General features: G+C 37.4%; 1 protein-coding gene and 2 non-coding genes across 3 annotated transcripts; all 3 read left to right on the forward strand.

Annotated features, from left to right (window-relative positions):
• Window positions 1–9,698: 9,698 nt before the first annotated feature.
• Window positions 9,699–9,806, forward strand: LOC148565050 (small nucleolar RNA R71). The gene has a single exon (XR_015884457.1). It is a non-coding gene; the product is annotated as a small nucleolar RNA R71 (small nucleolar RNA).
• A 13,405-nt stretch (window positions 9,807–23,211) lies between these two features.
• On the forward strand, window positions 23,212–23,319 carry LOC148565051 (small nucleolar RNA R71). Its single transcript, XR_015884827.1, has one exon. It is a non-coding gene; the product is annotated as a small nucleolar RNA R71 (small nucleolar RNA).
• Window positions 23,320–36,132: 12,813 nt separating this feature from the next.
• Window positions 36,133–41,525, forward strand: LOC148565052 (uncharacterized). Its single transcript, XM_088487117.1, has 6 exons — window positions 36,133–36,262; window positions 39,804–39,955; window positions 40,005–40,303; window positions 40,972–41,033; window positions 41,138–41,209; window positions 41,419–41,525. The coding sequence occupies exons 1-6, from the start codon at window positions 36,133–36,135 to the stop codon at window positions 41,523–41,525; spliced, it is 822 nt and encodes a 273-aa protein (XP_088343243.1).
• The last annotated feature ends 30,564 nt before the right edge of the window (window positions 41,526–72,089 follow it).

Consider the following 72,089-nt stretch of genomic DNA (forward strand, 5'->3'; position numbering starts at 1 on the left):
ATACTTCAGATTCAGATTCTCTTTATTATTATTATTTATTATTTACAAGAAACTTGGGAACATGTACTGAAAATTCTCTTTATTATTATTATTTAAATAATAGCACCATGTAATAATGAGTATTTTATTTAAGTGAAGATCTAATAGGATGTTTGCAATATTGTTTACCTATATGGGACAATAAATACAGATGGGAGCTGCAAGGAGTTTTGACACAAACTGGAGCACTACTGCTTACAGAAATGACAAGTGTTTCGGAGCTTCAACAAAAGCATATTCAATGCCATCCCTGATAACTTTTAAAATGTCTAACTTGTGCTTGACCCTAGCAGCACCAACAAATGTTCTAGAGAGCCGAGCAGCCAGATCTTTACATCCTGAGAAGGAGTTGCTTTCTAAAGGGTCATTTTTGCTGTCAGAGATATCCACAACATGTTGATGGTATGCCTGGTACCAGCATAAATAGGTGAGGAAGTTGGAACAGAAGAGGGAAGAAGAGGGTGAAATATATAATATACAGATCTTCCAGAGGCAGAAATGTGGTGGAAAGGTTGATCTAGATTTATTTGTCATAAAAATATCATAGCATGGTTGAAAGACCTACTTCAAAGCTCTTACCTTTTTAAGTGCTTCAAGAAAAATGGTGGCTAAATCATCTTTTTTTTTTCAGAACTGTTATCAGATTCTTTACAATCTCAGCAACACTTGCCCCATGCATTACATAGTGAGAAATGATCTCAGAAGCAAGATATTCCTGTAACAAGAATACCCAAATTTTTGCTATCAAAATAGATTTTCCAGCTAGTGTGCAAAATCGTGATCTTTACTTCCTTGGTAACGGCGCTAAAAACTTTATACGCACATTCATATTCTTAATTTTGTTTCACAACTTCGTACAACTAACCAGCAAGTGCACTGGGTCGTCCAAGTAATAAACCTTACGTGAGTAAGGGTCGATCCCACGGAGATTGTCGGCTTGAAGCAAGCTATGGTCACCTTGTAAATCTCAGTCCGGCGGATTCAACTGATTTTATGAATTGATAAGTAAAAGATAAATAAAATATAAAATAGGATAGTTGTACTTATGTAATTCATTGGTGAGAATTTTAGATAAGCGTATAGCGATGCTTTCGTTCCTCTGAACCTCTGCTTTCCTGCTGTCTTCATCCAATCAATCTTACTCCTTTCCATGGCAAGCTGTATATTGGGCATCACCGTTGTCAGTGGCTACATCCCGTCCTCTCTGTGAAAATGGTCTGATGCGCTGTCACTGCATGGCTAATCATCTGGAGGTTCTCGATCATACTGGAATAGGATTCACCAACTTTTTGCGTCTGTCACTACGCCCAACACTCGCGAGTTTGAAGCTCGTCATAGCCATCCCTTCCCGGATCCTACTCGGAATACCACAGACAAGGTTTAGACTTTCCGAATCTCAAGAATGGCCATCCATGGGTTCTAACTTATACCACGAAGATTCTGATTAAGAAATCCAAGAGATACTCATTCAATCGAAGGTAGAACGAAAGTGGTTGTTAGGCACACGTTCATAGGGAATGATGATGAGTGTTACGATCATCACATTCATGTTGAAGTGCGAATGAATATCTTAGAAGCGGAATAAGTTGAATTGAATAGAAAAACAGTAGTACTTTGTATTAATTCGTGAGGAACAGCAGAGCTCCACACCTTAATCTATGGTATGTAAAAACTCTACCGTTAAAAATACATAAGTGATGAGGTTCAGGCATGACCGAATGGCCAGCCCCCAAACGTGATCTAAAGATGAAAACTAAAGATGTAAACACAATAGCAAAAAGTCCTATTTATACTAAACTAGTTACTAGGGTTTACAGAAATGAGTAAATGATGCAGAAATCCACTTCCGGGGCCCACTTGGTGTGTGCTTGGGCTGAGTTTGAAGTTTACACGTGGAGAGGTCATTCTTGGAGTTGAACGCCAGTTTGTGACGTGTTTCTGGCGTTGAACTCCACTTTGCAACTTGTTTCTGGTGCTGAATGCCAGACTGCAACATGGAACTAGCGTTCAATGCCAGTTTGCGTCATCTAAAATCGGGAAGGGTATGAACTATTATATATTGCTGGAAAGCCCTGGATGTCTACTTTCCAACGCAATTGGAAGCGCACCATTTGGAGTTCTGTAGCTCTAGAAAATCTACTTTGAGTACAGGGAGGTCAGAATCCAACAGTATCTGCGGTCCTTCTTCAACCTCTGAATCTGATTTTTGCTCAGGTCCCTCAATTTCAGCCAGAAAATACTTGAAATCACAGAAAAACACACAAACTCATAGTAAAGTCCAGAAATGTGAATTTTAATTAAAAACTAATAAAAATATACTAAAAACTAACTAAATGATACTGAAAACTATGTAAAAATAATGCCAAAAAGCGTAAAAATTATCCGCTCATCACAACACCAAACTTAAATTGTTGCTTGTCCCCAAGTAACTGAAAATCAAATAGGATAAAAAGAAGAGAATATACTATAAATTCCAAAATATCAATGAAACATAGCTCCAATCAGATGAGCGGAACTTGTAGCTTTTTGCCTCTTGAATAGTTTTGGCATCTCACTTTATCCATTGAAGTTCAGAATGATTGGCATCTATAGGAACTCAGAGTTCAGATAGTGTTATTAATTCTCCTAGTTCAGTATGTTGATTCTTGAACACAGCTGCTTTATGAGTCTTGGCCGTGGCCCTAAGCACTTTGTTTTCCAGTATTACCACCGGATACATAAATACCACAGACACATAACTGGGTGAACCTTTTCAGATTGTGACTCAGCTTTGCTAAAGTCTCCAATTAGAGGTGTCCAGGGTTCTTAAGCAAATTCTTCTTTTTGTTTTGGACCTTGACTTTGACCGCTCAGTCTCAAGTTTTCACTTGACACCTTCACGCCACAAGCACATGGTTAGGGACAGCTTGGTTTAGCCGCTTAGGCCAGGATTTTATTCCTTTAGGCCCTCCTATCCACTGATGCTCAAAGCCTTGGATCCTTTTTATTTACCCTTGCCTTTTGGTTTTAAGGGTTATTGGCTTTTTCTGCTTGCTTTTTCTTTTTCCCAAAATTTTTTTTCGCTATATTTTTTTCTTTTGTTTTTTTTTTCTGCAAGCTTTTGTATTCACTGCTTTTTCTTGCTTCAAGAATCATTTTTATGATTTTTCAGATTATCAAATAACATGTCTCCTTTTCATCATTCTTTCAAGAGCCAACATATTTAACATTCATAAACATCAACTTCAAAAGACATATGCACTGTTCAAGCATTCATTCAGAAAACAAAAAGTATTGTCACCACATCAAAATAATTAAACTAGTTTCAAGGATGAATTCGAAACCATGTACTTCTTGTTCTTTTGTTTTTAAAATATTTTTCATTTAAGAGAGGTGATGGATTCATATTCACTACTTTAAGGCATAGACACTTAGACACTAATGATCATGTAATAAAGACACAAACATAGATAAACATTTAACATAAGAAAACAAAAAACAGAAAATTTAAGAACAAGGAATGAGTCCACCTTAGTGATGGTGGCGTTTCCTTCTTGAGGAACCAATGATGTCCTTGAGCTCTTCTATGTCTCTTCCTTGTCTTTGTTGCTCCTCCCTCATTGCTCTTTGATCTTCTCTATTTTCATGAAGGATGATAGAGTGCCCTTGATGTTCCACCCTTAGTTGTCCCATGTTGGAACTTAGTTCTCCTAGGGAGGTGTTGATTTGCTCCCAAAAATTCTGTAGAGGAAAGTGCATCCCTTGAGGTATCTCAGGGATTTCTTGGTGATAAGCTTCATCATGCGTCCCTTGAGATCCATGAATAGGCTCTCTTGTTGGCTCCATCATTTTCTTAGTGATGGGCTTGTCCTCATCAATGAGGATATCTCCCTCTATGTCAATCCCAGCCGAATTGCATAGATGGCAAATGAGGTGAAGAAAGGCTAACCTTGCCACAGTGGAGGACTTGTCAGCCACCTTGTAGAGTTCTTGAGGTATAATCTCATGAACTTCTACTTCCTCCCCAATCATGATACTATGGATCATGATGGCCCGGTCTACAGTAACTTCAGACCGGTTGCTAGTGGGAATGATTGAGCGTTGAATGAACTCCAACCATCCTCTAGCTACAGGCTTAAGGTCCAATCTTCTCAGTTGAACCGGTTTGCCTTTTGAGTCAATCTTCCATTGAGCTTCTTTCACACATATGTCCATGAGGACTTGGTCCAACCTTTGATCAAAGTTGACTCTTCTTGTGTAGGGGCGTGCGTTCTCTTCCATCATTGGCAAGTTGAACGCCAGCCTTACATTTTTCAGACTAAAATCTAAGTAATTCCCCCGAACCATGGTAAGATAATTCTTTGGATTCGGGTTCTTACTTTGATCATGGTTCCTAGTGATCCATGCTTTGGCATAGAACTCTTGAAACATTAGGATTCTGACTTGTTGAATGGGGTTGGTTAGGACTTCCCAACCTCTTCTTTGGATCTCATGTCGGATTTCCGGATACTCATTTTTCTTGAGCTTGAAAGGGACCTCAGGGATCACCTTTTTCTTGGCCACAACATCATAGAAGTGGTCTTGATGGGCTTTGGAGATGAATCTTTCCATCTCCCATGACTCGGAGGTGGAAGCTTTTATCTTCCCTTTCCCTTTTCTAGAGGTTTCTCCGGTCTTAGGTGCCATCAATGGTAATGGAAAAACAAAAAGCTTATGCTTTTACCACACCAAACTCAGAATATTGCTTGCCCTCGAGCAAGAGAATAAAGAAAAGAAGAAGAAGAAGAGAAAATATGGAGGAGAGGGAAGGGGGTGTATTCGGCCAAGGTAAAGAAGATAGGGTTGTGTTGTGTGAAAATGAAGGAGGGATTAAGGTGTTTATATAGTGAGGGGAGAGGGAGTAGGTTTGGCCATATGGGGTGGGAAGGTGATTTTGAATTTTAAAGGTAGGTGGGGTTTATGGGGAAGAGTGGATGGATGTGAGTGGTGAAGGGGTAATAGGGAAGAGAGATTGAGGTGATTGGTGAAGGGTTTTGGGGAAGGGTGTTTATTGGGAATGGTGAGTGTTGAGAAGAGGAAAGAATATGAGTGGAGGTAGGTGAAGATCCTGTGGGGTCTACAGATGCTGAGATGATCCTATGGGGTCCACAGATCCTGAGGTGTCAAGGATTTGCATCCCTGCACCAATTAGGCATGTAAAATGCCTTTGCATGCAATTATGGCATTTAAACGCTGAATTGATGCTTGTTCTGGGCATTCAACGCCCAGATGCAGCATGTTTCTGGCGTTGAACGCCAGTTCTATGCTTGTTTATGGCGTTCAGCGCCCGCTCTTCTCAGGGTGCATTCCGGGTGTTTGAATGCCAGGATGTTGCTTGTTTCTGGCGTTCAACGCCAGATCCATGCTCTGTTCTGGCGTTGAACGCTAGCCAGATGCTCCTTTCTGGCATTTAAACGCCAGTAAGTCCTTCCTCCAGGGTGTGATTTTTCTTCTGCTGTTTTTGATTCTATTTTTAATTTTTGTATTTATTTTGTGACTCCACATGATCATGAACCTAATAAAACATGAAAGAACTATAAAAATAAAAATAAAATTAGATAAATAAAAATTAGGTTGCCTCCCAACAAGCGCTTCTTTAATGTCAATAGCTTGACAGTGGGCTCTCATGGAGCCACACAGGTGATCAGGTCATTTTTATAGACTCCCAACACCAAACTTAGAGTTTGGATATGTGAGTTCAACACCAAACTTAGATTTTGGCTGAGGCCTCCCAACACCAAACTTAGAGTTTGACTGTGGGGGCTTTAGTTGACTTTGTACTAAGAGAAGCTTTCTATGCTTCCTCTCCATTGTCACAGAAGGAGATTCTTGAGTTTTAAACACAAGGTTGTCCTCATTCAGTTGAAGGATCAATTCTCCTCTGTCTACATCAATCACAGCTCTTGCAGTGGCTAGGAAGGGTCTTCCAAGGATGATGGATTCATCCTCATCCTTCCCAGTGTCTAGGATTATGAAATCAACAGGGATGTAAAGGCCTTTAACCTTTACTAACACGTCCTCTACTAGTCCATAAGCCATTTTCATAGATTTGTCTGCCATCTCTAATGAGAAATTGGCAGCCTGTACCTCAAGGATTCCTAGTTTCTCCATTACAGAGAGTGGCATGAGGTTTATCCCTGACCCAAGGTCACATAGAGCCTTCTCAAAGGTCATGGTGCCTATGGTACAAGGTATTAAGAACTTTCCAGGATCTTGTTTCTTCTGAGGTAATGTCAGTTGATCCAGATCTCTCAGTTTATTGATGAGCAAGGGAGGTTCATCTTCCCAAGTCTCATTACCAAATAATTTGGCATTTAGCTTCATGGTTGCACCAAGGTACTTGGCAACTTGCTTTTCAGTAACATCCTCATTCTCTTCAGAAGAAGAATACTCATCAGAGCTCATGAATGGCACAAGGAGGTTCAATGGAATCTCTATAGTCTCCAGATGAGCCTCAGAGTCCTTTGGTTCCTCAAAGGGAAACTCCTTATTGATCACTGGACGTCCCAGGAGGTCTTCCTCACTGGGATTCACTTCCTCTTCCTCCCCTGTAGGTTCGGCCATGATTGTTATATCAATGGCCTTGCACTCTCTCTTTGGATTCTCTTCTGTATTGCTTGGGAGAGTACTAGGAGGGGTTTCAGTGATTCCTTTACTCAGCTGGCCCACTTGTGCTTCCAAATTTCTAATGGAAGACCTTGTTTCATTCATGAAACTCACAGTGGCCTTAGATAGATCAGAGACTAAATTTGCTAAGCTAGATTGATTTTGCTCAGAATTCTCTATCTGTTGCTGAGTGGATGATGGAAAAGGTTTACTATTGTTAAACCTGTTTCTTCCACCATTATTAAAGCCTTGTTAAGGCTTTTGTTGATCTTTCTATGAGAAATTTGGATGATTTCTCCATGAGGGGTTATAGGTGTTTCCATAAGGTTCACCCAAGTAATTCACCTCTGCTATTGCAGGGTTTTCAGGGTCATAAGCTTCTTCTTCAGAAGATGCCTCTTTAGTACTGTTGGATGATTCCTTCAATCCATTCAGACTCTGAGAAATCATATTGACTTGCTGAGTCAATATTTTATTCTGAGCCAATATGGCATTCAAAGTATTAATTTCAAGAACTCCCTTCCTCATAGGCGTCCCATTATTCACAGGATTCCTTTCAGAAGTGTACATGAACTGGTTATTTGCAACCATGTCAATGAGTTCTTGAGCTTCTGCAGGCGTTTTCTTTAGGTGAATGGATCCACCTGCAGAATGGTTGATACGCGGAAAACTTGTCTCGCAACAAATTTCCTTCGGCAAGTGTACCGAATTTGTCGTCAAGTAAAAACCCACAGAGATTGATTGATCAAGCAACTTTAATTAAAGGAATGTTCTAGTTGAGCGAACCGGAATTTGAGTTGAAAATTGCAGAAAATTAAATGGTGGGAAAGTAAATAGCGAAAACAGTAAATGCTAGAAATAAAGAGCTGAATGTAAATGGTGGAAAGTAAATTTGCAGAATCTTAAATGGGAATGGGGTAATTGCTCATAAAAGTAAATGGCAGAAATTAAAGAAAATGGGTAAGATCAGAAATGGGGAGTTCATTGGGCTCAGGAGATGTTGCATTCTCCGGATCAAGTTCATTTTCATCTCTTCCTCAATCAATGCATTCATTGATCTCCTTGGCAATCTTAAGTGATCGAATTACAATTCCTTGTAATTCAATCTCTCAAATCTTGATCAATAGCCAATTCCTTGGTCAATTGCTCATGAGAAGAGATGAAGTATGGTCACTGATTATACCACATGCATTTCCCAAATCAAGTGTTGGAAGGATTATAGTCACATATCCATCCAAACCCAATTTGGTCCAGCATGAGAAAGCATTTCTAGCATGATCCCTTCATTTCTCTTTCAAGGTTCAGAAGAGATCCAAGTATGAATAGCTTCTTTTCCAAGATAACTACCCAATTGGATGAAGATCGAAAGCTTTCTAGTAAAATCAAGAGAAAAGATAGAAGAAGGAGAATGAAAACTAAAATTGATCCATCAAATTACAACAGAGCTCCCTAACCCAATGAAAGGGGTTTAGTTGTTCATAGCTCTGGAAAATGAAAACAAAGATGGAGAATACATCATAAAAATAAAACTAGAAGTACAGAGAAAGTAAAATACAGAGAGTAGTTCTACGCCCAAGGCTTCCTAAAATTTCCAGCTCTTTTTTTCTAATTCAAAGCTACTCCTATATATACTAATCTTATGATCTTCTAGTTGGCTCTTCAAGTCTTGGGTATGGGCCTTTGGATCCTGAGTTTGAAGCAGTTATCTTCTTCATTGGGCTTAGCTTTGCTTGCAGAGAGAAAGTGTGAAGTAGGCAGGGACTTTTAGCTCAGGACGTTAGTGATGTTAACGTTAAGTGGAAGTGTGGATTCGAGAACGTTAGTGACAATCACCTTTTTCACTAACGTTGCTCACCCAAGTATGAGCCACGTTAACCTCAACGTTAGTGGCACAAACGTTACAACTAACGTTGCCTCTTGGTCCTTCGCACACGTTATTGGGACTTACCTTTCCCAATAACGTTAATAAGCTTCCCCTTTTTCTACGTTAAAGTCCACGTTAACTTAGTTAACGTGGCTCTTAACGTAAGCTTGCCAATCCTTCGAGAACGTTAGTGACACTTACCTTTGTCACTAACGTTCCAATGTGCCCCTATTTCACACGTTAGAGTCCATGTTCACTAGGTTAACGTGGCTTCTAATGTAGTCATGCTAGCCATCTCCAACGTTAGTGACAAAGGTGAGTGTCACTAACGTTGGCTTCTTATCTCTTTATCCACGTTAACTAAGTTAACGTGGGAGTTAACGTTGCTCATGGTGGCTCTTGGTGGTTCACCCCAACGTTACTGACAAAGGTAAGTGTCACTAACGTTGGCGACAAATTGCTCTCTCCATGTTAACTAAGTTAATGTGGCTTATGGAAGCTTGGCCAACGTTAGTGACAAAGGTGAATGTCACTAACGTTGGCTTCCCTTTTGCTTCTTAACGTTAGAAGCCACGTTAACTAAGTTAACGTGGCAACTAACGTGGCCAATTATGAGCTTGGTCCAACGTTAGTGACAAAGGGGAGTGTCACTAATGTTGGCCTTATTGTCTTCTTCCACGTTAGAGTTCACGTTAACTTAGTTAACGTGACTCTTAACGTGGGCTTATGATGGCTTCGAGGGCGTTATTGGCGATTGCCTTTCTCATTAACTTTGCAAGTTAGCACCCATTCTACGTTAGAGGTCACGTTAGTGGGACTAACGTGACTGCTAACATGGTTCTTCTTTGCTTCCTTTGTCCTGAAATCAAGCAACAAAGTGCATCAAAGTTCTAGGCTAAGTCATGAGTCATGCATCTTCCAATTTACCATATAATTCATGCAAAATCCTCATGAAATCATGTAAATTGCACAATGTATGCTTGAATCAAGATGTAAGTGAATATCTACCCAAAACTAGCTTATTTTCTAGGAAAATGCATGAAACTACCCTAAAAATAGTAAAGAAAAGGTCAGTGAAACTGGCCTAAATGCCCTGGCATCAATGGTCCAGTGACATCTTTGGTAGCTTAGACAGACCATCATAGAATATATCCAGAATGGTCCATTCTGAAAGCATGTCAGAAGGACACTTTTTGGTCAGTTGCTTATATCTCTCCCAAGCTTCATAGAGGGATTCACCTTCTTTCTGTCTGAAGGTTTGAACATCCACTCTAAGCTTACTAAGCTTTTGAGGAGGAAAGTACTTGGCTAAGAAATCCGTGACCAGCTTATTACAAGAGTTCAGGCTATCTTTAGGTTGAGAGTCCAACCATACTCTAGCTCTGTCTCTTACAGCAAACGGGAAAAGCATAACCTGTAGACCTCGGGATCAACCCCATTGGTCTTAACAGTATCACAGATCTGCAAGAATTCAGTCAAGAACTGAAAAGGATCTTCAGATGGAAGTTCATGAAACTTGCAGTTCTGTTGCATCAGAGAAACTAATTGAGGTTTAAGCTCAAAGTTGTTTGCTCCAATGGCAGGAATTGAGATGCTTCTTCCATGTAAATTTTAATTAGGTGCAGTGAAGTCACCAAGCATCATCCTTGCATTATTATTATTTTCGGCCATTTTGTCTTCTTCTTTTTCGAAAATTTCTGTCAGATTTTCTCCAGAGAGTTGTGCTTTAGCTTCCCTTAGCTTCCTCTTCAGAGTCCTTTTAGGTTCAGGATCAGCTTCAACAAGAATGTTCTTATCCTTGTTCCTACTCATATGAAAAAGAAGAAGAAAGCAGAAAATATGGAATCCTCTATGTCATAGTATAGAGATTCCTTTATGTGAGTAGAAAAAGAGAAGAATGTAATGTAAGGAAGAGAAGAGGAAAAACTCGAACACAGAGAGGATGATGGGGTTCGAATTTTTGGGTGGAAGAGAAGTGTTAGTAGATGAATAAATAAATAGAAGGAGGTGAGAGGTGAGAGAATTTTGAAAATTAATTAAAATAAAAATTAAATTTAAAGTTAAATTTCAAAAATTAAAGTTTGAAATTAAATTAAAAATTAAAATTTAAAATAATTAGTTAATTAAAAAGGAATTTTGAAAAAAAAAGAGGGAGGGATTTTCAAAAATTAAAGGTAGAAAGTTAGTTGGGCAGTTTTGAAAAAGATAAGAATCAAACAAAAAGTTAAGTGGTTAAGAGATTTTGAAAATCAAATTTTGGCAAGATAAGATTGAAATTTGAAAAAGATGTGATTGAAACAAAAAGATAAGATTGATTGAAAATGATTTGAAAGTCAAAATTTAAAAAGATAGGAAGTTAGAAAAGAAGTTAGAAAAGATTTTAAATTTGATTTCGAAAAAGATATGATTGAAATTGAAAAAGATATGATTGAAAATTATTTTGAAAAAGGTTTGAAAAAGAAATTTAAAAAGATTTGATTTTGAAAATTAAAGTTGATTAGTTGACTAACAAGAAACAAAAATATTTGATTTTAAAATTTAAAGATTGAACCTTTCTTATTAGGCAAGTAACAAACTTTACATTTTTTAATCAATCACATTAATTGTTAGTAATATTTTTGAAAATTATGAGATAGAATTAAGAAAAAGATTTTTGAAAAATATTTTTATAATTTTCGAAAATAAATAAGAAAAAATGAAAAAGATTTGAATTTTGAAAAAGATTTTGAAAAAGATAGGATTTTTAAATTGAAAATTTGATTTGACTCATAAGAAACAACTAAATTTTAAAAAGTTTTGAAAACGTCAACTCAAATTTTCGAAAATTTATGAGTGAAAAAGGGAGAGATATTTTTTTTATTTTTGAATTTTTAATGATGAAAGAGAAAAACACAAAATTGACTCAATGCATGAAAATTTTGGATCAAAACATGTGATGCATGCAAGAACACTATGAATGTCAAGATGAACACCAAGAACACTTTAAATGTCAAGATGAACACCAAGAACTTATTTTTGAAAAATTTTCAAGAAAAGAAAACATGCCAGACACCAAACTTAAAAAATTTTTAATTTTTAGGCACTAAGAATTCAAGAATGCATATGAAAAACAAGAAAAGACACAAAACAAGAAAATATGAAGATCAAACAAGAAGACTGGCCAAGAACAACTTGAAGATCATGAAGAATGCAATGCATGAAATTTTCGAAAATAATTTTTTAGAAAATTAAAAAGATGCAATTGACACCAAACTTAAAACTTGACTCAAGACTCAAACAAGAAACACAAAAAATATTTTTGATTTTATGATTTTGTAATTTTTTTTTGTATTTTTCGAGAATTAATTGGGAAAAACGAAAAAGAAGAAAATATTTTTTTTATTTTTTTCAAAAATAAGAATAATAAAATCAAAAAGGTTAAAATTAAAATAAAGTTACCTAATCTGAGCAAAAAGATGAACCGTCAGTTGTCCAAACTCGAACAATCCCCGGCAACGGCGCCAAAAACTTGGTGTGCGAAATTGTGATCTTTACTTCCTTGGTAACGGTGCTAAAAACTTCATATGCACGTTCATATTCTTAATTTTGTTTCACAACTTCGTACAACTAACCAGCAAGTGCATTGGGTCGTCGAAGTAATAAACCTTACGTGAGTAAGGGTCGATCCCACGGAGATTGTCGGCTTGAAGCAAGCTATGGTCACCTTGTAAATCTCAGTCCGGCGGATTCAACTGATTTTATGAATTGATAAGTAAAAGATAAATAAAATATAAAATAGGATAGTGGTACTTATGTAATTCATTGGTGAGAATTTCAGGTAAGCGTATAGAGATGCTTTCGTTCCTCTGAACCTCTGCTTTCCTACTGTCTTCATCCAATCAATCTTATTCCTTTCCATGGCAAGCTGTATATTGGGCATCACCGTTGTCAGTGGCTACATCCCGTCCTCTCTGTGAAAATGGTCTGATGCGCTGTCACTGCATGGCTAATCATCTGGAGGTTCTCGATCATACTGGAATAGGATTCACCATCCTTTTGCGTCTGTCACTACGCCCAGCACTCGCGAGTTTGAAGCTCGTCACAGCCATCCCTTCCCGGATCCTACTCGGAATACCACAGACAAGGTTTAGACTTTCCGGATCTCAAGAATGGCCATCCATGGGTTCTAACTTATACCACGAAGATTCTGCTTAAGAAATCCAAGAGATACTCATTCAATCGAAGGTAGAACGAAAGTGGTTGTCAAGCACACGTTCATAGGGAATGATGATGAGTGTGACGATCATCACATTCATGTTGAAGTGCGAATGAATATCTTAGAAGCGGAATAAGTTGAATTGAATAGAAAAACAGTAGTACTTTGTATTAATTCGTGAGGAACAGCAGAGCTCCACACCTTAATCTATGGTATGTAGAAACTCTACCGTTAAAAATACATAAGTGATGAGGTTCAGGCATGGCCGAATGGCCAGCCCCCAAACGTGATCTAAAGATGAAAACTAAAGATGTAAACATAATAGTAAAAAGGCCTATTTATACTAAACTAGTTACTAGGGTTTACAGAAATGAGTAAATGATGCAGAAATCCACTTCCGGGGCCCACTTGGTGTGTGCTTGGCCTGATTTTAAAGTTTACACGTGGAGAGGTCATTCTTGGAGTTGAACGCCAGTTTGTGACGTGTTTCTGGCGTTGAACTCCACTTTGCAACTTGTTTCTGGTGCTGAACGCTAGACTGCAACATGGAACTGGCGTTCAATGCCAGTTTGCATCATCCAAACTCGGGCAAAATATGGACTATTGTATATTACTGGAAAGCCCTCGATGTCTACTTTCCAACGCATATAGAAGCGCGCTATTTGGAGTTCTGTAGCTCTATAAAATCTACTTTGAGAGCAGGGAGGTCAGAATCCAACAATATCTGCAGTCCTTCTTCAACCTCTGAATCCGATTTTTGCTCAGGTCCCTCAATTTCAGCCAGAAAATACCTGAAATCACAGAAAAACACACAAACTCATAGTAAAGTCCAAAAATGTGAATTTTAATTAAAAACTAATAAAAATATACTAAAAACTAACTAAATCATACTGAAAACTATGTAAAAACAATGCCAAAAAGCGTATAAATTATCCACTCATCACCAGCCAAAAAAGAATAAGAAAAAGAATGCCAATAGTTCTTAAACAAAACAATTTACCTTTGGAACAACATCATTAGCAATCAGTTTTCACAGTAAGCATAACAACATCTCTATTTAACTCCTCGGCATACTCTCTGTTGACATCTTCCTCTTCCATCTCGTCTGAAAAACGATAATCAAGTTAAACAGTCTTCTAAAATTAAAATCAAAATGAATACACAGTATGCGCGCACACACACACAAACAACAAAAAATGAGGATACATCAATGAGGAAGATTTAGCAGCATTAACACCAAAGTTGGTGAACCTGGTTCATTAGGATTTTCTCTCTTTCACTACAATTAAATGGAATAGTGTTCTTAGTTCTTAATCAGTAACATAGGCTTTCTTAGCTGGACTATGTGGAAGACTAGAAACCAGTTCATAGTTCAAAATATAGAAATTAATCCAGCAACAACAATTATCTGAGCAATTAAGCATTGTGAATCAGAAACCTTGCCTTTTGTTCGTTTATGCCTTGAATCAGGTGCACAGCCTTGTGTGATAACATGCCAAATCCACTTGAACAGTTTCAATACTAAAAATTGATTAAAAATGTTAAAATAGACTCAGACTTTGTATTTGGTATGATAATAACTATAGTAATTCATATATTAAACACTGTGGTTTACTAATTGTATGCGAAAGTAATTACAATTAAAGAATAAAACTGCTAGTTTATGCATACAGGTTTTCTAAATTTCACGAAACAAAAGCAGAAAAAATAAATCAATTACTCTATTGTAAGCAGCCTGTAAATGATTCGCAAGCAGATCAATGGTGTCTCGCTTAAGAAACTTCTTTGCTGAATTTCACTTTCTCCTTATCACATTGATCCGATTCCTTGATTGTTTAATCAACGATTTGCTGAAAAACAAAAGAAGATAAACTGCAAAATTGAAAATCAAAATCTGCATAATTACAATCAATGAAAGGTATTATGAAGGAAGAAAAAAAGCAGAGAAATCAAAATGCAGAACTATTTCACAATGAATTCCCAATCAAAGAGGCCGTCAAAAATTTTGGAAGATCTAATTTGGTGGCGCGAGGGGATGAGAAACAACGACGAGATAAACGATAGCTGCAGAAGATGAAGGGTGACAAGAGATTATGGTTCATCATTCACATCGCTCACATTTTCTCATACGCAGCAACACTAATCACTCTTTCATCTGGTGCAATCGATCTAAAACCTCTGCGTCGGGCTTCCATGCCATAACAGATCTAAAAATCTTGGAGAAGAAGACGCGTTACTCAGAGAGAGAGAGAGAGAGAGAGAAGAGGTAATTAACGCATCCTAGAGAAGAAAAAGAGAAATGAGAACGCAGATCGCATCAATGGAAGCTATGAACTCTGAAGAGGCATCACCGGAGGAGAAAACTCACTCTCGCGTACTCTACTTGCTAAGCTAGGTTTGCATAAATGAGATTTTTCCTTAATTAATAAAAGAATATATCGGCCAAAATCACAAAAACTGCCATACTCAAAAAGGAAGTTATGGCAACAATATCTACCGCCGAAAATAAAGAAAATTATGGCAGTTATAAAGAACCGCCCTAATAAAAATGTCGTTTTAAACCAGTTTTTTTTGTAGTGAGTACTCTAAATATCTACAAGAAACATAATAAAAAGAAACAAAAATAAAGTGTGAAGTGTTCAGAAAAGAAAGTTTACTCCCCAAAATGACGAATCCTCCCCCACACTTAAGCATTGCACGGTCCTCCGTACACGAACAAAATCCGGGAAGAATGTCTCTAAGTTCCTCGACATTCGGTTGGTGGATGCGAGGGTTAGGGTTGTGTGGAAATCGCCAAGTTCAAAGTATTTTCAGCATCTCCATCCTTAGTGTCATTTTCCTCTCTCGGCTCCTTACCTCCACGTCTCATCCTCAAACAGAATGGATAAAGTATAATTAAGAATCATAGGGCAAGTGGCACAAAAAGTTAACGGAGTAAGCAAATAAGCATCTAATTGAGGAATTTTGCATAGTTGTGTGGTATGATAAAAATGGATTAGCCATGTGTGTATTCCAAGTGTGCACGCGGTTAGAATACACACAACGGCCGGTAAAAATGGCATCCACACAATCACAAGTAATAATAAGTTCCTCAATTAAATGGCGTAAGATGTAACTAAGAGATGAGCATCAATTAAGCAGAAGCAAGCTTAGGCAATTGGAACAAGAGTGAATTGAATTTAGGAAATATTGGATATTGAAGGTGTGCAAATGAAAGAGCAAAATTGATATATAAAATAGCACAACAACAATAACCAATGCAATGAGGAAAATAAAATTGCTTATTCATCCTTAGGAATAATAAAATAATCACATGGTTAAGGTGTTTGTTATAAAAAGGTGACAAACTTGATAGAATCAAGTTAAGCCAACTCAAACAAATGCAAAGCATTAACAAGGAACAAGGACCTTGTGATGTGATTATATTGACTTAAAATCCATGGTGAACAAGCAATTCAATTCAATTCACTAAATTCCATGTGCACTCATAAATGTTTCACCTAATATGTAACCAAATGTAAATGTGCAAATCCAATTAGGTGATAGTAATTTAAGGCAAAGTATAAGTGCATTGATGAAATTCAATCAACAAGCAACCCAATCAATCAACAAGCAAACACTTGCAACTTATTTAATTACTAAGATAAAAAATGAAATGCAAAGAAAACTAAGTAAAACAAGTAGAAAAACATGGAAAAAGCAAAGTAGGGGAGTGATGGAGGGGGTGGAAGTGTGTTAGGGCTTACAGAAAAGTGTGCGCGCACACGGAAGACTTTTTTTTAGGGAAGGATCATGTGTGCGTTCGCACACAGGTCCGTGCGCGCACACAGAATCTAAAAGGGGGCAGGGGTTGGTATGCGAAATTGTTACTCAGGTTGTGAATTATTGTTCGAAATTGATTCCCTGGCGATGGCACCAAAAACGGATGCACAGAACCATAGTCTAAACATATCTTCACAACTTCGCATAACTAACCAGCAAGTGCACTGGGTCGTCCAAGTAATAAACCTTACGTGAGTAAGGGTCGATCCCACGGAGATTGTTGGTATGAAGCAAGCTATGGTCACCTTGTAAATCTCAGTCAGGTGGATATAAAATAGTTATGGAGTTTTCGAAATTAATACTAAAATAAGGATAGAAATACTTATGTAAATCATTGGTGAGAATTTCAGATAAGCGTATGGAGATGCATTCATTCCTCTGAACCTCTGCTTTCCTGCTGTCTTCATCCAATCTGTCTTACTCCTTTCTATGGCTGGCTTTATGTAAGGATGTCACCGGTGCCAATGGCTACTTTCAATCCTCTCGGGAAAATGGTCCAAATGCTCTGTCACAACACGGCTAATCGTCTGGAGGCATCACCCTTGTCATTGGTTGCATCCTATTCCTCTCTGTGAAAATGGTCCGATGCGCTGTCACTGCATGGCTAATCAACTTGGAGGTTCTCGATCATACTGGAATAGAATTTACTATCCTTATGCATCTGTCACTACGCCCAGCACTCGCAAGTTTGGAGTTCATCACAGTCATTCAATCCCAGAGTCCTACTCGGAATACCACGGACAAGGTTTAGACTTTCCGGGCTCTCATGAATGCCGCCATCAATCTAGCTTATACCACGAAGATTCTGATTAAGAGATCTAAGAGATACTCATTCAATCTAATGTAGAACGGAAGTAGTTGTCAGGCACGCGTTCATAGGGAATGATGATGATTGTCACGTTCATCACATTCAGGTTGAAGTGCGAATGAATATCTTAGAAGCAAAATAAGATGAATTGAATAGAAAACAGTAGTACTTTGCATTAATCTTTGAGGAACAGCAAAGCTCCACACCTTAATCTATGGAGTGCAGAAACTCTACCGTTGAAAATATATAAGTAATGAAGGTCCAGGCATGGCCGAATGGCCAGCCCCCAAACGTGATCAATAGATCAAAAGATAATCCAAAGATGTCTAATACAATAGTAAAAGGTCCTATTTATAATAAACTAGCTACTAGGGTTTACAGAAGTAAGTAATTGATGCATAAATCTACTTCCGGGGCCCACTTGGTGTGTTCTTGGGCTGAGCTTGAAGTCTACACATGGAGAGGTCATTCTTGGAGTTGAACGCCAGCTTTTGTGCCAGTTTGGACGTTGAACTCCACTTTGCAACTTGTTTCTGGCGCTGGATGCCAGAATTGGGCAGAGAGCTGGCGTTGAACGCCAGTTTGCGTCGTCTAAACTTGGTCAAAGTATGAACTATTATATATTTCTGGAAATCCCTGGATGTCTACTTTCCAATGCAATTGGAAGCGTGCCAGTTTGAGTTCTGTAGCTCCAGAAAATCCATTTTGAGTGCAGGGAGGTCAGAATCCAACAGCATCAGCAGTCCTTCTTCAACCTCTGAATCTGATTTTTGCTCAAGTCCCTCAATTTCAGCCAGAAAATACCTGAAATCACAGAAAAACACACAAACTCATAGTAAAGTCCAGAAATGTGAATTTAACATAAAAACTAATGAAAACATCCCTAAAAGTAACTAGATTCTACTAAAAACATACTAAAAACAATGCCAAAAAGCGTATAAATTATCCGCTCATCACAACACCAAACTTAAATTGTTGCTTGTCCCCAAGCAACTGAAAATTAAATAGGATAAAAAGAAGAGAATATACTATAAATTCCAAACTATCAATGAAACATAGCTCCAATCAGATGAGTGGGACTTGTAGCTTTTTGCCTCTTGAATAGTTTTGGCATCTCACTTTATCCATTGAAGTTCAGAATGATTGGCATCTATAGGAACTCAGAGTTCAGATAGTGTTATTGACTCTCCTAGTTCAGTATGATGATTCTTGAACACAGCTTCTTTATGAGTCTTGGCCGTGGCCCTAAGCACTTTGTTTTCCAGTATTACCACTGGATACATAAATGCCACAGACACATAATTGGGTGAACCTTTTCAGATTGTGACTCAGCTTTGCTAAAGTCCCCAATTAGAGGTGTCCAGGGTTCTTAAGCACACTCTTTTTTTTTTTTGCTTTGGACCTTGACTTTAACCGCTCAGTCTCAAGTTTTCACTTGACACCTACACGCCACAAGCACATGGTTAGGGACAGCTCGGTTTAGCCGCTTAGACCAGGATTTTATTCCTTTAGGCCCTCCTATCCACTGATGCTCGAAGCCTTGGGATCCTTTTTATTTGCCCTTGCCTTTTGGTTTTAAGGGTTATTGGCTTTTTCTGCTTGCTTTTTTTTTCCTTTCTATTTTTTTTTTCGCCTATTTTTTTTTTTTCTGCAAGCTTTGTTCTTTGCTGCTTTTTCTTGCTTCAAGAATCATTTTTATGATTTTTCACATTATCAAATAACATGTCTCCTAGTCATCATTCTTTCAAGAGCCAACATATTTAACATTCTTAAACAACAACTTCAAAAGACATATGCACTGTTCAAGCATACATTCAGAAAACAAGAAGCATTGTCACCACATCAATATAATTAAACTAAGTTCAAGGATAAATTAAAAACTCATGTACTTCTTGTTCTTTTGAATTAAAACATTTTTCATTTAAGAGAGGTGATGGATTCATAGGACATTCATAACTTTAAGACAAAGTTACTAACTACTAATGATCATGTAATGAAGACACAAACATAGATAAGAACTTAACATAGAGAAAACGAAAAACAGAGAAAGTAAGAACAAGGAATGAGTCCACCTTAGTGATGGTGGCGTTTCCTTCTTGAGGAACCAATGATGTCCTTGAGCTCTTCTATGTCTCTTCCTTGTCTTTGTTGCTCCTCCCTCATTGCTTTTTGATCTTCTCTTATTTCATGAAGGATGATGGAGTGCTCTTGATGTTCCACCCTTAGTTGTCCCATGTTGGAACTTAATTCTCCTAGGGAGGTGTTAATTTGCTCCCAATAGTTTTGTGGAGGAAAATGCATATGAGGCATCTCCGGAATCTCATGGTGATGAGCTTCCTGCGCCTCTTGATCTCCATGAATGGGCTCTCTTACTTGCTCCATCTTTTTCTTAGTGATGGGCTTCTCTTTCTCAATGTGAATGTCTCCTTCTATGGAAGCTCCAGCTGAGTAACATAGATGGCAGATAAGATGAGGAAAAGCTAGCCTTGCCCCAGGAGAGGGCTTTTCGGCTATTTTGTAGAGTTCAAGGGAGATGACTTCATGAACCTCTACTTCTTCTCCAATCATGATGCTATGGATCATGATGGCCCGATCCACAGTAACTTCAGATCGGTTGCTAGTGGGGATGATGGAGCGTTGGATGAACTCCAACCATCCTCTAGCCACAGGCTTGAGGTCCAATCTTCTTAGTTGAACCGGCTTGCCTTTGGAGTCAATCTTCCATTGAGCTCCTTCCACACATATGTCCATGAGGACTTGGTCCAACCTTTGATTAAAGTTGACCCTTCTAGTGTAGGGGCGTTCATCTCCTTGAATCATAGGCAAGTTAAACGTCAACCTCACATTTTCCGGACTAAAATCCTAGTATTTCCCCCGAACCATTGTAACATAGTTCTTTGGATCCAGGTTCTTACTTTGATCATGATTCTTGGTGATCCATGCATTGGCATAGAACTCTTGAACCATTAGGATGCCGACTTGTTGGATGAGATTTGTTAGAACTTCCCAACCTCTTCTTTGAATTTCATGTCGGATCTCTGGATACTCATTTCTTTTGAGTTTGAAAGGGACCTCGGGGATCACCTTCTTCTTGGCCACAACATCATAGAAGTGGTCTTGATGAGCTTTGGAGATGAATCTTTCCATCTCCCATGACTCGGAGGTGGAAGTTTTTGTCTTCCCTTTCCCTTTTCTAGAGGATTCTCCGGTCTTAGGTGCCATCAATGGTAATGGAAAAACAAAAAGCTTATGCTTTTACCACACCAAACTTAGAATATTTCTCGTCCTCGAGCAAGAAAATAAAGAATTGATGAAGAAGAAGAAGAAAATATGGAGGAGAGGGGGAGATGTGTTTTCGGTCAAGAATAGAAGAGAGGGTTGTGTTGTGTGAAAATGAAGAAGAATGGGGGGCTATATATAAGGAAGGGAGGGGGGTAAGTTCAGCCATTTAGGGGGGTTTGGATGGAAAATTGATTTTGAATTTTGAAGGTAGGTGGAGTTTATTGGGTAGTTTTATGGGGAAGAGTGGGTGATTGTGAGTGGTGAAGGGTTAATAGGGAAGAGGGATGGAGGTGATAGGTGAAGGGTGTTGGGGAAGAGTGTTTATTGGGAATAGAGGGTGATTGAGAAGAGAGAAGAGAGTGAGTAGAGGTAGGTGGGGATCCTGTGGGGTCCACAGATCCTGAGATGATCCCGTGGGGTCCACAGATCCTGAGGTGTTCAAGGATTTACAACCTTGCACCAAATTAGGCATGTAAAATGCCCTTGCACACAACTCTGGGCGTTCAGCGCCAGGTTGGTGCCCATTTTGGGCGTTCAACACCCATTTGTTGCCCATTTCTGGCGTTGAACGCCAGAACCATGCTTGGTCTGGGCGTTCAGTGCCCAGATGCTGCCCATTTTGGGCGTTCAGCGCCCAGATACTGCCCATTTTGGGCGTTCAGCGCCAGAACCATGCTCTGTTCTGGCGTTGAACGCCAGACAGGTGCTTCCTCCAGGGTGTGATTTTTCTTCCACTGTTTTTGATTCCGTTTTCAACTTTTTATATTTATTTTGTGACTCCTCATGATCATGAACCTAAGAAAACATGAAAAACAAAAATAAAATTAGATTAATAAACATTGGGTTGCCTCCCAACAAGCGCTTCTTTAATGTCAATAGCTTGACAGTAGGCTCTCATGGAGCCTCACAGATGTGCAGAGCTTTGTTGAGACCTCCCAACACCAAACTTGGAGTTTGGATATGGGGGTTTGACACCAAACTTAGAGTTTGGTTGTGGCCTCCCAACACCAAACTTAGAGTTTGACTGTGGGGGCTTTGGTTGACTCTGCTTTGAGAGAAGCTTTTTCTGCTTCCTCTCCATGGATGCAGAGAGAGATCCTTGAGTTTAAACACAAGGTTGTCCTTATTTAATTGAAGGATCAATTCTCCTCTGTCCACATCAATCACAGCTCTTGCTGTGGCTAGGATGATGGATTCATCCTCTTCCTTTCCAGTATCCAAGACTATGAAATCAGTAGGGATGCAAAGGCCTTCAACCTTTACTAACACGTCCTCTACTTGTCCATAAGCCTGTTTTCTTGAATTGTCTGCCATTTCTAGTGAGATTTTAGCAGCTTGCACCCCATAGATTCCCAGTTTTTCTATTACAGAGAGGGGCATGAAGTTTATCCCTGAACCAAGGTCACACAGAGCCTTAAAGATCATGGTGCCTATGGTACAAGGTATTAAGAACTTACCAGGATCCTGTTTCTTCTGAGGCAATGTCAGTTGATCCAGATCACTTAGTTCATTGGTGAACAAGGGAGGTTCATCTTCCCAAGTTTCAATACCAAATAATTTGGCATTCAGCTTCATGATTGCACCAAGGAACTGGGCAGCTTGCTCTTCAGTAACATCCTCATTCTCTTCAGAAGAAGAATACTCATCAGAGCTCATGAATGGCATAAGGAGGTTCAATGGAATCTCTATGGTCTCTAGATGAGTCTCTGATTCCTTTGGTTCCTCAGAGGGTAGCTCCTTATTGATCACTGGATGTCCCAGGAGGTATTCCTCACTGGGATTCACGTCCTCTCCTTCCTTCACAGATTCGGCCATGGTGATTAATTCAATGGCCTTGCACTCTCCTTTTGGATTTTCTTCTGTATTGCTTGGGAGAGTACTAGGAGGGATTTCAGTGATCCTTTTACTCAGCTGGCCCACTTGTGCCTCCAAATTTCTAATGGAGGACCTTGTTTCATTCATGAAACTTACAGTGGCTTTAGATAGATCAGAGACTAAGTTTGCTAAATTAGAGGTATTTTGTTCAGAGTTCTCTGTCTGTTGCTGAGTGGATGATGAAAAAGGCTTGCTATTGCTAAACCTGTATCTTCCACCATTATTAAAGCCTTGTTGAGGCTTTTGTTGATCCTTCCATGAGAGATTTGGATGATTTCTCCATGATGGATTATAGGTGTTTCCATAAGGTTCACCTAAGTAATTTACCTCTGCTATTGCAGGGTTCTCAGGATCATAAGCTTCTTCTTCAGAAGATGCCTCTTGAGTACTGTTGGATGCAGCTTGCATTCCATTCAGACTCTGAGAAATCATATTGACTTGCTGAGTCAATATTTTATTCTGAGCCAGTATGGCATTCAGAGTATCAATTTCAAGAACTTCCTTCTTCATAGGCGTCCCATTACTTACAGGATTCCTCTCAGAAGTGTACATGAACTGGTTATTAGCAACCATGTCAATGAGTTCTTGAGCTTCTGCAGGCATTTTCTTTAGGTGAATGGATCCACCTGCAGAAGTGTCCAATGACATCTTAGATAACTCAGACAGACCATCATAGAATATATCCAGGATGGTCCATTCTGAAAGCATGTCAGAAGGACACTTTTTGGTCAGCTACTTGTATCTTTCCCAAGCTTCATAGAGGGATTCACCTTCCTTCTGTCTGAAGGTCTGAACATCCACTCTAAGCTTGCTCAGCTTTTGAGGAGGAAAGAACTTGGCTAAGAAAGTCGTGACCAGCTTATCCCAAGAGTTCAGGCTATCTCTGGGTTAAGAGTCCAACCACACTCTAGCTCTGTCTCTTACAGCAAAAGGGAAAAGTATGAGCCTGTAGACTTCAGGATCTACTCCATTAGTCTTAACAGTATCACAGATCTGCAAGAATTCAGTTAAGAACTGAAAAGGATCTTCAGATGGAAGTCCATGAAACTTGCAGTTCTGCTGCATCAGAGAAACTAGCTGAGGTTTCAGCTCAAAGTTGTTTGTTCCAATGGCAGGAATGGAGATGCTTCTTCCATGTAAATTGGAATTTGGTGCAGTAAAGTCACCAAGCATCCTCCTTGCATTATTGTTGTTGGGTTCGGCTGCCATCTCCTTTACTTGTTCAAAATTTTCAATAAGGTTGGTTCTGGATTGTTGTAATTTAGCTTCTCTTAGTTTCCTCTTCAGAGTCCTTTCAGGTTCTGGATCAGTTTCAACAAAAATGCCTTTTTCCTTGTTCCTGCTCATAAGAAAGAGAAGAGAACAAGAAAAGAAGAGGAATCCTCTATGTTACAGTGAAGAGGTTCCTTATTGTTAGTAGAAGAAGAAAAGGAATAGGGGTGAAGAAAAAAAATGACGAATCCAAACACAAGGGTAAGGATAGGAGCAGTGATGTGAGATGAAGAGAAGTGTTAGTAGATGAATAAATAAATAGAAGGAGATGAGAGGAGGAGAGAATTTTCGAAAATAATTTTTGAAAAAGAGTTAGTGATTTTCGAAAATAGTTTTTGAAAAAAGGTTAGTAGTTTTCGAAAATTAAAATCAAAAATTAAAATAATTAGTTAATAAAAAAGAAATTTTGAAAAAGAGGGAAGATATTTTCGAAAATGAGAGAGAGAGAGTTAGTTGGGTAGTTTTGAAAAAGATAGGAAACAAACAAAAAGTTAGTTAGTTAGTTGAAACAAATTTGAAAATCAATTTTGAAAAGATAAGAAGATAGAAAGTTAGAAAAGATATTTTGAAATCAAATTTTTGAAAAAGATAAGATGAAAAGATATTTTTGAAAAGATATGATTGAAATTAGTTTTCAAAAAGATTTGATTTTTAAAATCACAATTAATGACTTGATTCACAAGAGATCACAAGATATGATTCTAGAACTTAAAGTTTGAATCTTTCTTAACAAGCAAGTAACAAACTTGAAATTTTTGAATCAAAACATTAATTGATGATGTTATTTTCGAAAATTATGTGATAAAGATAAGAAAAACATTTTTGAAAAATATTTTTAAAATTTTCGAAAGTAACTAAGAAAAATGAAAAAGATTTGATTTTTGAAAAAGATTTTGAAAAAGATAAGATTTTTAAATTGAAAATTTAATTTAACTCATAAAAACAACTAGATTTTAAAAAAAATTTTGAAAATGTCAAATCTAATTTTCGAAATTTTAAGAGAGAAAAAGGGAAAGATATTTTTTTTATTTTTGAATTTTTATGATGAGAGAAAAAAACATGAAAATTATGCAATGCATGAAAATTTTTAGATCAAAACAATGGATGTATGCAAGAATGCTATGAATGTCAAGATGAACACCAAGAACACTTTGAATGTCAAGATGAACACCAAGAACATATTTTTGAAAAAATTTTATTGCAAAGAAAACATGCATGACACCAAACTTAGAAATCTTTAATGCTTAGGCACTAAGAATTCAAGAATGCATATGAAAAACACCATACAACACAAAACAAAAAAAATCATCAAGATCAAACAAGAAGCCTTACCAAGAACAACTTGAAGATCATGAAGAACACTATGAATGCATGAATTTTCGAAAAATGCAAGATGAGTACGCAATTGACACCAAACTTATAACATGACACATGATTCAAACAAGAAACACAAAAATATTTTTGATTTTTATGATTTTCTAATTAATTTTTTTTTTGGATTTTTTTTTGTATTTTCTTTTAATATTTTTCGAAAATCATTTTGAAAAAGAAAAATAAGGATTCCAAAATTTTTAATATGAATTCCAGGAATCTTATGCTCTTTAGTCTAAAGCTCCAATCAAAGGGTCAGGCATGGCTTAATAGCCAGCCAAGCTTTAGTATGCTATTACATGCATCAGCTAATTTGCTAAGAAAGACAAAGAACCTCTTCTCTTGAGTATAAGTGAAACCTCAGTCCAAAAGAATTTAGACATGGCTTTACAGCCAACTAGGCTTCAACAAGCTTTATGAAACACTAGAATTCATTTTTAAAAATTCTGAAGAAAAATATATTTTTGAAAACATTTTTATTTTAAAATTTTTTTTTCGAAAACAAAGGAGAAATTTTTGAAAGATTTTTTGAAAAATTTTTGAAAACTTTTTGAAAAGAAAACGAAAAGAAAGTTACCCAATCTGAGCAACAAGATGAACCGTCAGTTGTCCAAACTCGAACAATCCCCGGCAACGGCGCCAAAAACTTGGTATGCGAAATTGTTACTCAGGTTGTGAATTATTGTTCGAAATTGATTCCCTGGCGATGGCACCAAAAACGGATGCACAGAACCATGGTCTAAACATATCTTCACAACTTCGCATAACTAACCAGCAAGTGCACTGGGTCGTCCAAGTAATAAACCTTACGTGAGTAAGGGTCGATCCCACGGAGATTGTTGGTATGAAGCAAGCTATGGTCACCTTGTAAATCTCAGTCAGGCGGATATAAAATAGTTATGGAGTTTTTGAAATTAATACTAAAATAAGGATAGAAATACTTATGTTAATCATTGGTGAGAATTTCAAATAAGCGTATGGAGATGCATTCATTCCTCTGAACCTCTGCTTTCCTACTGTCTTCATCCAATCCGTCTTACTCCTTTCTATGGCTGGCTTTATGTAAGGATGTCACCAGTGCCAATGGCTACTTTCAATCCTCTCGGGAAAATGGTCCAAATGCTCTGTCACAGCACGGCTAATCGTCTGGAGGCATCACCCATGTCGTTGGTTGCATCCTATTCCTCTCCGTGAAAATGGTTCGATGCGCTGTCACTGCATGGCTAATCATCTTGGAGGTTCTCGATCATACTGGAATAGAATTTACTATCCTTTTGCGTCTGTCACTACGCCCAGCACTCGCGAGTTTGGAGTTCGTCACAGTCATTCAATCCCAGAGTCCTACTCAGAATACCACGGACAAGGTTTAGACTTTCCGGGCTCTCATGAATGCCGCCATCAATCTAGCTTATACCACGAAGATTCTGATTAAGAGATCTAAGAGATACTCATTCAATCTAATGTAGAACGGAAGTGGTTGTCAGGCACGCGTTCATATGGAATGATGATGATTGTCACGTTCATCACATTCAGGTTGAAGTGTGAATGAATATCTTAGAAGCGAAATAAGATGAATTGAATAGAAAACAGTAGTACTTTGCATTAATCTTTGAGGAACAGCAGAGCTCCACACCTTAATCTATGGAGTGCAGAAACTCTACCGTTGAAAATACATAAGTAATGAAGGTCCAGGCATGGCCGAATGGCCAGCCCCCAAACGTGATCAATAGATCAAAAGATAATCCAAAGATGTCTAATACAATAGTAAAAGGTCCTATTTATAATAAACTAGCTACTAGGGTTTACAGAAGTAAGTAATTGATGCATAAATCCACTTCCGGGGCCCACTTGGTGTGTGCTTGGGCTGAGCTTGAAGTCTACACGTGGAGAGGTCATTCTTGGAGTTGAACGCCAGCTTTTGTGCCAGTTTGGGCGTTGAACTCCACTTTGCAACTTGTTTCTGGCGCTGGACGCCAGAATTGAGCAGAGAGCTGCCGTTGAACGCCAGTTTGCATCGTCTAATCTTGGGAAAAGTATGAACTATTATATATTGCTGGAAAGCTCTAGATGTCTACTTTCCAACGCAATTCGAAGCGCACCATTTTGAGTTTTGTAGCTCCAGAAAATCCATTTTGAGTGTAGGAAGTTCAAAATCCAACAACATTAGCAGTCCTTCTTCAACCTCTGAATCTGATTTTTGCTCAAGTCCCTCAATTTCAGCCAGAAAATACCTGAAATCACAGAAAAACACACAAACTCATAGTAAAGTCTAGAAATGTGAATTTAACATAAAAACTAATGAAAACATCCCTAAAAGTAACTAGATTCTACTAAAAATATACTAAAAACAATGCCAAAAAGCGTATAAATTATCCGCTCATCAGGGGTTTATACGCACAGGCTGTGCCAACGCTCCCACCAGAGTCGTTGCAAGTTGGCGTGCGGACGCACAAGCCTGTGCGGCCGTATAGAGAGCGCGATAAGGAACATGCGTGCGTACGCACAAGATGGTGCGCATGCACAGACCAAGGAAAACAGGGGAGTGCCCACGCACACGCTGTGCTGGCACTGCGAACAGAGGGCACTACAAGGAATGTGTGGACGCACATGCTCGTGCGCTCACACAGAAGGTGAAAAACACAGTTGTGTGCGCACGCACAGCAGGGTGCATACGCACAGATGCCCTATTTCACAAAAATTTTTCTTTTCAAAACTAAGGTACCAACCCTTAGTGCATCAACACATCAACCCCAAACATTCAAAACTTCACAAAATCATGATCCATATGCAAGTCAACCTATCAAAACTCAAAATTGAACTAATCCTAGGCTAACTAAGACATGTAACAAACTAACACTATAAACAAAGAGAAAGGGTAGGAAAGATGTTACCATGGTGGGGTGTCTCCCACCTAGCACTTTGGTTTATAGTCCTTAAGTTGGACTCTTTGAGGAGATTCTCATTAGGGTGGCTTGTGTTTCCACTTCTCCTTGAATTTCCATCCAAGCTTGGCCTTCATAGGCCCTGATGAGGGAAAGACGATTCCACACAAACTCACCGGTAAGTGTACCGGGTCGCATCAAGTAGTAATAACTCACAAGAGTGAGGTTGATCCCACAGGGATTGATGGATTGAGCAACTTTAGTATGGTGATGAATTTAGTTAAGCGAATATTTGATAATTTTGGTGAAATTCGTTTTACAAGAACTAAATTGCAAGTAAACTAAAGTGCAGAATGATAATTGGAAAAATCTTAAAGTGCAGAAGAGGTAAATTGTAGAAACTTAAAGTGCAAGAAATTAAAAGAGCTGAAACTTAAATTGCAAGAAAAGTAAATAACTGAAACTTAAAGTGCAAGAAATTTAAATTGCAGAATCTAAATTGCTAGGAAACTGATAAACCACTATTTTATGGTTTTTCTTGTGCTCAATTGAGTGGTTTTTATCAATTCTTTGCTCACTTATTCATATAATTTGCATGATTTTACAATTCCTTCCTAATTCTGTGATATAATTGAAAACATGTTTCCTAGGCCTTTAAATTGTCAATTTTAATTATCCTTTATTACCATTCGATGCCGTGATCTGTGTGTTAAGTGTTTTCAGGCTTTATAGGGCAGGAATGGCTTAGAGGATGGAAAGGAAACATGCAAAAGTGGAAAGAATGCGAAAAATAAAGTTTTGAGAAGCTGGCAGCGACGTGCACGCATGGGCGATGCGTACGCGTGCCTAGCGCTAAAGACAAGTGACACGTATGCGTGACTGACGCGTACGCGTGACAAGGAATTTCGCCAAACGACGCGCACGCGTGACTGACACGTACGCGTGACATGTGCTACCTGCAGAAATTGCAGAAAATGCTGGGGGCGATTTTGGGCTGAGCTTGGACCCAATTTTTTGCCTAGAAACGCAGACTAAAGGCAAGGGACAAGCAGAGACTCAAGACACAACATTTATTCACATAATTTAGGTTTAAGATGTAGTTTTCTAGAGAGAGAGGCTCTCTCCTCTCTCTAGGTTTTAGGATTCCTCTTAGTTTTAGGTTTATTTCTTCTCAATTCTAGGTTCAATGTTCCTTTAATTTAGTTTCTCTTCTACTTTTATTTGTTCTAGCATTCTAGTTTATTTATTTTCCCAGTTTGGTTTATAAACTCAATGTTAGATTTGATTTCTTTATTTAATGCAATTTGAGGTATTTCATATTTATGATTTTAAATTAGCTTTTTATGATTCTTGGCTTTGGTTGAGTAATTAGAGACTCTTGAGTCATCAAACTCCTTTGTTGATTGATAATTGAAAGTTGCTGATTGATTTGGATCCCTTTAAATCTAGTCTTTCCTCTGGAGTTGACTAGGATTTGAGGAATCAAATTGATTAGTCCACTTGACTTTCCTTTATTCGGTAAGGGTTAACTAAGTGGGAGCAACGAACGATTCTCATCACAATTGATAAGGATAACTAGGATAGGACGTCTAATTTTCATACCTTGCCAAGAGTTTCCTTAGTTATTAATTTAATTTCTTGCCATTTTATTTTCTTGTTCCTTATTCAAAAACCCCAAAAAGATAAAATCTCCTGACCAATAATAACAACACACCTCCCTGCAATTCCTTGAGAGACGACCCGAGGTTTGAATACTTCGGTTATTAATTTTAGTGGGTTTGTTTAAGTGACAAACAAGTTTTTGAACGAAAGGGTTCTTTGTTCGTTTAGAAACTATACTAGCAACGAGAATTTATTTGTGAAATTCTTTACCGACGAAAATCCGTTCGTAAAAAAAATGGCACCGTTGCCGGAGAATTGCAAATGTGTGCCTTATTATTGGTTATTGTAAATATTTGATTTTTTCTTATTTGTTAGTTTTTGTTAGTTTTAGGAATTTGTTGCTTAATTTTTATTAGTTTTTGTTTTTATTTTCTTTTGTTACCATGAATTCTCACCCCTTTGGCTACGAGTTTGGTTATAATCATGTTATAGGAAGTGGAGATTATAATGAAGGCTTGCATCAAGGATGGGACAATCAAAGATGGGAGGAGTCACAAGGATCTGATCAACCCTCTTGGCAACAACCACCTCCAATGGACTATCAACAACCATTCTATGATGCATACCAAGACAATGGTTATGGTGGACCTCTCCGTGACAATCAACACCCACCACAATATACCTATGAACCCCCTCCTCAACAGAGCTTTGAACCACCATACTCACATGTACCTTACCACCAAACACCCCCATATGACCCTAACCTTTATCCAGCATACCAACCGCCCTATGAGCCTTATGAACCATACTTAGAACCACCTCCATTCCAACACAATTACTCCCAAGAACCACCACCTCAATATACACCATTTCCTTATCCTTATCAAGAAGAACCACCTTCCTATCATGAGCCCTTTCTCCCAACAAATGAACCCTTCCAACCACCCCAATCTCCAATGAATGAAACCCTTGGTATACTTCTTCACAGGCAAGAAAGGATGACTAAGAAGGTACTAGAATTCACGGCTGCCTTGACCGAGGTAGTAAATCGATTAGCCTCCCAACGGTTGGACACTCAAGGAACTCCCATAGCTACATGTGGAGAATCTAATGAAGAGCGTAGCATGAAGAAGACACTAGAAACTCCAGTGGACAATGAGGAACGTGACTTTATATTGGAACAAGTGGAGGAAGCCGTGATAGTTGAAGAGGAAGAAGTGGTTGAAGACTAGGGAGATGCAGAACCTCCATGGGAAAGTCCAGTCATAGAGCCTCCTTCCAAGGTGTTTAATGTTGATGTTGAGGAGGGTGTACAACCTCCGAGGCATATCATGGTTGAAGACTTTGCAGAGGTTGATCAAGAGATGGAGATTAAAGAAGAAGAAGCACAACCTCCCATGCCCTTGGTAAGTAATGAAGAAGAGATTGAATTGGAAGAAAGCTACCAAGAGGAAGAGGTTGAAATTGAAGAAGCTTGAAAAGAGGTGGAAGTTGTCAAGGAAGAGCTCAAGGGAATGGAGCTGGAAATCACCTTACCAAAGTTGTTGGAGACCTCTTCCCCGAAGCCATCACCATCCATTCCTTCATTCAAGTGGGTAAATCTTTCATCTCTAAGCTTAATTAACCCACTTGAATATGCTTTGCTTGAGACGGATGGGCAACTTAGAGCTCTTTGTGGCTATAAGAGTAAGAGGGAGATGGTTAGTGGTAAGAGTTGTCATGCAAGGTTCAATACGGTTGCATACTCAAAATTGAAATACAAGGGTTGGTATAATTCTCAATTGAATGGGTCTAGGAGGTTGTTTAGATGTCTCAGTGAGAATTTCGATTGCTTATCACCCAAGTGGAAAAATGATGATCAACAAGAAGACGGGTGCAAAAGCAAGGTTTGGGACCCCGGAATTCATTCTAGCAATCAACACTTTTGGGGCCTTGTCACTTGCTTTAACTTGCTTGAAGATTTTATGCAACTAGTGTGGATCCCGGAGGCTATTGGAATTACAAACACTGGTGGGGATTCTTGGATGAGTTCAAGCACAAGCCACCATGACAAGGAGCTCACTGATGACATGTCAACATGTCATATTTTTCTATGCTTTTTCATACAAGAAATTGATGATTAGTGCTTAAATATTGCATTCTTTTATGCTTAAATGGTATATTTCTTTGATCTTTTAATTTTATAAATTTGGTAGGAAATAAGAAGAAAAAGAAGCAAAGAAGCACAAAATAAGCTAAAAAGGAGAAAAAAAGAGCTTTGGGGCACACTTTGAAGTTGGAGCACACTTTAGAGCCTTAGGCCACGCTTTTAAAAGCGTGGCCCATGACCAAATCAAGGAAGCATGAACAATCAGCACACAAAGCTCAGTTCACTAAGTGAACAAGTGCTTTGCCGTACAAGAAAAATGTGCTTGGAGGCAAGAAATTTCGCTAAGTTAAAATCTGGGCGTTTACAGCATGACCATGCCTCCTTCAAAGGGAAATAACTTGAGCTACAGATGTCCAATTGATGTGCTTCCAGTTGCGTTAGAAAGCTGACATTCAGAGCTTTCCAACGATGTATAATAGTCTATATTTGGCATGAAATTAAGGCACAAGTGAAAGGCATCTTTAAAGACCAAAAATAAGCAAAAATAAACCAAAGTGGCTTCACCAAGGCTCGAAGGGGGAGACACAAGGAAAGCAAGGCAAGAGCAAAGTAGTGCTCAGTTCACTTTTCCAACTTAGCTTTATCGGGCTCCCACTCAAGAAAATTCATGGAAAAGGCACTACCAAGGCACACAAAGGAAAGCTCAGTTAACTTTTCCAACTGAGCACTACTCCCCCCACACTCCTCACATTTTGGCACGCCAAGGAAGCTAATCGTGCGCACAAAATTGACACGGACAAGGGGCTGGCGCACCAAATTAGGCAAGGCAAAGCAAGTTTGGGTGCTCAGTTGTGTTTTTCAACTGAGCCTTCCCCTGGGAGGTGACCCATGGGCCAAAATTCAACCAAAATTCCATTTAAATTCAATTCTTCACCAAATTGAATCAAGGCCAACAAACCCATCTCTCTTCAAATCTAAAGCAAGCAAAGCCCACATCATCACTCAAAGGCACAAGAACAAGCTAGAATTAGGATTTTCATTTAATTTGTTTTTCATTTCAATTTCATTTTATTTTGTAAAGCCTATATAAAGCATCATTTTCATCTTTGTAAAAGAGCTCGATTAGAAAGTATTAGAGGCTAGCTCCAATAGGGAGTTTTGCACTCTTTAGTTTTTATTTTGCTTTCTCTCTTATTTTTCTTTTCTGTCTTGAAATTTTGGATTGAGAATGGAAGGAATTCTGTTTTCATTCTCCATCTGCAGCTTCTTCTTCTACTCTTTCTGCAATTTACTTTTCTTTATTTCTTTTGCAATTGTTCTTGTTGGATCAAGGAAGGATTTGAGATCTAGACTTGTTATCTAGTCTCTTTCACTCCTGAGATCTTGAACCACCTTTAAATTGTTGCAAATTAAGCATTACTTTTCTGTTTTTAAAATTCTCCAAGCATTTTTACTTTCTGTTGCATTGCTTCCAATTTACATTTCCTGCAATTGCTCTAAATTCTTATTCACTGAAATTTTGCTTCTCTGTTTACATTGCTTCCAGCACCCCAGCCCCTTTACTTTTCATGCAATTTACGTTTCTTGTCATTTAAGATTCTTGCAATTTACTTTTCTTGTTCTTTAAGTTTCTGCACATTTACTTTCTGCACTTTAAATTTCTTATCATTTACATTCTATTGGCTACAAATTCACACAATTCACTCAATGTTAGCTTGACTAAACTAATCACCCACTAAAGTTGCTTGATCCATCAATCCCTGTGGGATCGACCTCACTCTAAGTGAGTTTTACTACTTGATGCGACCCGGTACACTTGCCGGTGAGTTTTGGGTGTTTTGGAAAATTCAGTTTTCCACAAAAATACCATCACTCACCAAATGTCCAACTTAAGGACTTTAACTAAAAGTGCTAGTGGGAGACAACCCTCCATGGTATGATCGTTTCTTCTCATTCTTAGTCTATTTTATCTTAATTTTCGGATTCTGCATACTGCATTTTGCATTCTGCAATAAAAAATAAATAAATAAAATAAAAGCACACGACGCGCAAGCGTAGCTGACGCGTACGCGTCATATGTGTGTGCATGAAAAATAAAAATTGAACAGAGAGTTGGGCAGGAGTGGTGCTGGTGGCGTGCCTTACGCACAAGCAAGTCCACGCGTACGCGTCGCTTGCGTTTGCAACAGTCCACGCGTACGCATCCACCACGCGTACGCGTCCACCACGCGTACGCGTGACCCTGCAAATCGGCGTAAATAGGTGTATGACCAGAGAGTTATGATGGTGTGGGGCTGGAACTGTGCTGGGAGCACAAGCCCTATCACGCGTATACGTCCCTAACGCGTACGCATCATTTTCCCATCCAGGCCAGGCCATCCATGCGTGCGCGCCCCTGACGCGCACGCGTCGTATACAATTTTGGCACATGTGCGTATTAGACAGAGAGTTGTGTGTGCGGGGGGCTGCCTTTGTGCCAACTGCACAACCAACGTCACGCGTAAGCATCCCAAACGCGTACGCATCGCACGAAATTAGCGGGACCCACACGTACGCGTCGCATGCGATGCACAAATTATCCACTTTAGTGCCTGATTTCAAATCTCCTCTTCCCCAATCCTAATTATTTCTTCCTTCTTTCTTTCTTCTTCCTTATTCTTTCTTACTTTCTACTACTTTCTTCTTTCATTCTTCATCTTCTTCATCAAGGTTCTTTTCTTCCTCCCATCTACTATTTCATTATTGCATTTATTTATGTTTCTTTCTTCTCTATCTTTCTTTTAGCTTACTTATTTATGGTTTTCTTTTTATGCATTCTTATGTTGGTATTGGAGTTTTATTTGGATATTACCTTATTATCCTGAAGCTTGTGGTTATTATATGGAGTGATTTGACAATTGATACTTTAATTTGGCTCTCATATACATTTGGATTATATTATTTTCATTCCTATTCTATCTTGCTCACCAAGTGTTTGTGAAAAAGTTCCTATGGCATCTTGAACTTTATTTTGTTTTACTCTTTTACTTGAATGCCTCTGTTTTACAACCCTTGCACTCCACATGTATTTGGATTATCATTCACAATTGTCATCATACAGATACTCTCTATATTGGCACATTTAATTTTTGATGCTTGAGTTATGCTTCTCTTGCTTATTCCTTGCATGCTTTCACCTCTTGCATCTATTTAATTATGACTTGCCTTATTGCTCTTAATTGATGACTTACCTACATGTTGTACCTACCATATATTTGAGTTAACATCTTTCCTTTGGCATTCATTATCACTTAGAATTTTCTCCCTTTCGGTTTTCGTTATCTATATTTCACTTTCCTCTTTTTTCTTCTTCCTTAGGCATGGGTACCAAGAAAGGAAAAGAGAAAGCCACTGACAAACCACGGGATAGGAGAGGAACCAAGAGAACACTAGCAAAGGCACTTCCATCTACCAGTGTCAAGCCGCCCACAAAGCGGGTGAAGAAGATCATTAAAGTTGATGAATCAGAGAAAGTCTTTCCCGTCCGAGACTCCACATGTTTTGCTGACCGTTATTGCGAACAGATGTTTCCCATCCTAGCTGAGAAGAACTACAACAATGAACATCTACTCATTGTTGCAACACACTTTGTTGATTTTGTGGAGCACCGAATTGAGAGGAGATAGTGGGACTTTTAAGGAGACAGCCGCGAGAGGCCAACTTATCACGGGTAGTGGAATTCTACTCAAACTTCTACTCACATACTCTACAGACTGTCTTCATCTATCAGCAGCAGGTCCCTGTCTCCGAGAGTGCCATACAGAGAGCACTGGACCTTCCACCTGGTCCAGAGGGATGAGATGCATATCAAGGAGCGTCTCGTAAGCGTCAGATGTATCAGTTCGACTGGGATAGCGTACTTGAAGTTATAGCCCAACCTGGCAGCAAGTGGATCTACGGGCAGCATCGTTCAAAACCCAAGAGCATCTCAGCCCAGTCACTCACCCTGGAGGCTCGCGTGTGGGCACAGATTATGTCCCACTATGTCTTTCCGAGCACTCACGAGTCGACCTTCACAGTCGACATGGCTATCCTCATCTGGTGTATCCTGACAGAGCAACCTCTCAACCTGCCCCAACACATCCGGTAAGCCATGGGACACGTACAGATAGCGGGTAATCTGCCTTTCCCCGCCTTGGTCTCAAATTTAGTCTCTGCCACAGGTGTGTCCTCTCGGCAGGCGACACGAAGGTCATGATCCCTCGGGCCGACCAGTATGTCCCGAATGGGAAGTACATCAGGCCACCAGTTCCCTCTGCGAGCCGGCCTGCAGGCCTATCTTTGGATACTCCCCCTACTTCTACTCCACCATCCATCCATCAGATGTTCCTACAGATCCTTCAGAGGTTCGACCGGCAAGAACGGCGAATGAAGCAAATGGAGCGCCGTAACAAGCGCAGATACAACTATCTAAAGGACCTCATAGTTGGTACACACCCACCTCCAGAACCAAAGAACACCCCAGACTCTCCTTCATCCAGTAGTACAGAGAGCCAAGGTGAACCAGATACTGGAGGCGACGCTTCCAGCCCTCCCTTGCTCCTTAGTGATGGCACAGAAGACCGTGCCAAGCCTTAAGTGTGGGGAAGTCAGTCCTACACTTCCGAAGGTAACTTCTCTCTTAACAGCAACAGTTGATTTTCTTTTCCTTTGTTAGATAGGATAGATTACATGTTAATAATTGTTTGCATGTATGTTTTGCTTGGTTAAAATAATGAGTTTCCTTTCAAGACCCTTTTTATAGTATTTCACTAATTCAAATTAAAACTTTTATGTTAAACTTGTCTGAAGATTGTAATTTGGAACATAGTTATAGCTAAGAACACACAACCTATGAGATTTGAGCTTAATTAAATGGTTACACTATTTAACCATAACATTCCATTCTTGTGTGTTTTCTTCTCTATGATTGCAATCTATATTTTTTTCGATTCTTTATGTCCATTGTTTAGTGTATTTACATGCTTGCATATGATTAAGGCCATTATTTGATATTAGCTCACTCATCCCAAATAGCCTACCCTTTCAATTACCTTTGTTTGCCACTTTGAGCCTTTTAATCCCCTTTTGTTCTATATTTTACCATATCACTAGTCTTAAGCAGAAAAATAATTAATTACCCCAAGTGAATCTTTGGTTAGCTTAAGTTAGAGATTGTGTATCAATTAAGTGTGGGAAACTGTGGGAACTTGGGTTGATGAAAGTGTACAGTGTTCTATTGACAAAATATCGAGAATTTGGGTACCTACTCATGTGAGACCAGAAAAATTAAAAAAATTCACGTACATTGATATGCTATGTTTACTTTTATATTTTTAATAAAAAAAAAAACAAACGAAAAATATTCAAATAAATAAGTAATTAAATAATGGGACAAAATTACCCCAATGTTAAAAGTTTAATAAAATATTAATGCATATATGATAAATTTAAGAAAAATTTGGTACATGAGTATGTGATACAAAAGTGGGAATTATGGGTAGCTAGGCATGATTTTGGAATTACATAGAGTGGGTGTGTGTGTTAGGTGAGAGCTTAGGTTAGTCAAAGATTCATATTATAGCTCACTTGGCCATACATATATCCTTACCCTTACCTTAGCCCAATTACAACCTTGAAAAGACCTCATGATGTTTGCATTGGTATACTAAATTTTTGTTGATTGGTTAGATGAAGAACAAGTTTAGAAAGCATGATTAGAGAAGAGTAGAGTGATTAACCCTAGACACTTAAGCGATCAGAGTGATATACACTACCAGTAACGGTTCAATGCTTGATTCTATGTTCCCTGCTTTCATGAGCTATCTTCTTACAAGTTTACTTGTATTTTATTGTGTGATTTGAATTAGTGGAATCTGATTTGTTTTTGTCTTGAAGAACTTATTTACTTTTAACCAAGTAGACAGAATCATCTTAGCATATAGTTGCATACATAGGTTGAATCTCATGAGTCTTACTTTTCCCCATTCATTCTTTATATCTCCTTGAGCTTAGCATGAGGACATGCTAATGATTAAGCATGGAGAGATTGATAAACCACTATTTTATGGTTTATCTTGTGCTCAATTGAGTGGTTTTTATCAATTCTTTGCTCACTTATTCATATAATTTGCATGATTTTACAATTCCTTCCTAATTCTGTGATATAATTGAAAACATGTTTCCTAGGCCTTTAAACTGTCAATTTTAATTATCCTTTATTACCATTCAATGCCGTGATCTGTGTGTTAGGTGTTTTCAGGCTTTATAGGGTAGGAATGGCTTAGAGGATGGAAAGGAAACATGCAAAAGTGGAAGGAACGCGAAAAATGAAGTTTTGAGAAGCTGGAATCGACGCGCATGCATGGGCGACGCGTACGCGTGCCTTGCGCAAAAGACAAGCGACGCGTACGCGTGACAAGGAATTTCACCAAACGACGCGCACGCGTGACATGCGCTACCTGCAGAAATCGCAAAAAATGCTCGGGGCGAATTTGGGCTGAGCTTGGACCCAGTTTTCGGCCCAGAAATGCAGACTAAAGGCAGGGGACAAGCAGAGACTCAAAACACAACATTCATTCACATAATTTAGGTTTTAGACGTAGTTTTCTAGAGAGAGAGGCTCTCTTCTCTCTCTAGGTTTTAGGATTCCTCTTAATTTTAGGTTTATTTCTTCTCAATTCCAGGTTCAATGTTTCTTTAATTTAGTTTCTCTTCTACTTTATTTATTCTAGCATTCTAGTTTATTTATTTTCCCAGTTTGGTTTATGAACTCCATGTTAGATTTGATTTCTTTATTTAATGCAATTTGAGGTATTTCATATTTATGATTTTAAATTAACTTTTTATGATTCTTGGCTTTGGTTGAGTAATTAGAGACTCTTGAGTCATCAAACTCCTTTGTTGATTGATAATTGAAAGTTGCTGATTGATTCAAACTCTAAAGCTAGTCTTTCCTCAGGAATTGACTAGAATTTGAGGAATCAAATTGATTAGTCCACTTGACTTTCTTTTATTCGGTAAGGGTTAACCAAGTGGGAGCAACGAATAATTCTCATCACAATTGATAAGGATAACTAGGATAGGATGTCTAATTTTCATACCTTGCCAAGAGTTTTCTTAGTTATTAATTTAATTTCTTGCCATTTTATTTTCTTGTTCCTCATTCAAAAACCCCAAAAAGATAAAATCTCCTAACCAATAATAAAAACACACCTCCCTGTAATTCCTTGAGAGACGACCTGAGGTTTGAATACTTCGGTTATTAATTTTAGTGGGTTTGCTTAAGTGACAAACAAGTTTTTGTACGAAAGGATTATTTGTTGGTTTAGAAACTATACTAGAAACGAGAATTTATTTGTAAAATTCTTTACCGATGAAAATCCGTTCGTCAGAAACTTAAATTGCATGAAGATTAAATGGATTTGGGTATTGGGAATCAAAACAGAACTGGAAAATGTAAATTGTAGTGAATTAGAGAACTCTTAGATAAAGAAATGCAGAAAATAGATCAATCAGGTTTTTAGTACCAAAACAGAAATGAAGACTTTGTAGAAGAAGATAAAACAGAAAGAAAACTTAGATTAATTCTAAAATCCTAAAAGCACTACAAGAAAAAAAGGCCTATGGCCATGCTTTTAACTTGCCACGCTTTAAAAGCGTGGCAAAAAGTGGTCAATGGCCACGCTTCTACGAGGGTGGCGATTGATTAGAGATTTGGCTACTTTTTTTTGCCACGCTTCAAAAGCGTGGCGAAAGGGGTCTATGGCCACGCTTTTGTAAGGGTGGCAATTGAGCTGAGATATGGCCACATTTTTTTCTGCCATGCTTAAAAAACATGGCCATAGATAGAAACAGGGACATTTTAAAAGCGTGGCGACAGAGTTTCATTATAGTGACATTTTAAAAGCATGGCCGTTTCTTACAACTCTTTTGGCACGCTTTAAAAGCGTGGCCAAAAGGTCCTCGTACAAAATAAAACGCTCCATTTTACTTCCTCATTCAAAACGCTGCTTATCTCCTTCATCATTCCAAACCCCCTTTCTCTTCAAAGAACACAGAAGGCCAGAACCCTAAAAGCTTCGAAGAAACCCAGTCCTCACCCCAGCACTCCGCGAAGAATCCCAGCCCTCCAAAGAACATCGCCGGGGCTCGCAATGCCTCCGTCGTCACTCTCTCTTCCGGCACTCCCACCATCGCTGCTCCTTTGGTGGTGATTCTCTCTGGTGGTGACTCCCTCATCGCACCCCGTCCATCGCAAGCCCTCCGTCGCAAGTCTCTCTGGTGGTGTCTTCCTCCGAGTTCACTCGGTCGACTCGGAGCAGCCTCTTGACCCTGAATCCATCTTCTCTGAGAACGATGAAGATTCGAGCCTTAAATTCAGGGAGCAAAGCGGGGTTCTCCATTTGTTCCGGAGCTCATCTCAATCCTCGATCCCAAGCCCTAGCTTTCGCTCTTCTCTTGTCTTCATTCTCACCATTCCCAATCACCTCTCCTTTGATGACCTCATTCCCTGGTGCGGGCCCCACCTCCACCATCTCCACCGCCTCGTCTTCATCAGGTATCGTTTCTTCTCCGCAAACGTTTGTTGCTTTCTTTGCATATTTCTTTCATTGAAATCCCATAATCATGATTTAACATGTGTAATAATGATGGAATGGAATATCGCTACAGTGTGCTGATTTAACTTAGTTTTATCCAGCGTGCAGCTATTGAAATTTTACTTTGACATAGAGTGCATACTATGCTATAATATTAGAAGCAATGAAACTATTTTAGAAGCTAACAATATAAATGTTGTGAACTAAGTTGAAAAAATATGCTGTAATGAGATAGATAGATTTCCCAAAAGTTTCAATATTTCATTGTCTTTTCCTTTTCAGATTTTTCCCTAACACAAACACCATCCGAAAGCTGATTAAGACCAGAATTTTTCTTCATATTATTGAGAAGATTTTGTGGTGTGATTTTATTTGAATTTGTTCTCCAAATTTGGTTCTGATTTGTTCTTAATTTAATTAAAACATGTTCTGATTATTGTTGCTTTGTTCTCCTTGTTTGTTTTTTATTTATTCTAATTTTAATTGAAACATGTTCTGATTATTGCTGATTTGTTATCCTTATTTGGTTCTGATTTTAATTGTGCAAATTTTGATCTATCTTAGAGATTTATTTGTTCTTTATCAAATTATGGATTTGGACGGTTTTGATTTGGTGTAACATGATCAGCTTTACCGCTTCCTTTGAGGAGGACCGACAGCAATTTCAATGTCGTGATACTGAAGGGCAAGGTTTGTTTTTTCCTCTCTTATCTTTCTCAGTGGTAAGATAGGAATTCTTTCGAGTTTTGAGTACTTATACTCTCCACTGGCTCTCTTTGGTAAGAAGAAGGCAGCACCACCTCCTCCTTCAAAGAAAGCTGCTACTGTTGTCACTCCTGCCAATGATGAACTCGCCAAGTGGTATGGTAAGTGGTTGCCCCTATCTTCACATCCTTTCTTTTTTTGTTCTTTACCATATCCCAATAAGCACCCACTTCTCCATGCTTCTAAATTCCAATTACTTGAACTAAATGCATCATTGTTTGATTACTTAGATTTAATTTTCATGTTTTGCGTCCTTCTAAATCTGAATCTGATCTTGAATGGGAAACAAAAATAAAGGGCATGTATGCAGGGACAAGTAGAGGAATCAAGAATTCACAATGCAGTTTCTTAGGTGCAACTAAGGTAAATTTTCTGGGGCACTCCATGCTACCTGCCAGGGTGACAAGATCCTGGTAGCTAACAGAGGCGAAATCCCGGTTCGTGCTATTTGCACTGCTCATGAATTGGGAATACCCTGTGTGGCTGTGTACTCAACCATAGACAAGGATGCACTTCATTTCAAATTGGCTGATGAATCCATCTGCATTGGCCTCTGAGTATCTGGTAAATTCAAAGATGAAATTATACTAGTTTCTACCAAGGTAAGTTCTAACTTCCAATGTAAGTTTCATTGCAGATTTTGAAATGTTATAGTACTATTGTACTAAACTATTAATGGTTTTTTCTGTAGATTGTGGATCCAAAATCTGGAGAGGAGAAGCAAATTATAGTTTCGGCTGATGATGGTATCCGGCCTAACTCAACTTTGATGGATCTAGCAAAGCTAAAGCCTGCATTCCAGAAAGATGGTTCAACAATAGCATGTGCTGAAGAAATCTGTTAATGTTAAGTTTGTTATAGTTTAAATTTCTTTTCATATTTTTGTTCTCAGTTCTTATTTTTAATTTCAGGCAATGCTAGCCAAGTTAGTGATGGTGCCGCAGCAGTTCTCCTGATGAAGAGAAGAATAGCCGTGCAAAAGGGGCTTCCAATTATTGGAACCTTCAGGTACACAATAATCACGCAGAACAAGTAATTTTGTTATTAGTGGTATTACAAGTCAAATATGAGGATCTTGAATGGTGCATGAGCAAAGTCATTTACTTACAAGAGCAACTTTGGGTAGATAAATATGCACCAAAGTCATTTACTGAGCTTCTTAGTGATGAACAAACAAATCGTGAGGTACATCTCTAGTATGAAATTTAGCTCTGGAAAAAATTACTTACAAGAGTTATAGTTGGAAGATATAAACATTTTTTTCTACTTTTTTCTTTAATTTTTTTAACAATTCGCTTTTGTACCCATTAATTGATTTGTTTATTGTCTGAGACAGGTACTCTTATGGTTGAAACAATGGGACTCTACTGTTTTTGGCTCTGATATGGTGTTGTAATAAGTGAAGACATTTCTTAATACATCTTTCGTTTGTTTCTTGTTAGACTTCCATGATACATGGGCCATCCTGGATGTTCGAGTGAAAGATGCTTTTGATCTAAAGAAAACCATTTAAGAGGTAATTCTGATTCTGTCCATCGAGTTTTGAAACCTTCTCGTATTAACATGACGAGTATACCTAATTTCTGCTTAAATTGTTTCCTGAAATTTGATCTCTACCTACTTGCATTGCATCCTACATTGCCAATTGGTTAGATTCCTTTCTCCCTTTTGCATGGTAATTTAATGGTTCCTTTTGCCTTTTTTTGTTTCTTTTTTGCAAAAGGAAAAAAAGCACTGAGCTTGCTTGCCAATGGGGTTATTCCTTGTTTCTTTATTGTTATGTCTTTGGTCGGTGATTGTCAGCATTTTCATTATTATGTTCTGTGAAAAGGAAATGAAATCATTTTGTTGATGTTGGTGTTATTTTTTTCAGCTCCACCAAACATTGCTGGGAATCATTCTGAGAGGGGGATATTGAGCTCGGTTATGTACTTGTTGGGCACAAGGTTGTAAGAAAAATATAAAATACAGAAAATGAGGGACCCTGAGGTGATCTTGAGACCCCAGACCTGCTATTAATTTTCCATTGCTTTTGTAATTATACATGCGTTTTGCTTAGTTAGTGAATTTCGACTAGATAGGAGGTTGAAGGGTTTTTTGTTACTGAAAAAACCTGGAAAGTTTTGTATAAGGATTAATGTATAAAACAATTATACCAAAAATTGTCACTAATTACTGTTTAATTTATCTTGTAATAAAAATTGCATACTATATTTATGGGTTTGGTAATAAAAAAGGATTGAAAACGTAACATCCCTTCCAGCAAAATACCTTGCTTAAGTCAGGGTATTTCTACTAGAAAGAACGTTACATGACCTTTTCTAATATTAACTACTTAGTTACTGAGCCTTTGTATCGATTTCGCGTTTCAGTTTTAAGAAAATACCGGAAAAATTTTTGTTTTTATTTATTAAAGACATGTATCAAGGATAAACATGGCAAGTAATAATAACAATCACATAAGTATTGTTAATAGTAATTCTTATACATAAGAAGTCATATAAACCCAAATACAACACCTACCCCTCTGTTAAAATAGAACCTCAAAGGACAAGAGCGAGGGGACTCTATGAAAGCAATTAAAACCGTAAAGAAAACCTACTAATCGCTCGCAGCTTCAAATTGCATCTTCAAACCTATGTCACTGAAAGGGTGGAACATTTGGGGGTGAGAACCAAACCACATGTTCTCAGTAGAGGTCGAGAATGCCATAAAAGTATAGAATAAAGCGCAAATAGTTAATTTCATTCAGAGACATCTAAAAGAAAATTAACCTTCTTTAAAAGCATTAGTTAATTATTCAAAATCCTAGAACCATATTTTCTTTATAAAACTCTTAAAAATTTACTAGACCATAACATAAAAGAAGTTACCTACGCGGTATAAATGATCATCCTACTCCAAACATAGGTTCATTAAGTCTATGCTGAACCAGTCAGATACTTTATACAGAACTAGACCTCAAACGTACCAGTCACGGCCTCAGGTCCAAACAACTCAATCAACATCCAATCACCACAATCCAAACAATCAGTTACAAACACAGGTAATGAGGTTCAAACACAACCAAGAGCAATTACATCAGGTATAGCAATTAGCAATTAAACAGAATTATTCACTTAGGCAAACCAATTACAATATACACACCCAAACAATGTCACATAGATGCATATGATGAATGTCTAGTCCTAGTGCAAGCCATGAACTCATGTGTCGGTTAGCACCTGTCTTCCTGACATTTATCCGGTCACGAGTTCACGATTTCCCAGATACGATTTTCCGTTCAAATAAATGCGCATATAATTATTAGCAGCTCTATTGAGACAGCCTCTGCTTTCTACTCGCAGGAAACATATACTCTTGGGAACGGAAAATTACTCTTGAGTTGCCTCAGGGCAACAAACAAATAAACAAACATCTCTTGGGTTGCATTAAGCAACAAACAAATAAATAATATCTCTTGGGTCGCATTAAGCAACAAATATATATATATAATATCTCTTGGGTTGCATTAAGCAACAAATATATATATAATATCTCATGGGTTGCCGCAAGCAACAAACAAACATCTCTTGGGTTGCTTCAAGCAACAAACAAATAAACAAATATCTCTTGGGTTGCCTCAAGCTACAGATAATCATACAATAAGTACTTTACTCTTTCCTTTTTTTTTCTTAATTGCAAGTACGCAAGCGGGACAAGACCCATGCCCTTGCCAACAATCTCGTATACCAAATAATATTTTCTTAAAAGAATTATTGAAGTTATTATCATTAAATAAGCCTTAAATATTGATTTTGATTAAGTCCTTGTACTTTTATAAAAATTTGGACATAATCTCCTTTAAAAATAGGACTTAGCCACCCTTACGGGTTCCTTCTTTCTCAACATTTCATCAGCCTCTTTCAGCAGTTGCCACAGCAATATATATTCTCAAAAACATTTGATAATAGTATAGAAAAGCTATTTCTTAAATTCCATATCCAAAATAATTGCCAACACAACTTGGCAGCCTGATTTCCATTTTGTTTTTTAAAATATTAAATGAATTCAGAATCACGTAAACTTTATATCCATGCAACCGTCTTGGATTAAGCTTTCTATTAAATCAAAAATCATAATTTTTTGCAAACTCTAGCTTCGGGAATATAAGGAAAATCGTGACTGCTCTGCAGTGTTTTAAAACCAGAAGACAGCAGCAGCATATAACATTCGAAATTTCATATAAAATCCAAATTAAATCCAAATACCTTCAAAATTAATATGGTTAAACATAACTTATCCAAATTTCTTTCTCAATTGATTCCAGGGTCATACCATTTTTAATGAAGGAGTTACGTAGCTAGGAAGTTAGATAATTCTCTGCAGAATTCTGTTTTACAAATCATTGAACACAACCTCTTCCTAGTCCCATAACTCACTTATTAAAACATGGAAAACCCTGAAATTTAAATCACATATGCTAAACATACTTAATTTTCACCTCCAATTGGTTGCATCTCAATATCTATCAAGGATCAAAAGTTATAAACTCCTAAGGTTACTAATTTAAGCAGAATCTGGCTTTTTCTGCATAATGCATCATCCTTCAAAAATTCATATCTTTAAAACTACAAGTCTAATTGTTCTGAAATTTTATGGCATTAAAATAATAGGAATAAAATTTTATTTAAAATTGGTTCCATTTCAAAATTCAAGCTGCAGAATTTCCAATAGAGGAATCAAGTTGCTGCTGTGTTAAACATTGTGCAGAAAACCAGATTTGACATCCCCAATTCAAAAATTCACCATAAATCATAAACTTAATGAAAAAGTCTCAAACTTACCAGTTTAGTTTCTTATATCCCCAGGTTTAACCCAGGCTTGGTCTCATGCAATTCCGATCATCACTTAAGTAGTTATAGCTTTTCAAAGTTTCTAACTTCGTTTAAAATTATTCAGAAAATCAGATTTCAGAGTTCAACTTTGAAAAATCATAACTAATTCTCTAGTTGATACGAAACCTTAAAAATTAAATTTTCACAATTACACTTAATATAATTTACTTAACATTTAAATTCTTATAATTTCAGTCACTATAGAGTTACTAAATCACTTTCAAAGTTGCCGTTTTATTTCAAGAGAACCTGATTTTCAGCAAACCATTTACTATTCAAAATCCAACCCTTCAATACCCTTCAAAACCAATTCCAAATCAACCACCAACCAAGTTCATTAACATTACAATATAACAAATAACAGCTCAACGGCAACAAATCCAACATAACCCATTAAAATTCAGAAATTCTCAACAATTAGTCATCAAACAATTCCCAATCCACATAATCAATCAATATCACTAATCAACAATTCCAAATCACAATCTCAACCATTCCAATCACAATTTCAGCCACAATTCAATATTCACATAATCAATCAATTACTCACACCTATTAAATCTATTTGCAGTTATTCAATAAACCTTGTAGGCATTCTTAAATTGAAATCGTTTAAACCCCCTACCTCGATTAGCTAAACCGGAAGGAATTAACCACGATAAACCTGCTCTTTTTGAATTCATAGCAGCAGCAACAATTCCAACATAATTGGGATGCGGCAGCAGCATCAACCGTGATCACACACTTAACAACAACAATTTTGACAACTCCAGCAGAACACAGCAACACTAAAACAAAGGTATCGGCTACCGTAATTAAAATAAGAATATAGCAGAGAAACAAAATGTTAAATAGAACAAGAGTGGAGACATTACAGGGTTATGAATGGAGGTTCAGAGTCAAAATGAAGAAGATGGCGCAACAGTTTGTCTTCTCTAGCGATGAGCTCCAATTGTGGCGATTCCAACGAATATAGTATAATTAGGAATATTAGAGGCCGAGACAGGATCATTTCAAAGTGAGAAGGGTTCAGAAATGGTAATTCTAATAGCTAGGATAGAATTGACTCACCCGCAATGATAGCGGCGACCAAGAATTCCAAAGACAAACCCTAGTAGCAATGGCAGCGGCGCTGCCTCCTCCTAGTCGTCGTGTTCTCCTTCTTCCTGTACGCGTTCTACTTCACTCATCACCTCGCTTCACGCAGTGGCGTTCTCCTCCTATAGTGAATTGAACGGCGGCGGCAATCCCAAACAGAGACAGCGACGTCATCTCCCCTTCTCTCCACGCGCAGCAACTCTGATCGATGATGGTAGCAGCGACGGATGCACGAGGATGACGAAGTCAAAGCCTTCTTGATCATCCCAGCGTCTTCCTCCTATTCCCTTACTCCCTGACTCCCGACTTCTCCATCTCCCCCTCTCGATCTCTCTTCTTCCCCCTTCGAGCTCCCCTTTCTCTCTTCACTATTTCTTTCCTTTTCTCTGAACGTATGTAGTGTGCGTTTTGTGAAATTAGGGTATCAATTAGGAAATTTGTGATCTTAAATTAAATTAGATTTTGATTTGATAAATTAGGGAAAAATATATACAAGTAATATAACAATTTTACAAAATATTTATGATAAGATAACAATTTAAAATTCAAATATAATGCTATAAAGATTACTTTTAAAACGCATAAGATTTTACCTATCAATCTATTAACGAGCTCAAATAATTATTTCTAATTTAAATCATAAAGTAAATATAATAATCACATTTTTATAAAATATGGTTTAAAATCCGAAAATATCAATTATTTAGATTATACGATATAATTTTTCATTACTTTCCTATTACCAAAACTTTAATTCCAAACTAATTATAGTAAAGATTGTACATAAACCTTAATTAACTTAAACCCAAAGTATTTATAAAAATCAATTTAATCATTTTCTAGTAAATTAATCTCTAAGAGCTCAAAGTAATAAAATAAATCATAATTTATTCATGATAGAAATTTCTTAAATTTAATTATATAACGCTTCCAGTACTGAATTCTAATTTGAAATTAGATAAAATAACCAATTATAAAAATTTACACAAAAATATTAATTAACTTAACTCTGAATATTAATAAAACTAATTTAACTACTCTCAATTGATTAATTTATAAAATAAGACATCAAATCAATAAAATAAATCGTAACCTTTCAAAATAAAAGTTACTTAAATTAAATTATATAATTCTTTCTTATTTTTCAATTACTAAAATTATACAAAATATTCTGTTATAATAAGGTTACTTAAAAATATTAATTGATTCAAAATAAAACTATCTCCGAATCTATTTAATTATTCCTAACAAAATAATTTCTAAAATTACAAAATTTAAAATTAACAAGATAAAATCACAATTTATTTATATTTAGATTTTTAAAAATGCGGGATGTTACATTCTATCCAACTTACAAAAATTTTTGCCCTCGAAAATTGATATAAGATGAAGAAAAGATTTATATGCACATCCCCTTTTGAATATTTTAAAGATACCAAGAAAACCATATCACAAACATAGAAGAAAATATATTAGGTGATGCAAAAGTTGATAAAAATAATTTAATACAAACCAAATTTCAAAATCCAAAATCAAATAGGCACAATATTCGTTCAGAACACTTAACAAAGCATGATCACTTCCTCTCGTCACCTCAAAACTTCATGACTCCTTATAACTTCGTACACTTACCAGACTCACTTTTTCCGCACAAAAATCGCGTCCCTAAGAACTAGCGTATCTATAACAATATATAATGACAATACATGGGTTTAGTGTCCAAAATTTTTTTTCCAGTATTACCCTTTCTAATCAACTTCTCCATTTAATGTTAGTTATCTCTGAAAAACTCCCATCACTCCACTTGGCCACTTGACGTAATTTTCACCTGTCACTTCTTACTCATTTTTCTCTTCTCATCTCATCTCTTATTAATATTATTGAATACATCGATAGATTTTAAAAATACATTAGACTCATGCTAATAATAGATTTGCTTTTAAATATTCAGATATTCATAATAATAATAAAATTGGTCCAAGTTTAAGTAATAGATAGAACGGTAATAATATTAGTGGGTATAAATTATTATTTTTTAAAAGTTTTAATTCATACTTAGTAAACTTTTAATTATTTCTAATATACTATGTTACATATATTTATAATACAGTATATTATGATTGTTAATTGTTCACTTCAAAAATTTACACTATTAATTTAATATTTGAATTTTTTTTTATTATGGTACTATTTTAATGTATTCTAAATTTTTATTATGTATTTATAATTTTGATAAAAATAATTCTTAAGAGAAATATTAATCTTTTTTTTAATTTTTTTTGTCCAGATAATATTAAATCATTTATATTAAAATATTTACGAAATTCAAAAAATATTATTTATATGTTAAAAATCTATTTTTAGATATTCAAGTATTAGAATTGGTCCAAATAATATTCTGAATGATGATAACATTGATTAGTTGTGTATATATATTCCATTAGTTTGTTAATTTTATCTTTTGAATTATTTTTATTATGGTACTATTTTAATGTACTCTAATTTTTTATTGTGTATTTATAATTTTAAAAATAATCATTAGAAGAAATATTAATTTTATCTCTTAAATTTTTTAGCTTTGACAATATTAAATAATTTATATTAAAATATTTAGATAATTCCAAAACTATTATTTATACTATAACAAAATAACAATATACAAAAAAAATATGGGAGTTTGATGTTTAATTTTTTTTATTCAGTGAGTTATGCTTGACAGTTGTTATATAAAATATTTATTTAAAAATATGGGTAATTTTTTATTTAATTTATACTGTAAATAATAATATTTTATGTAATTTTATTTTATTTAATATAAAATAAATTTAATTTAAATTTTCTTTTATTCTTTTCGAATTGAAATAGTCCCATTGCATGATTGACAACTTTGATTTTTATTATAATAATTATTTTTTCTATTATTTTTTATTTATTATTTTTTTTATTTTTGTCATAATAACTATTTTTTTATCTATACCAATATATAATGGGATAGAAAAGTTTGGTATCCAATTTCTTCTCCCTATTTTACCCCTATTTCTTTTTTATTTTTGTTACACACTAAATTCAATATAACAAACTGTTACCACGTCCTCAATTTTTTATTTTTTTATAAAAAAAGAATTTATCTCACGACAGAGTATTAAACTGATTCATTTTCAACCCACGACATATTTTAAAACTGATTTACTTCCAATAAAAAACTGCTCCCACTACGCACTCAATTTAAAAACTGAAACCCCAACCGAATTAAATACTTTTTCACTTTCAAGTTTGGTCTCGCAAACCTTTTTCTTCTCTGCATCTTGCTATCTTTCTGACAAATAGAAATGAAAACTTCACATCAATGTCGATCCACTTGAACAGAATATGCTAGGCGAATAAGACAACATGATCGAAGAACAAAGATAGAAACTTATCGGGAGATGATTCGACAAGGAAAATAAGTTTCTATATCAACTGACTCCAATTCCAACTCCAATGCCAAACGCAGGTAGAGGTACTCAATTAACTACAAACATAGGAGTAGCCCGATTGACTACAATTAGACAAATGAGCAGAGCTACCACCCATCATCAATTTGATACCGGTAATACGATAACTAATTTTCTTTGTTATGAATTCAATTAGTTTTTAATAATTATATTTTACTTTTGAAACATATAGGAATGGAAGCGCATGACAATGGAACAGGAACAAGTAACAGAAATCTATAACAATATATAATGTGGATACGGAGTTTTCGTATCCAAATTTACTTTCTAATGTTGTCCTTAATGATAGAGATTCTTCGTACATGCGTCACTTACTTTAGATAAAAGAACTTTCACCGTTAACAGCAACACGTGTTCTTCTATCTTATTTTCATTCTATATTTCACTAATAGTTCCATTTAATTAATTTTATCCGTTTTCAATTTTTCTTACTTCTCTTTCCAAGTCTGAATGTGCTTCTCTATATGTAACAATTATTTGGATGAATTTTTGTAATTTTCTGAACTAGATAATGACTATGCCAAATGTTGATTTTCGACGCCATGTATGAAAGGAGGAAAAAAATAATTAGGAGTGATAAATAATTTTTTATGGATCTTATCGTTTTATTTTTGGTATATTCTTTATGTGAGTACTTTATACCAAGTTTGATCTCATTATTCAATTTTTATTGCTTCTCCTCTCACCATTAGGTGCATTCTTCTATATTATTACTGTTGTCATCATTCTCCTTCCTTGAATATCGTGATTGTATCGTCTCCATCTTTTCCTCGCTTTCATTTACTACAATTGCAAATTTTATACCATTTTACTGCGTATATTAATTTCACGCATAACTTTCACCTTCATTTTCCTTTCTCTTCAGTTTACTTACCAAACTGTATTCATTCTTATATATTTTTAATCTGTCTTTCACATTCAAAGTTTTCTCTCATCAATTTAATTTAAAAAAATGATTATTTTTTTATCTGATATTTATTTTTTAATTTTTTTTGACATGTATATACCTATCAATAATAAACTGAAGAACTCTCATAAATTATTTTGTTAACTTATTCTTATATATTTTTAATTTGTCTTTCACATACAAAGTGATGAACAAAATGAGAGCTGCCATAATGGTATTATGGTAATTGATTGTGGTTGTGGTTAATAGAAGAAGAAAACAAGAAAAAAATAAAACAAGACAACATAATAGTGACAGTGAGACGATAATACTAATAGTTATCCATGTAAAAAGAATGATAAGAAAAAATGATAATGTATAATATGATGAGATGATATAATCAAAATAAAAATTAATAATTTTAAAATAATAATAAAATTAAAAATAATTAAAGATGTTTAATATAAGATTAAAAAAATATTTTTTATCTATTCGAATAATACATAAAAATAAAGAGTATTTTGAATATAAATTTTTAAATTTGCTTCAAATTAAATAAGATTGAGAAAATAAATAAATTTAATATATAAAATAACTAATTTGTAAACCATGTTAGTAAATCTTTATCTTAATTTTAGTATACATAATAATAATATAACTTTTTACCTTTTTAATTTAAATTTAATTATTTTATATTTTTTACATATCTTAAATAATTTAAAATATTTTATTTTTTTTAATTCAAAAAATAATGATAATAACATTATTCTGATTCAAAAAGAGTATATATAAACCAAAATACATGTTAGTTATTTACAAAAGATAATTTTTACTTAAATGTCAGATAAAAGTACTATTAGTTTAATATTAAATTAAAAAATATATTTTTTATCTATTAGAATTATAGATGGAGATAAAAAATATTTTGGATATAAATTTTTAAATTTGTTTCTAGTTAAATAGGATTAAAAAAATAAATAAATTTAATAATATTTATAAATAACTAATCTTTAAATAATATCAATAAATTTTTATATTAATTTTATTACACATAATAACAAATTAATATTTTTTAATCTTACTTTTTAATTTAAATTTATTTTTTTAATATTTTACATGTTAAATAATTTAAGATATTTTATTTTTTTATAATTTCTTTTTTAATTATTATTAAATTTATAATTTTAAAATAAAAATATAAAATTAATTTCTTAAACTCAATAGAAAAGCGGCTCAACAGGCACAATAGTGCTTGGTGAGCCGCTAGTATAAGGAATACGAAATATGAGAAGAGAAAGACAAACGGCACGAAAGGTTTATGCGAGAAATTGGAAGAATACTCAAGTTTGCAATTGCACAAGATGGTATTTCGCAAGGTTTTGAAGGAATACATGAGATCGTCAACAAACAAGGATATATATAAGCAATGAAATGGAGCATAAAGGGAATTAATTCAAGGCTTAGGAAGAATTATGAACCGAACAGTTTCAATATGAATGTTATTAGGGAAAATAGTACAACAATTTTGAACAACTTCAATTTGAAATAGAGGAAATTAGTTTATCTTTTTCAAAAGAATATATATAAATCTAACATTTTTCAAAGTACTAAACTTAGTATAAATAATATGTTATATCGATTTAATTTTTAAATCAAAACAAATCATGCATGGTTTGTAAATTAAAGCTTGTTTGATGTTAAGGGCAAAATATTTTCTTTAAAAATCATGGAGGATACTTAAGTACATAATTAGGTAAGAATAGCTATAAAATTATAATAAAGTTGGAAGAAAATCCGCTTCTATTCAAAGAATAAATTCTAAAATGAAATTTTCTATAAATCAATAAAAGATAAGTGGTATATCACAATTAAACAAAATTAAACTATATAAAGAAGTTTCAGAGTTTATGTAAGAAAGTCTAGGCTGAATTAAAAACAATCCCATCAAAATTTAAGCAAGGGTTGTGGGTACAATCAAGTAAAAAAAGATTTAAATTGAAATTTTTCTCGAAGAGAATCTGAAACAAGTACTCAAGAAGGAAATTTCAAGAAATGGTATGTTACACTGAAATGAATCCAAGTTCAGGGCAAGGAGCATAGAGTTTGTAAGGTGAGGATAAATGTTTCAAAAGATTCAAGCAACAACCAGATACAGAGTCAAGCAAGGACATGCACGAATGATAATACAAGATTAGCAAGAAAGAGATCAGAAACTAGAAATTCCAATACAATTAGTAGAGAAAGAGATAACGCTAAGCATGAATAAAGAGCATACGTCGAAACGGAAATAATCTCTACAATTTAGTTTCTGACGTCCCCAAAATCTCGTGATTAGCATTAACCTATCACTTCTATTTCGTCTATGATAACCCATTAGTATTTCCATATACATAAATCATTAGTATTAAGTTGGCCAAACTTGATACCATGAGGTATGCAATGGTAAACTAATAGCGTTAATCATCAGACAGTCATGCATGTAAAACACAAACTCTTGTCATCAGAACAAGTCACAAAGCATGATAGACACACAGAGTATGCAATGAAGCATAGTCAGTCCACTCCCAAGGCTCCACAGGAAGGACTGCTCTGATACCATATTGTAACATCCCTTCCAGCAAAATACCTTGCTTAAGTCAGGGTATTTCTACTAGAAAGAACGTTACGTGACATTTTCTAATATTAACTACTTAGTTACTGAGCCTTTGTATCGATTTCGTGTTTCAGTTTTAAGAAAATACCGGAAAAATTTTTGTTTTTATTTATTAAAGACATGTATCAAGGATAAACATGGCAAGTAATAATAACAATCACATAAGTATTGTTAATAGTAATTCTTATACATAAGAAGTCATATAAACCCAAATACAACACCTACCCCTCTGTTAAAATAGAACCTCAAAGGACAAGAGCGAGGGGACTATATGAAAGCAATTAAAACCGTAAAGAAAACCTACTAATCGCTCGTAGCTTCAAATTGCGTCTTCAAACCTGTGTCACTGAAAGGGTGAAAAATTTGGGGGTGAGAACCAAACCACATGTTCTCAGTAGAGGTCGAGAATGCCGTAAAAGTATAGAATAAAGCATAAATAGTTAATTTCATTCAGAGACATCTAAAAGAAAATTAACCTTCTTTAAAAGCATTAGTTAATTATTCAAAATCCTAGAACCATATTTTCTTTATAAAACTCTTAAAAATTTACTAGACCATATCATAAAAGAAGTTACCTATGCGGTATAAATGATCATCCTGCTCCAAACATAGGTTCATTAAGTCTATGCTGAACCAGTCAGATACTTTATATAGAACTAGACCTCAAACGTACCAGTCACGGCCTCAGGCCCAAACAACTCAATCAACATCCAATCACCACAATCCAAACAATCAGTTACAAACACAGGTAATGAGGTTCAAACACAACCAAGAGCGATTACATCAAGTATAACAATTAGCAATTAAACAGAATTATTCACTTAGGCAAACCAATTACAATATACACACCCAAACAATGTCACATAGATGCATATGATGAATGTCTAGTCCTAGTGCAGGCCATGAGCTCATGTGTCGGTTAGCACTTGCCTTCCCGACATTTATCCGGTCACGAGTTCACGATTTCGCGGATACGATTTTCCGTTCAAATAAATGCGCATATAATTATAAGCAGCTCTATTGAGACAGCCTCTGCTTTCTACTCGCAGGAAACATATACTCTTGGGAACGGAAAATTACTCTTGGGTTGCCTCAGGGCAACAAACAAATAAACAAACATCTCTTGGGTTGCATTAAGCAACAAACAAATAATTAATATCTCTTTGTATTCCGAGGGTTACCTGAAACTGTAGGTCGATCTCGGACGAGACCTTCTGTGCTGGTCGAAACCGATGTGTCCAGCTGGTGAATGGTAACCGGAACTGGTATGTCCGACTTGTTTGGACTTGAACGTGCTGCTGATCCTCTGTCACCGAAGGGTGGGGGGTACCTGCAAGGGACTCCGATGCTTAAGTTAGCATGGGTATTAAACAGATGTTATGTAGAATCAGAGTATGAGTTATATACCTGGGTGCTCCAGTGTATTTATAGTAATGTGGGCTGACCTTTCGGGTAAGATAAGTTAGTTACTTTATCTTATCTTATCTTATTTTGAGTGAAGTCAGCTTATCTTCAAGGGAACTGCCTTTATCTCCATAGGCTTGAAGTGCCTTTGGATTTGGGTCATGTTCCTCCATTTGGGCCATTTACTGGGCTCTTTTGTTGACACGGCCAAGTTCTTTAAGAAGAAGTCAGTCCGCTCGACCTGAAGAGGTCGGTCGCTTTATCATTGATCATTCCAGGTCGAATAGCTCGACCCATGATATGAACAGTGCCCCTGCTTGAGCTCGGTCTTCTTTGTCGAGGTCGAGTCCTTGACTTCAGTCCTTCTTGAAGCCGAACTCAAGCATTTTTGTCGATTCCTTCGTAGTAGCTTTTGAATGTAGAACGTTTTTCCTCAAAAAGCGTGCGCTTTTGTATTAGCGCTTTGTTCTGGGGAACGTGCAAGGGTTTAATACCCTAATTAATTGGCATTTAATTGCCCCGTTTCCCTTAAACTTCTTTATTTTTGAATTTCATACTCAGGAAATGGTTTCCCTTCTTCGCTCTTTTCGTAACTTCTTTGCAATTTCTTCCTTTGTTCTCTTACTCTCCGCTTTTTGCCCATATTTTTGTTTTCCTTGCGTTGGGGCGTTGCTTGGTGTTTTTCTGGGTAGCTTTCATTTCTGCGTCTCTTCCTTCCCTTGAAGCTTCTTTCTTCTCCAGGTTAGTTTCACTCGCATTTTTCTTCTTCTTTTGTCGCTTTGGTTTTATGATGGAGTTTTGATTTTGCTTTTAAGGAAAGTTTGTATCTTTCTGTTTTTTGTCGCTCCTATTTGAAATGTGTGTTCCGGGAGTTTCTTTCCTCTTCTGCATGATCCTTTTTGCTTTTCCTGTTGCTTGATGCTTTTTGGGGCTTTTCATGTTTGTGAGTTGCGTCTTTGATGATTCGTGTTTGGTATGTTCGATGTTGATGGTTGTTCTCTGCTGATTTTTTGCTTTATTTCGAGAAAGTTTGCGCCTTTTGCTATTTTTCTGCCTTGGCCTTTTTTTGGAATTTCTGATAAACTGTAGGAGGGTGGACCTTTTGCGTTTTTGCTTCTTTTGTTTATCTTTCTGGATTTTCTTTTGCGTTTTTGCTTCCTTTGTTTATCTTTCTATATTTTATTTTGATGAGTGCCGGGATGTAGGCTATAGAAGTAACTTGAAAGTCCTTGTTTGTTTACTGCCTCCAAGGGATGCCCCAAGGGCTTTGGTTTGAGTCTTGGGATTTTCCTTTCCTGTTTGTTTGTCTGTCGAGTTGCTTTGCCCCTCATCCGAGATGTTTTGTTAGTAATCCACTCTTCTTTTCTTTTGTAGGATTTAGTTGACCTCATGTCTTCCCGAAATAACGTTGTAGAGATGCCTTCCCAGGTTCCCACGGGTATGGCCGACTGGGTGGACTCTATGGTTCTCATGTGTGTCTCGTTGGTTGATTCTGATTTTTGTGCTCAGCTTAGGCAGTTTCATAGTGTCTGTAGTAATTCTGGAGATGAGAAGAACTATGAACTTGTCCCCCCCTCTTCTGACGAGAGAGTCTGCTTTTCAACTCGGGTTGTTGATGGTCGCCCTTTCTATTATGCTTATGATTTTTTCTTTGGTCAGCTGGGTATCACCCTTCCTTTTACCAAATTTGAAGCCGACCTGTTATGGTCTTGTAATGTTGCCCCTTCTCAACTTCACCCCAATTCCTGGGGTTTTATTAAAATTTTCCAATTACTGTGCGATGGTTTTGGTATTCCTGCTTCCCAATCTCTCTTTTTCTATCTGTTTGTCGTGACTAAGCCCGGTGTGGTAAAAAAGAAGTCAGCTTGGGTCTCCTTTCGTTCTACCCAAGGAAAGAAGGTTTTTTCCATGTTTGACGAGTCGTTCCGTGATTTTAAAAACTACTTTTTCAAGGTCCGAGCTGTTAAGGAGCTCGGCCCTTTTTTCTGGATGAGAATGACCAACCTGCTTTTCCCTTGGAATGGCAAAAAGACGTGAGGGTCTCCTGGTATTCATGGGAAATGTTGGATAAGGCTGAGTAAGCCTTTGTGACTATCTTGGAAGAACGCTGGGGTCAACCTCCCCATCTTGACACAAAGAAATTTCTAACCAATCCTTCTCTTCTTCAAACTGAACTGGGTATCTTGTGTTTCTTTTATTATCTCATTTATGTTGCTTGTAGCTGTCTTTTCCGACTTATCCGACTTGTAGCTGAATTTTCTGTTTTGCTTGCAGAGGCAATGACGAATAATGAAGCTATGAAAGCTTTTAAGAGGGCACAGAGGGCGACTGCTGACAGAAATGTTGCTGCCAGGGAAGCTGGGGAGGGATCCTCCCAGGTGCGCGAGAAGCCATCAGTGCAGAGTTCCGCCGGGGTGAAGAAACTAATCCCTACACCCCGAGTTCGTTTGGTAGATCCTCACGTCGCCTCTGCTGCTCCTTCTGTTGCTCCTCCCAATAAAAAACAAAAGACTGTTGAGCCCTTCGACCTCGATGCTCCTGATTTTAATGCTATTAAATTCGTGGATCAACAAATTGGTCCCTACGGCGCTCTCTCCATGGACGATGTGTCCATCCTTCATCACTTGGAATTCATGGCCCGAAATCATGTGAAGATGGCGTATATGTCGGCTGCCATATATCGGACTGCTCAGAATCTCACTCTCCATGCCACTAAAGCGTTTATGGAGGAGGCGAAACAAGAGTTTAATCGGATGAAGGAGTTAAAGAAGGAGCTTGAGACGAAGGTGGCCAAGCTGGAAAAGGACTTGAAGAATGAGGAGGCGAGTTCTCAGTCACTGGCAGCTTCGTTGAGGTTGGCTGAGGACGCAGTCTTGATGCACAAGGATAGTTACGTTACCTCTTATCGAGAGGTGATGCGCCTGAGGGAGGAGCTCGACCATGCCCGGGAAGATTATTCTGAGCTTCAAGGTCATCTCGTTGGCAGCGTGACTGCTGCTTACGAGAACTTGAAGGAGCAAGTTCGGGCCATTGCTCCCGAGGCCGATCTCACCCTTTTTAGCCTGGATAATATTGTCAGAGATGGCAAGATTGTCCCTGATGATGAGGGTGATGATGATGAGGTTGTTCCTCCCCTGTGTCTTCTGCTAAAGTGCCGACTTCTTCTATTCCTCCGGTTGCACCTGATTCGGATTGCCAGATTCTGAACCGGGAGGATGGAACCGTAGACACCGTACCGATTCAAACTCGTCCTCCTTCTCCTTGTCTTGATGCTGCCAAGAAGGCTCTTGATGCTTGCTGATCTCTTTCCTAGGAATTTGTGTAGTTGGCCCGGCTTGTGGGCTTTTTAAAACTTTCTTATTTATTTATTGACGCTTTCCTAGTTGCTTTTCTAGCAACTTTTATTTTGACAAACAAAAAAGGTAGCTCGCCATCCTTAGATTTTGCTGGCCTTCGAGGCTTTTGCAACTTTGTAGATTTTACATAATGCCTTTTGATTTGCCATTTTTCTGTTTTCTGCTGGTGTGTGATATCTTGTGGCTCGACCTCCTTGGGTTATTTCGTTGTTTGCAGCTTGAATCCTTTGAGGTTACGATTTGTGAGGTCCAACTTGTTTTTCGGCTTTCCGTATTTGTGACTAGTTCCTTTGCGTTGGTCCCTTTTTAAGTTATTATTGTAATCCTCTCTTTCAGAGATTACTTTTTTATAACTTGTCTGTGGGAGATTGACTTCGTCAGGTCGATCTCTTTTTAGTTATTTTTGTAATCCTCTTTTTTGGACCTTTGTCAGGTCTCTTTCAGGGATTACTTTGATAACTTATCAGTAGTAGGAGTCCGACTTGGTTATGTCGGTCTCCCTTAAGTTATTTTTTGTAGTCCTCTTTCTTGGATCTTTGTCAGATCTCTTTCAGGGACTACTTTGATAACTTTTTGGTAGTAGGAGTCCGTCTTGGTTATGTCGGTCTCCCTTAAGTTATTTTTTGTAATCCTCTTTCCTGGATCTTTGTCAGATATCTTTCAGGGACTACTTTGATAACATTTTGGTAGTAGGAGTCTGACTTGGTTATGTCGGTCTCCCTTAAGTTATTTTTTTGTAGTCCTCTTTCTTGGATCTTTGTCAGATCTCTTTCAGGGACTACTTTGATAACATTTTGGTAGTAGGAGTCCGACTTGGTTATGTCGGTCTCCCTTAAGTTATTTTTTTTTGTAGTCCTCTTTCTTGGATCTTTGTCAGATCTCTTTCAGGGAATACTTTGATAAATTTTTGGTAGTAGGAGTCCGACTTGGTTATGTCGGTCTCCCTTAAGTTATTTTTTGTAGTCCTCTTTCTTGGATCTTTGTCAGATCTCTTTCAGGGACTACTTTAATAACTTTTTGTTTTGGGCTGACTTTGTTATGTCGGGCCCTTCTAAGTTAAAGTAATCCTCTTTAATAGGGTTGGCCAAACCTCTTTCCAGGGTTTACTTATAACTTGGTTTGACTTGGTTCGACTTCTTAATGTTCGACCAGTCTTTAAGTTATTATTTTAGCGATCCGTAAGACCTCGTCAGGTTCTTTTTTAGATCACTTTCGATAACTTCTTACATTATTCTGTGTTCATCTTTGCCGATTTCTAGAAAGTGGTTGTCATCTCTAGATCGTCCTTTGGGTGAATCGCATTTTCACCTTTATCGGACGGTTGTCTTTATCGTGATCGTGCAGTGAAATTCTTTTTCACTTTCTGCCGATCTGTTGCTTTATAATCGGACGATGAATGCTTCAGATTAATGCGTCTTGAAATCTTTGTAGAATATCTAAAATATATTTTATTTAAAGGAAAAGTGCAAATAGATACATATGGGATTGTCTGAGTCTCAACTTGGTGCCTCATTTGAAAACCTTTTCAGGAAAAAGAGTGCATCCAATGATGAGATCTTTTATCTTTTCTTAACTGTAGTACCTTCTTAGGTTGCAAGCGTGCCACGACCTGAGAAGCTCTCGTCCATCGAGTTCAGACAGTCTGTAGTAGCCCTTTCCAAGTACTTCTATAACTCGGTAGGGTCCTTTCCAGTTTGCTGCCAGCTTTCTTTCTCCTGGTCGAGTTGTTCCGATATCATTTCGGATTAGGATGAGATCATTCTCTACAAAACTTCTCGGCACTACCTTTTGATTATATCTGGAAGCCATTCGGCGCTTTAGAGCTTCTTCCCTGATCCGAGCTCTTTCCTGGAGTTCGGGTAACAAGTCGAGCTCTTCTCTCTGAAGTTGGGAGTTTGCTCCCTCATTGTAGTGAACTACTCTGGGCGACCCTTCCTCGATTTCTACTGGAATCATTGCCTCTATTCCGTATGCTAATCGGAAGGGGGATTCCTTCGTGGTGGAATGTGGCGTTGTTCGATATGCCCATAGGACCTGTGGAAGCTCTTCTGCCCAGGCTCCCTTTGCATCTTGTAATCTCCGTTTTAATCCGGCCAGTATGACTTTGTTAGCAGCTTCGGCCTGTCCGTTGGCTTGTGGATGTTCAACGGAGGTGTACTATTGCTTTATATTCAAGTCGGCTACTAGTTTTCTGAAGCCTGCATCTGTGAATTGGGTGTCATTGTCTGTGGTTATCGAATATGGAACCCCGAACCTCGTGACAATGTTTCTATATAAGAATTTCCGGCTTCTTTGAGTGGTGGCATTGGCCAGGGGCTCTGCCTCGATCCACTTTGTAAAGTAATCTACCCCTACTATGAGGAATTTAACTTGTCCTGATCCCTGTGGGAAGGGGCCGAGAAGATCGAGTCCCCATTTTGCAAACGGCCAAGGCGAGGTCACGCTGATGAGCTCTTCTGGCGGGGCGATGTGAAAGTTGGCATGTTTCTGACATGGTGGGCATGTCTTTACAAATTCTGTGGCTTCTTTCTGTAGAGTTTGCCAATAAAATCCCGCCCGGAGCACTTTTTTGGCGAGAGCTCGTGCTCCGAGATGATTGCCACAGATACCGCCGTGTATTTCTTCTAGCACTTCTCTTGTGTTGGAGGTTGGCATGCATTTTAGTAAAGGTGTTGAGATTCCTCTTTTGTACAGGATGTTGTTTATGATAGTGTATTACTGTGCCTCCCTTTTTAACCTTTTTGCCTCCTTTTCTTCTATGGGGAGCGTTCCTGTTTTGAGGTAGTTGGTTATAGGGGTCATCCATCCTTGGTCCTGACTTATTATAGTCAGGACTTTTTCCTCTTCCGAGATTGACGGGTTCTGCAACATTTCCTGGATGAGGCTTCTGTTGTTACCCCCTGGTTTGGTGCTGGCTAGTTTTGAGAGTGCATCAGCTCGGGCATTTTGTTCGCGGGGTATGTGGCAGATCTTATACTCCCCGATTTGTCCTAGTTGTTCCTTGGTTTTATCCATATACTTTTTCATGGTGGGATCTTTGGCTTGGTAGCTCCCTGTTATTTGTGATGTAACCACTTGTGAATCGCTGTAAATGTTGAGTTTTTGAGCTTCGACCTCTTTAGCCAGCTTCAAGCCAGCTAATAATGCTTCATATTCCGCCTGGTTGTTTGAGGCCGGGAACCCGAACTTGAGGGAGAGCTCAATTTGGGTTCCTTGGTTGCTTTCTATTATCATGCCTGCGCCACTTCCAGTTTTATTTGAAGAACCATCCACGTAAAGGTTCCATTCTGTGGGGGTTTCTAGGGCATCTGTGAATTCTGCGATAAAGTCGGCCAGATATTGTGATTTGATTGCCATCCGAGCTTCATATTGGAGATCAAACTCTGACAACTCGACTGCCCATTGTAAGATTCTGCCTGCTAGATCTGTTTTCTGCAATATTCCTTTTATGGGTTGGTTAGTTCGAACCTTGATGGTGTGAGCCTGGAAGTACGGGCAGAGTCGTCGAGATGTTAGGATAAGAGTATAGGCGAATTTTTCTATTTTCTGGTAGTTCAGCTCGGATCCCTGTAGTGCCTTGCTAATGAAGTAGACAGGTTGTTGTCCATTTTCGTCTTCTCTGACTAGTGCTGATGCTACTGCCTTGCTTCCCACTGCGAGGTATAATATGAGTGGTTCTCCAACTCGCGGTCGGGATAGGATAGGTGGCTGTCCTAAGAACTTCTTGAGGTCTTGGAAGGCTTGCTCGCACTCTATTGTCCATTCGAATTGTTTTCCCTTTCTTAAAGTATCATAGAAGGGAAGAGATCTTATCGTGGCTCCTGCTAAGAATCGGGATAGGACGGCCAGTCTCCCGTTGAGTTGCTGTACTTCTTTAACACAGGTTGGGCTCTTCATGTTGAGTATGGCCTGACATTTGTCTGGATTTGTTTTAATTCCTCTTTGAGTGAGCATGAAGCCTAAGAATTTGCCTGCTTCTACTGCAAAGGTGCATTTCGCGGGATTGAGTCGCATGTCATGCTTCCTTATGGTGTCGAATACTTGAGCCAGGTCGGACAATAGTGTCTCTTCGCTTTGTGTTTTTATTAGCATGTCGTCTACATAGACCTCCATGATCTTTCCGATGTGATCCGAAAAAACTCTATTCATTAGTCTTTGATAAGTAGCTCCTGCGTTCTTGAGACCGAAGGGCATCACGATGTAACAGTAGTTCGCCTTTGGTGTTAAAAACGAGGTCTTTTCTTGATCTGGTGGATACATGGGAATTTGGTTGTATCCTGAATATGCATCCATAAACGAGAGATATTTATATCCAGAGGAAGCATCTACCAGGGCGTCGATACTTGGGAGTGGGTATGGATCTTTTGGACAAGCTTTGTTGAGATTGATGTAATCGGTGCACATTCGCCACTTCCCATTCGATTTTTTCACCAAGACGACGTTGGCTAGCCATAGCGGGTATTTAACTTCTCTTATAAATCTGGCTTCCAGCAGTGCCTGTACTTGCTCTTCCACAGCCTGGGATCGCTCTGGCCCAAGCTTTCTTCGTCTTTGCTGTACCGGTCGAGATCCTGGGTAGACCGCCAACTTGTGGCACATTAGCTTAGGGTCTATGCCTGGCATGTCTGCGGCTTTCCATGCAAAAAGGTCAACATTATCTCGTAAGAATTGTATTAGCAATTCTTTTAAATCTCCTTTGAGGATTGTGCCGATATTAGTTGTTTTTTCGGAGGTGTCCCCAATCTGAATTTTTTCTATCTCGCCCTCTGGTTGGCGGCGAATATCTTCTCGTTGTTGAACTCCACCCAACTCGATTGTGTGGAACTTTTCTCCTTTGCCTCTGAGGTTTAGGCTTTCGTTATAACAGCGACGTGCCATCTTTTGGTCAGCTTTTATCGTGGCTATCCCTTTTGGAGTTGGAAACTTCATACATAGGTGTGGGGTCGAGACTATTGCGCTGAGTTGGTTGAGTGTTGTCCGACCTATGAGAGCATTGTAAGCTGAACTTACATCGACTACGATGTAGTCTATTTTGAGGGTCCTGGATTGGTCTCCTTTTCCGAAGGTTGTATGTAGTGATATATATCCTAGTGGTCGAACCGGGGTATCTCCTAACCTGAACAGGCTGTTTGGATATGCCTTTAGTTCTTTTTCTTCTAAGCCGAGTTTATCAAAGGCTGTCTTGAATAAGATGTCGGCAGAACTCCCTTGGTCTATTAAGGTGCGGTGTAGGTTGGCGTTTGCCAATATGATGGTGATGACCATGGGATCGTCGTGTCCTGTGATGATGCCGGACGCGTCCTCCTCAGTGAATGTTATCGCTGGGATGTTGAGTGCTTCCTCCTCTCCTTCGACATGATATACTTCTTTGAGATACCTTTTGCGGGAAGATTTGGAGATCCCTCCTGCTGTGAATCCGCCATGTATCATGTGGACATGTCTTTCTGGTGTCCGAGGTGATCGTTCTGTTCGTTCGGTATCTTCATCCCTTCGTCTTTTTCTTTGATCATCATCTCGGGTGGCCAGGAATCGATCTAATTTTCCTTCCCTCACCAATTTTTCTATGATATTTTTTAAGTCAAAACATTCGTTGGTGGTGTGTCCTCTGACCCGATGATATTCACAATATTCTTTCCGATTTCCTCCTCCCCTTTTTCCTTTGAGGGGCCGTGCTGGGGGAATTTTTTCTGTATGACAGACCTCTTTGTATATTTCGACTAGGGATGCTCTGAGGGGAGTATAATTATGGTATTTTTTAATTTTCTCCCCTTGTCGGTCTTCTTTTCTTTTAGATTCCTTGTCTCTGTCACGGTAGGAGGCCCCCGATTTTGAGGTCTCTCCTAACCGAACGTTTTCTTCCATGTTGATGTATTTTTCTGCCCGTTCCTGCACTTCGTCTAAGGAAGTCGGGTACTTTTTTGATATAGACTGGCTGAAAGGTCCCTCTCGTAGGCCGTTGATAAGTCCCATGATGGCGGCCTCTGTGGGTAAGCTTTGTATGTCTATGCATGTTTTGTTGAATCTTTCCATGTAGTTGCGGAGGCTCTCCCGATCTCCTTGCTTGATCCCTAGTAGACTGGGGGCGTGTTTAGCTTTATCTTTCTGGATGGAGAATCTGGCAAGGAACTTTCCGGCTAGGTCGTCGAAGTTTGAGATGGACTTGGGAGGTAAGATGTCGAACCATCTGATCACCGTCTTCGTGAGGGTTGTCGGAAAGGCTTTGCAGCGAACGGCATCTGAGGCATCGGTAAGGTACATTCTGCTTCTGAAATTGCTGAGATGATGGTTGGGATCGGTGGTGCCGTCGTACAAAATCATATCCGGGAGTTTGAAGTCTTTTAGAATTTTGGTTTTCATGATTTCCCTGGTGAACGGATCCTGTTCTTTGCGTGAGCTTTCCTCAGGAGTGACCTGAGGGGCTTTTAATTTGAGATCGGCTTCTAATTGCTGTAACTTGTCTTCCAATTCTCGACGTCGCCGTACTTCTTTTTGTAGATCTTTTCCGATTTTTCGTTGTCGTTGGGTTTCTTCTTCAAGTTGTTTCAAGCGATCTTGAAGGGCTTCTATTGCTCCCGGTTTAGCTGAATTTTTGTCTCCATTGGATTCCAGAGTGTCTTTTGGTGGGGTGTCCGCATTTTTGTGTGGTGTTCTATTTTCTAGATCTGAGTCGTGGTCGTTGTCATGGTTGTCCGCCATGGTGATGGGATGACTTCCAGGGTCCCCCGCAATGGCGTCAATGTTCTGAGGGTTACCTGAAACTGTAGGTCGATCTCGGACGAGATCTTCTGTGCTGGTCGGAACCGATGTGTCCGGCTGGTGAATGGTAACCGAAACTGGTACGTCCGACTTGTTTGGACTTGAACGTGCTGCTGATCCTCTGTCACCGAAGGGTGGGGGGTACCTGCAAGGGACTCCGATGCTTAAGTTAGCATGGGTATTAAACAGGTGTTATGTAGAATCAGAGTATGAGTTATACCTGGGTGCTCTAGTGTATTTATAGTAATGTGGGCTGACCTTTCGGGTAAGATAAGTTAGTTACTTTATCTTATCTTATCTTATTTTGAGTGAAGTCAGCTTATCTTCAAGGGAACCGCCTTTATCTCCATAGGCTTGGAGTGCCTTTGGATTTGGGTCGTGTTCCTCCATTTGGCCCTTTACTGGGCTCTTTTGTTGACACGGCCGAGTTCTTTAAGAAGAAGTCGGTCCGCTCGACCTGAAGAGCTCGGTCGCTTTATCATTGATCATTCCAGGTCGAATAGCTCGACCCAGGGTATGAACACTTGGGTTGCATTAAGCAACAAATATATATATAATATCTCTTGGGTTGCATTAAGCAACAAATATATATATAACATCTCTTGGGTCGCCGCAAGCAACAAACAAACATCTCTTGGGTTGCCGCAAGCAACAAACAAATAAACAAATATCTCTTGGGTTGCCTCAAGCAACAGATAATCATACAATAAGTACTTTACTCTTTCCTTTTTCTTTCTTAATTGCAACTACGCAAGAGGGACAAGACCCACGCCCTTGCCAAAAATCTCGTATACAAAATAATATTTTCTTAAAAGAATCATTGAAGTTATTATCATTAAATAAGCCTTAAATATTGATTTTGATTAAGTCCTTGTACTTTTATAAAAATTTGGACATAATCTCCTTTAAAAATAGGACTTAGCCACCCTTACGGGTTCCTTCTTTCTCAACATTTCATCAGCCTCTTTCAGCAGTTGCCACAGCAATATATATTCTCAAAAACATTTGATAATAGTATAGAAAAGCTATTTCTTAAATTCCATATCCAAAATAATTGCCAACACAACTTGGCAGCCTGATTTCCATTTTGTTTTTTAAAATATTAAATGAATTCAGAATCACGTAAACTTTATATCCATGCGACCGTCTCGGATTAAGCTTTCTATTAAACTAAAAATCATAATTTTTTGCTGACTCTAGCTTCGGGAATATAAGCAAAATCGTGACTGCTCTGCAGTGTTTTAAAACCAGAAGACAGCAGCAGCATACAACATTCGAAATTTCATATAAAATCCAAATTAAATCCAACTACCTTCAAAATTAATATGGTTAAACATAACTTATCCAAATTTCTTTCTCAATTCGTTCCAGGGTCATACCATTTTTAATGAAGGAGTTACGTAGCTAGGAAGTTAGATAATTCTCTGCAGAATTCTGTTTTACAAATCATTGAACACAACCTCTTCCTAGTCCCATAACTCACTTATTAAAACATGGAAAACCCTGAAATTTAAATCACATATGCTAAACATACTTAATTTTCACCTCCAATTGGTTGCATCGCAATATCTATCTAGGATCAAAAGTTATAAACTCCCAAGTTTACTAATTTAAGAAAACAGAATCTGGCTTTTTCTGCATAATGCTTCATCCTTCAAAAATTCATATCTTTAAAACTACAAGTCCAATTGTTCTGAAATTTTACGGAATTAAAATAATAGAAATAAAATTTTATTTAAAATTGGTTCCATTTCAAAATTCAAGCTGCAGAATTTCCAATAGAGGAATCAAGTTGCTGCTGTGTTAAACGTTCTGCAGAAAACCAGATTTGACATCCCCAATTAAAAAATTCACCATAAATCATAAACTTAATGAAAAAGTCTCAAACTTACCAGTTTAGTTCCTTATATCCCCAAGTTTAACCCAGGCTTGGTCTCATGCAATTCCAATCATCACTTAAGTAGTTATAGCTTTTCAAAGTTTCTGACTTCGTTTAAAATTATTCAGAAAATCAGATTTCAGAGTTCAACTTTGAAAAATCATAACTAATTCTCTAGTTGATACGAAACCTTAAAAATTGAATTTTCACAATTACACTTAATATAATTTACTTAACATTTAAATTCTTATAATTTCAGTCACTATAGAGTTACTAAATCACTTTCAAAGCTGCCGTTTTATTTCAAGAGAACCTGATTTTCAGCAAACCATTTAGTATTCAAAATCCAACCCTTCAATACCCCTCAAAAACAATTCCAAATCAACCACCAACCAAGTTCATTAACATTACAATATAACAAATAACAGCTCAACGGCAACAAATCCAACATAACCCATTAAAATTCAGAAATTCTCAACAATTAGTCATCAAACAATTCCCAATCCACATAATCAATCAATATCACTAATCAACAATTTCAAATCACAATCTCAACCATTCCAATCACAATTTCAACCACAATTCAATATTCACATAATCAATCAATTACTCACAGCTATTAAATCTATGTGCAGTTATTCAATAAACGTTGTAGGCATTCTTAAATTGAAATCATTTAAACCCCCTACCTCGATTAGCTAAACCGGAAGGAATTAACCACGATAAACCTGCTCTTTTTGAATTCATAGCAGCAGCAACAATTCCAACATAATTGGGATGCGGCAGTAGCATCAACCATGATCACACTCGCAACAACAACAATTTTGATAGCTCCAGCAGAACACAGCAACACTAAAACAAAAGTATCGGCTACCGTAATTAAAATAAGAATATAGCAGAGAAACAAAATATTAAATAGAACAAGAGTGGAAATATTACAGGGTTATGAATGGAGGTTCAGAGTCAAAATGAAGAAGATGGCACAACAGTTTGTCTTCTCTAGCGATGAGCTCCAATTGTGGCGATTCCAACGAATATAGTATAATTAGGAATATTAGAGGCCGAGACAGGATCATTTCAAAGTGACAAGGGTTCAGAAATGGTAACTCTAATAGCTAGGACAGAATTGACTCACCCGCAACGATAGCGGCGACCAGGAATTCCAAAGACAAACCCTAGTAGCAACGGCAGCGGCGCTGCCTCCTCCTAGTCGTCGTGTTCTCCTTCTTCCTGTACGCGTTCTACTTCACTCATCACCTCGCTTCATGCAGTGGCGTTCTCCTCCTGTAGTGACTTGAACAGCGGCGGGGATCCCAAACAGAGACAGCGACGTCATCTCCCCTTCTCTCCACGCACAGCAGCTCTGATCGATGATGGTAGCAGCGACGAATGCAGGAGGATGACGAAGTCGAAGCCTTCTTGATCATCCCAGCGTCTTCCTCCTATTCCCTTACTCCCCGACTCCCGACTTCTCCGTCTTCCCCTCTCGATCTCTCTTCTTCCCCCTTCGAGCTCCCCTTTCTCTCTTCACTGTTTCTTTTCTTTTCTCTAAACGTATGTAGTGTGCGTTTTGTGAAATTAGGGTATCAATTAGGAAATTTGTGATCTTAAATTAAATTAGATTTCGATTTTATAAATTAGGGAAAAATATATACAAGTAATATAACAATTTTACAAAATATTTATGATAAGATAACAATTTAGAATTCAAATATAATGCTATAAAGATTACTTTTAAAACGCATAAGATTTTATCTATCAATCTATTAACGAGCTCAAATAATTATTTCTAATTTAAATCATAAAGTAAATATAATAATCACATTTTTATAAAATATGGTTTAAAATCCGAAAATATCAATTATTTAGATTATACGATATAATTTTTCATTACTTTCCTATTACCAAAACTTTAATTCCAAACTAATTATAGTAAAGATTGTACATAAACCTTAATTAACTTAAACCCAAAGTATTTATAAAAATCAATTTAATCATTTTCCAGTAAATTAATCTCTAAGAGCTCAAAGTAATAAAATAAATCATAATTTATTCATAATAGAAATTTCTTAAATTTAATTATATAACGCTTCCAGTATTGAATTCTAATTTGAAATTAGATAAAATAACCAATTATAAAAATTTACACAAAAATATTAATTAACTTAACTCCGAATATTAATAAAACTAATTTAATTACTCTCAATTGATTAATTTATAAAATAAGATATCAAATCAATAAAATAAATCGTAACCATTCAAAATAAAAGTTACTTAAATTAAATTATATAATTCTTTCTTATTTTTCAATTACTAAAATTATACAAAATATTCTGTTATAATAAGGTTACTTAAAAATATTAATTGATTCAAAATAAAACTATCTCCGAATCTATTTAATTATTCCTAACAAAATAATTTCTAAAATTACAAAATTTAAACTTAACAAGATAAAATCACAATTTATTTATATTTAGATTTTCAAAAATGCGGGATGTTACAGAAAATAAAATTTTTTTTTTTAAAAAATTTGACAAGGCTATCGCCACACTTTAAAAGCGTGGCTGTATCTCCCGCTATCGCCACGCTTTAAAATCGTGGCCGTATCTCCCGCTATCGCCACGCTTTAAAAGCGTGGCCGTATCTTCCGCTATCGCCACGCTTTAAAAGGGTGGCCGTATCTCCTGCTATCGCCAGGCTTTAAAAGCGTGGCCGTATTTCCCTATGGCCAAGCTTTAAAAGCGTGGCCGTATCTCCCTATGGCCACGCTTTAAAAGCGTGGCTGTATCTCTCGCATATCGCCACGTTTTTTAAGCGGAGCAATCTGCAAAAACGTGGCAAAAAATAAAGCGTGGCTGTAGGTCACCAAAAGCGTGGCGATAGAGCAACCGCCACCCTTTGATAGGCCACCCTTTCAAAAGCGTGGCGGTAGTTTAAAAAGCGTGGCGAAAAGCTATCGCCACGCTTTTTTTAGCTTTTCGCCATGCTTTAAAAGCGTGGCAATAGAGCTGCTTTCTTGTAGTGAAGAGGAATTGACAATTGTAGATGAATAACAAAACAGAAAAGAAATTAAGATCTCAATTGCTTTCTTAACAAAACAGGAAGAAGAAATTGCAGAGAAAGTAAAAACAGAAAGAAGACTAAGATCAGATCTCCAATTCTTAAAGCTAGAAATAGGAAAAATAAAAGAACACTCCAAGGTGAAGAGATTCAGAAGAATTCTTCAATCAGAGTTCCAAAACCAAAAGCAGAATACCAAAAATTGCAGCAGAAGAAAGAAAACAAAAACAAAAGGAAAAACTCAATCTGATCTCAATTCTAAAATTCTCTAATGAAAATTAAAAGAGAGGCCCCTGTGAAATCAAATTTTATCCTATTTATACAGTTTCCAATTTATTCTTCAAGTAATTGGAGTGGGCATTGTGGCCTTGTATGAAGTGGATCAGAGTGGAATTTGGTTGCTGCTTCCAAGGGAACGTTGTGTTCTCAAAGTGAGCGCAGCGTTCATTCATCCACACGTGCACGTCTTTGACGCATGCGCGTCCTTTTGCGCTTTTCGCTCACTGACGCGTGCGCGTCATGTACGCGTACTGATAAACCACTATTTTATGGTTTATCTTGTGTTTAATTGAGTGGTTTCATCAAGCCTTTACCCACTTATTTATATGATTTGCATGATTTTACACTCCCTTCCTAGTTTTATTTTATGATTGAAAACTTGCTTCCTAGATATCTTTAATTAGTATATTTTAATTCTCCTTTATACCATTCGATGCCGCGATCTGTGTGTTAAGTGTTTCAGGCTTTATAGGGCAGGAATGGCTTAGAAGAATGGAGAGGAAGCTTGCAAAAATGGAAGAAACACAAGAAACTAAGGAGATGACCAGCAGGCACCGACGCGCACGCATGCCTCACGCGAGCGCGCGAAATGGAGAAATTTACAACGAAGCGTGCGCGTGCCTGACGCGTACGCGTGGATTGGAGTCTGCACAAAAGACACGCACGCGTGGATGACACATACGCGTGATAAGGAAATTTGCCAAATGACGCGCACACATAACTGACGCGTACGCGTGACCTGCACGATCTGCAAAATTAACAGAAAACGCTGGGGGCGATTTCGGGCCGCATTTTGACCCAGTTTTTGGCCCAGAAACACAGAATAAAGCCAGGAAATATGCAGAGACTCAACACACACTCACATATTCTCATTAGGATAGTTTTTAAGTTTTTAGATCTGAATCTAGAGAGAAACTACTCTTCCTCTAGGTTCTGTTTACATTCACAGTTTCATAGTTTATTGCTTTTGCTTTTGGATATTGAAGAGTCATCACCTCCGTTGAAGATACTATTCTAGTTTGTTTCCTTACTTGCTCTTTTATTTGTTCCATATTCTTAATTCTTGTTTAGAGTGGTAATTAAATTATTTTCATGGATTGTTAATGCAAAGGATTACTTTTTCTTTTAATTAATTTAAATCTCTATTTTATTTAAATTGTTATGTCTCTTTTCTATTCCAAACTCCCAATAACGAAGATGGTATCCATGTCAATAGAGTAGATTCCCTACTTGACATGG

Source organism: Arachis ipaensis, chromosome B5 (assembly GCF_059453495.1).
Source record: "Arachis ipaensis isolate K30076 ecotype BB chromosome B5, ASM5945349v1, whole genome shotgun sequence".
Lineage (NCBI taxonomy): Eukaryota > Viridiplantae > Streptophyta > Magnoliopsida > Fabales > Fabaceae > Arachis > Arachis ipaensis.

Bases quoted from the DNA above. Each gene is read 5' to 3' on its own strand.
- LOC148565052 (XM_088487117.1), top strand. From the start codon at position 36,133: ATGAAGCAAATGGAGCGCCGTAACAAGCGCAGATACAACTATCTAAAG. The intron at 36,263-39,803 runs GTGAACCAGATA...CAAAGAACACAG, and splicing joins CAGTAGTACAGAGAGCCAAG to AAGGCCAGAACCCTAAAAGC. The intron at 40,304-40,971 runs GTATCGTTTCTT...TAACATGATCAG, and splicing joins CACCGCCTCGTCTTCATCAG to CTTTACCGCTTCCTTTGAGG.